This window comes from Salvelinus sp. IW2-2015, linkage group LG36, assembly GCF_002910315.2.
Source record: "Salvelinus sp. IW2-2015 linkage group LG36, ASM291031v2, whole genome shotgun sequence".
Classification (NCBI taxonomy): domain Eukaryota; kingdom Metazoa; phylum Chordata; class Actinopteri; order Salmoniformes; family Salmonidae; genus Salvelinus; species Salvelinus sp. IW2-2015.
The window spans coordinates 14,138,412-14,205,895 of record NC_036875.1 but is presented as its reverse complement, the minus strand read 5'-3'; the positions used below and the strand labels follow the sequence as shown (position 1 = coordinate 14,205,895).

The following is a 67,484-nucleotide window of genomic DNA, read 5'->3' as shown; positions in this document are numbered from 1 at the left end:
ACCAGATACGGGCTGAAATCAACTTCCTCTAGCTGGAGGAAGTTGATTAAATAAAAAAACTCAGTCCTCAAAGTAGCTAAATTTAACAGAAGGAAATTTAGGTGTGAAATCCTAATGTAAAAAGTATTTTTAAGTAGCATTGACAGATGCAGCGTGATTGGTTGGTTATTGACTTCCAAGAGAAGTAAACACAGATGACTTTTGACTTATCTGAATTTTTCATGTCGTCTGCTAAGCATCCAATGCTCATGACATTAATCTGTCGATCTGGATGTGAATGAGCTACAACCAGTGAATGAGAGGTCATTATGAAGTGTTTCAATGGGTTATATATGCTATTATACCCCCCCCAAAAAATAACCACTTTCAATTTGTTAAAAGGGGAAGTGTTACGGGGTACTGATTCATCAAGCGTTTTGTAGTAGTTCTCTGTCCTTGATCATTGACTTCCTCTGTTCAAATTTAACGACAGACGTGGAATAAATGGTCACGTAATCTGCTTCAATAAAAAAAAACATTTTAAATGTAAAGTTTGGATGTTTTATGTTATGTTGAATTGCATGTATGTTGATAAATGTGGTTGTGAGTTATTCTAGTCTACATTGCTTGTTCATGCTAGAAAACAGGAAGAGAAATTGAGGCAACATATCAAAATGGCTGTGTTCATTTATTTAAACCCAGTATTAAATAATTTGTGGGTCAAAGCCCTGGCACTTTCACATCAACGTAGAATATTCATTTTTACAGTCAAACAAAAGTCAATGTAACACACACTTTTCCAATTTCACCTTGACTTTAACAGTTTCAGCATAAAGGAATACAAAAAAAGTTAATACGTTCAATCAATATAATGCTAGAGGTAAATTTTCATATAAAGTGCAAGCATAGATAAGTCTCAAGAACTTGTTCTATGTCTGTTTTCATTTTAATACAGCCCCTCAGCCAACTTTTGACCATGTATACCTCAAAATGTAATTTCATTGATTAGTGAATTACAATATGTGCCTTAACCTTGCTACTAGTACTTGTCTAATATGTTCAGTAAAAAAACTGAAGAAATAGTGTGATATATACACAGTTGAACATAGTAATCCCATTACTAAACAGCCAAAAATGTTAAATGAAAGTCCTGGCCCAAGGACACATGTCAAATGACTTTTTAATAAAGTGCTTCTGTCTTAAGCTGGATGACCTGATGACACATTATTATCAAATGAATCATTACTGGGTAGGTCTAATTGGTGAGCCATATGCACCTGTCTCTGTCCTCTGCAGCAGAGCATACTAACATGCCTAGAGAAGTTACCAGATTCTTGTAAAATAGTTACCTTTTGATCAAACGCAATGTTTGCAGCTGATGCAAGCAGGGGCTTCGGAGTGTAAACAGTCAGATAGGCCTACTACAGTTCATCTACTGACGCTATCAAGTTCATCTAAAATCCCAGTGAGTGTGAAATGCTCATGTCTTGTCTGAAGTCACAGGATCAATGGATCATTGGTAATGATCTAAAGGGCCAGAGGATGACTCCAGTTCAGTAGGCGAGCTAGTCCTGTTCTGTCAGACTGGTCCTCTTCACAGCAGACGATGGAGATGAGATCATGGCTTTCTTCACAGGCCCTGGTTGTTCTTGTGATGGACAGGCACTGCTGGGGGAAGTACCCTGATAGGTACTGGAAAATGAACCAATCATGAAAGTTGTTAGCGTTTAGCCCAGGGGATGTAAGCTACTTTAAAGACTCAATCATGGACACTCACTGACAGTTGTGGCTGCTTCGTGTGATGTATTGTTGCCTCTCCCTTCTTGCCCTTTGTGCTGTTCTCTGTGCCCAATAATAATTGTACCATGTTTTGTGCTGCTACGATGTGTTGCTACCATGCTGTGTTTATGTGTTGCTGCCATGCTATGTTGTCTTAGGTCTCTCATGTAGTGTTGTGGTGTCTCTCTTGTCGTGATGTGTGTTTTCATATATATATATTTTAAATCCTAGTCCCCATCCCTGCAGAAGGCCTTTTGCCTTCTGGTAGGCTGTCTTTGTAAATAAGAATTTGTTCTTAACTGACTTGCCTAGTTAAATAAAATTTAAAAAAATACTTGTACATCAAGGTGCCTCACACTACAGAAACAGGAGATGGGCTCCTGCCCTATGGGACATTCTGGCTCGGACAAGGTAACTTATTTTATTTAAGCAGGGGAGTTCCATTTAATAGGTGTTTCACACTAAATAATAGGTGTTAGAGGGGAATGAAAGAATATTGAGATATATAAACAGCAGAAAAAGTAACTTTCAGGACCCTGTCTTTCGAAGATAATTTGTAAAAATACAACAAACTTCACAGATCTTCATTGTAAACACTGTTGCTCCTATGCTTTTTCAATGAACCATAAACAATTAATGAACGGTCGTTAAGACACTAACAGCTTACAGACGGTAGGCAATTAAGGTCACAGTTATGAAAACTTAGGACACTAAAGAGGCCTTTCTACTGACTGACAAAACACCAAAAGAAAGATGCCTATGGTCCCTGCTCATCTGTGTGAACATGCTGCAAGGAGGCATGAGGACTGCAGATGTGGCCAGGGCAATAAATTGCAATGTCTGTACTGTGAGATGCCTAAGACAGCGCTACAGGGAGACAGGACAGACAGCTGATCGTCCTCGCAGTGGCAGACCACGTGTAACAACACCTGCACAGGATCGGTACATCCGAACATCACACCTGCGGGACAGGTACAGGATGGCAACAACAACTGCCCAAGTTACACCAGGAACGCATAATCCCTCCATCAGTGCTCAGACTGTCCGCAATAGGCTGAGAGAGGCTGGACTGAGGGCTTGTAGGCCTGTTGTAAGGCAGGTCCTCACCAGACATACCGGCAACAACGTCACCTAAAGGTACAAAGCCGCCGTCGCTGAACCAGACAGGACTGGCAAAAGAGTGCTCTTCACTGACGAGTCGCGGTTTTGTCTCACCAGGGGTGAAGGTCGGATTCGCGTTTATCGTCGAAGGAATAAGCGTTACACCGAGGCCTGCACTCTGGAGCAGGATCGATTTGGAGGTGGTGGGTCCATAGTCTGGGGGCGGTGTGTCACAGCATCATCGGACTGAGCTTGTTGTCATTGCAGGCAATCTCAATGCTGTGCGTTACAGGGAAAACATCCTCATGTGGTGCCCTTCCTGCAGGCTCATCCTGACATGACCCTCCAGCATGACAATGCCACCCGCCATACTGCTCGTTTTGTGCGGGATTTCCTGCAAGACAGGAATGTCAGTGTTCTGCCAGGGCCACCGAAGAGCCCGGATCTCAATCCCATTGAGCACGTCTGGGACCTGTTGGATCGGAGGGTGAGGGCTAGGGTAATTCTCCCCAGAAATGTCCGGGAACTTGCAGGTGCCTTGGTGGAAGAGTGGGGTAACATCTCACAGCAAGAACAGGCAAATCTGGTGCAGTCCATGAGGAGGAGATGCACTGCAGTACATAATGCAGCTGGTGGCCAAAGCAGATACTGACTGTTACTTTTGATTTGATCCCCCATTTGTTCAGGGACACATTCAATTTCTATTAGTCACATGTCTGTGGAACTTGTTCAGTTTATGTCTCAGTTGTTGAATCTTGTTTTGTTCATACAAATATTTACACATGTTAAGTTTGCTGAAAATAAACGCAGTTGACAGTGAGAGGACATTTATTTTTTTGCTGAGTTTACATATACCCTGATGACTAGATCCTGTTATCACATGAAACATTTTGTTTCACAGGACATAGACGTACCTCACGATAGTGGTCTGGTAGCTGTAGTGGGGGTCGAAGGAACTGTTTAATTTTCTCATGGTGCCTGTAGATGAACGCAAGGCCAACTACCAAGAATCCCAAAAGGATGGTAAGGGTCACACTGATAGCCACAATCCTGGTATGCCTTGTCCTTTCTGTACAGGAAGATAAAGAAATAGCAAGAGAGAAAGCTGGCATAATTAGTTACTTGGTGAAGTGTTAACAGAGGATAAGATTATACTAACGGCAAGTCAACTCGTACAAAGAAAAACTGGTTGAGCCTCACCTGACTCTGGGATGGATACACACTGTAGGGGGCTAGAGGTTCCCAAGGGGTTGTGGTAACAGACATAGCGGACCTGTACACAGTACCTCCCCCCAATCTCCAGACCTCGGAGGGTCTTAGGGGATTTGGAGACATACTCCTGGTAAAACAAGAGTAGAGAAAGGCACATCAACTCATCTCTGACCACACATATCACCTTACAGCAGTGGTTGTCACCAAACCTAGTCCTACAGAGATGCAGGGTGAGCAGGCTTTTTGTTCCAGCACTAAAATACCAGATATCCTGCCAAATAATTGCCAAGACCTTGGATGAATTAGGTGTTTCAGTGCTGTGTTGGATAAAAGGCCTGGCTACCCATGCTACTCACTTCGAGCTTCTCCCCCTCTCTACCGTAGTTGACCACGTAATGACAATGGTCCCCATGTTCATCCCAGAGACAATTTTTCCCAATGTTGACCATCAGGAATCCTGCCTGGGGTTTTATCTGGACTACAGGGCTGCAGGAATCAGCTGGGTGGGCTAGAGAAAGAAGGGTGGTGAAAACATGATTATAAATACAGTTGATCAAGCTTTCTAACCAAACCACACTTCTTCCAGTGTGCTGGCCTTCTGATGTAGCAGAGAAAGCCTTGGACATGAAATAAAGCAGGTCAGCTCCAATTGTATCAAGTTTATCAGGAGTGAAGTGAACTGATCCGTTCCCATGGCTACAGGCTCAGATGGCTCCGGAGGTGCGGTTCCCTTCCCGGAACCCAGACACACACCATCTACCAAGAATCCACAACAGGATGGTAACGGATCAGTTGTTTGATAGACCCAACAGGATATTGTTTGATAGACCCACAGGCCTATGTTCATCAGTGCATGTGTCAGTGTCTCTGGTCACATGATCAGGAAAAGTGGCAGAACGTTCTGGGATATGTTCTGACTGAGCACACCACCTGTAATTCACCATCATTGCTAAAATGTGCCTTTAACACAAGAAAAATTATCCCATCACCCAAAAACAGTGTTGCAGCCAGGTTGGTATTGTCTGCTACGTGAAGTCTAATACATTCAGGAATGTCTATCGGCAGTTATAGCTAGTATAATAACATGTTCATGATTTTATGATAGATAAGGAAGTCATAGCATGCTTACTAGCTACTCACAAACACGAATAAGAGTAGCCTAGCCTTCAAATCGAAAATAAAGAGTGAGGAATAATCCAAGGGAGAAACATGTTTTACCTTGTTTGATGACTTGACAGAGAGTCCAAAACGACAAAACACATTTCAGACACAACATTTTACTCGACCAATGAGCTGTATGCGACGGCAACATAATCTTATACATCACTACATTGTGACTAGCATTATAGCGAAACCTACGTGCAATTGAGAAAAACTGTTCACGTCACTTCAACACAGCTACGACCGGGAAGCGGTGTTGCCAAGTCCAGGGAAACTCTAGCCCAATAACCCCGGAAAACCCGCCCACCAGGCCTGAAAAATCCCCCCCAAAATAGTTTGGCAGCAAGAGCGGAGTTTCCTGAGTCATCCATGAAACCCTATTCCGTAACTTTATCGAGCTAATAAATAAGGAATGTCTACGCCATTTTTAAAGAAGTAAAATTCGGTTTTCCATCTAAATAATAATTATTGCAAGTTTAAGAATATTTCGCAAGAGAAAAGATAAATCGCCCTTATTAAACTCTCCAGATCATTTTCCATCAATGGATGTCGATGTAACTTGTTTTGACTGCTATGATTAAACAATAAGGCCCTAGGAGGTGTGGTATATGGCCAATATACCACGGCTAAGGGCTGTTCTTTCAACATGTACTACAAACCCCTGTGGAGCCTTATTGCTATAAACTGGTTAACAATATAATTAGAATAGTAAAAAGTGATTCCCATGGTACACAGTCCACTATTCAACCATTTATTTTTACTGCTCTAATTACGTTGGTACGTTGGTAACCAGTTTATAATAGCAATAACGCATAATATATGTGGCTGTGGTATATAGGGCTGTGTCGTGCGTAAGAACAGCCCTTAGCTCTATATTGGTCATATACCACAACCCCTCGTGACTTATTGCTTATTAAATGAATAAAAAATTGTGCATCTGCATAACTATAGATAAATCCAACAGGATAGTTTGAATGATGAAAGTTGGACAGAGGATCTCAAAAAACAAATGTTAGGCTATTTTCTGGCAGTTGTGCCTTCATTGTGTGCCAGATCTTAAACTACAAACCATAATAAATTGCCTATTTTCGAGATTGACTTGTTATTTCAATAGGCAGAGGCTACTGGCTAAAATTGCAATTAAACTTTGCCATGGTTTGCTGAGCTAGATGCAGGTAGCCTGTAGCCCCTGAAGGCCAACATCTAATTTCATGGAAAAGTCCAATATTAAACTGACATTAAATGTGGAGAATGATACCTTCGCGATAGAGCTGTGATCGTGATCATAATCGATAACTTCCTATTTAATTAACTAAACATGGCCATTAACAATTGCATAATAACACAAGGCTACAACAAAAAAAATTGAGTTATAGGCAAGTTATTCAATTCGTTTGCCAGCTCCAGGTAGGCTACACAAGTGGCACAAATTGATTTGCAATGATTCCAGTGATATCGTCAATTCAGAATATGTATTGTACTGTATCAAATGGAAGGCTACAGTAGCCTACAATGGCATATCAATTAATAACCTACTTGATGGCTAACAGGTGCAAATGTAGCCTATCATTCTCCACATTTAATGTAATTTTCATTGTGAACTTTTACCTATAACAGAAGCACACGAGGGAGTTCCATACTTCCATAGCGCTCCAGACCCTAAAACTAGACCCTAGAACTGAACATGAGTAAAACACTTCGCTTGATACGGTTATCCATAAGAAAAGTAGACGTTTACTTTAAACCACCTCTGAGCGAATTTCTCTAAAGAGATCTAGTGCGCCTAAAGTTATTTCCCAATGCCTTGTCGCAGTTATATCAGTTCTAGCGCGTTAATATGTTTTATGGAAAAAGGGTGTATCGACCAATCTAAATAGCCGACCAACAACTGGTCAAACGTTGTCACGCTGCGCGCGCGCGCTGTTCTGTCTCCATGACTCAACTGCCACTGCTGCAGAACTCTCAACCAGTGCTCTCAACGCACACACCCCTCTGGCCCTCCCCAACATTCATTCACTAACTCAGTAACAACCTGCTCACTGCCTAATAGTCGGCAGCATATCAGTTAAATATATATATACTCTACCGTTCAAAAGTTTGGGGACACTTAGAAATGTCCTTGTTTTCCATGAAAACATACATGAAATTAGTTGCAAAATGAATAGGAAATATATTCAGGACGTTGACAAGGCTATAAATAATGATTTTGAATTGAAATAATAATTGTGTCCTTCAAACTTTGCTTTCGTCAAAGAAACCTCAATTTGCAGCATTGCAGACTTGAGGCATTCTACTTGTCAATTTGTTGAGGTAATCTGAAGAGATTGCTTCCTGCTTCCTGAAGCACCTCCCACAAATTGGATTGGCTTGATGGGCACTTCTTACGGTCAAGCTGCTCCCACAACAGCTCAATAGGGTTGAGGTCCGGTGACTGTGCTGGCTACTCCATTATAGACAGAATACCAGCTGACTGTTTCTTCCCTAAATAGTTCTTGCATAGTTTGTAGCTGTGCTTTGGGTCATTGTCCTGTTGTAGGAGGAAATTGGCTCCAATTAAACACTGTCCACAGGGTATGGCTTGGCCTTGCAAAATGGAGAAGATAGCCTTCCTTCTTCAAGATCCCTTTTTCCCTGTACAATCTCCCACTTTACCACCAACAAGGCACCCCCAGACCATCACATTGCCTCCACCATGCTTGACAGATGGTGTCAAGCACTCCTCCAGCATCTTTTCATTTTTTCTGCATATCACAAATGTTCTTCTTTGTGATCTGAACACCTCAAATTTAGATTAGTCTGTCCATAACACTTTTTTCCAATCTTCCTCTGTCCAGTGTCTGTATTATTTTGCCCATCTTAATCTTTTCTTTTTATTGGCCAGTCTGAGATATGGCTTTTTGTTTGCAACTCTGTCTAGAAGGCCAGCATCCCGGAGTCGCCTCTTCACTGTTGACATTGAGACTGGTGTTTTGCGGGTACTATTTAATGAAGCTGCCAGTTGAGGACTTGTGAGGCATCTGTTTCTCAAACTAGACACTCTAATGTACTTAGTTGTGCCTAGTTGTGCACCGGGGCCTCCCACTCCTCTTTCTATTCTGGTTAGAGCCAGTTTGCGCTGTTCTGTGAAGGGAGTAGTACACAGCGTTGTACGAGATCTTCAGTATCTTGGCAATATCTCGCATGGAATAGCCTTCATTTCTCAGAACAAGAATAGACTGACGAGTTTCAGAAGAAAGTTCTTTGTTTCTGGCCATTTTGAGCCTGTAATCGATCCCACAAATGCTGATGCTCCAGATACTCAACTAGTCTAAAGAAGGCCAGTTTTATTGCTTCTTTAACCTCTAACCTAACCTCTCAGGACTACAGTTTTCAAGTATGGGTAAATGCAAACTGAAGTGTCTGAAAGTGGGCGTGACAAGGGTTAACAATAAAATCCATCACTAATATGACTCCCACCAGAAAACAACAACAGACGATGTGACTTCTACATGACTTCTCTGCCAAGTGTTGGACATTACAAGCATCTACGCCTTATCTGAATCCTAAAGAAACCCACCGCTCTTCACAGACCTCTTTTTGTACACTTGACATTTCTGCCAATACAATGTACAAATTCTAGCTTGGCATGGCATCATGACAATAATGAAAGCCAGAAAGAAATAATGAAAGAGGCCTACTGTGCGATGTTTCTTGCATTTCCATGACTGATCAAAAGTTGTTTTCTCATGGGTCTCTCTTGTCTCTATGTGGCAGACATAAAGTGAGAAAAATGTTTGGAACATCGAATCACTGTATCGAAACGCAATACATATAGATTCGTAATACATATCGTATCGGCACTTAAATATGGGCCCGTTGTTGTTGTGTGTGTGTGTGTGTGTGTGGGGGGGGCACATAGCCTAAATATTAAAATAAAGGTAATTTTGACATTAGTTAAGTCTACCTGTTTTTATTTATTACAAATAATTATAATTACTGTTGTATATTTGGGCAGCAAACACCCTACCGGTTTTTCATTTACCGATAAATCTATGTTTGATTTTTATAACTCATGGCATCTATTTGACAATCATCAGATGATGACAATAAACGTGTGTTTGGCTCAATATAATTACTCTTGTATAATTGGGAAGCAAACCAGCTTAGAATGGATAGTATTTAAGGAATGACAAGGGTTAACAATAAAATCCATCACTAATATGACTCCCACCAGAAAACAACAACAGATGATGGCAAATAAACTTAATGACTTCTACATTACTTCTCTGCCAAGTGTGTTGAAGGGATAGCCCTTTATTAAAATTTTCGCCTAAATGACATACCCAAATCTAACTGCCTGTAGCTCAGGCCCTGAAACAAGGATATGCATATTCTTGGTACCATTTGAAAGGAAACACTTTGAAGTTTGTGGAAATGTGAATTGAATGTAGGAGAATATAACACAATAGATCTGGTATAAGAAAATACAAAGAAAATAACCAGCGTTTTTTTTCTACCAACAAAAATAGAAAATAAAATATAGGACAAAACAGACATCACGACAAGAGACACACCACAACACTACATAAAGATAGACCTAAGACAACAACATAGCATGTTAGCAACACAGCATGGTAGCAACACAACATCACAACAACATGGTAGCAACATAACATGGCAGCAGCACAAAACATGGTACAAACATTATTGGGTGCAGACAACAGCACAAAGGTCAAGAAGGTAGAGACAACAATGCATCAAGTGAAGCAGCCACAACTGTCAGTAAGAGTGTATATGATTGATTATTTGAATGAAGAGATGGAGATAAAACTGTCCAGTTTGAGTGTTTTTTGCAGCTTGTTCCTGTCGCTGCAGCGAACTGAAAAGAGGAGCGACCCAGGGATGTGTGTGCTTTGGGGACCTTTAACAGAAAGTGACTTGCAGAACGGTTGTTGTATGTAGAGGATGAGGGCTGCAGTAGGTATCTCAGATAGGGGGGAGTGAGGTCTAAGAGGGTTTTATAAATAAGCATCAACCAGTGGGTCTTGCGATGGGTATACAGAGATGACCAGTTTACAGAGGAGTAAAGAGTGCAGTGATGTGTCCTATAAGGAGCATTGGTGGCAAATCTGATAGCCGAATGGTGAAGAACATCTAGCCGTTCGAGAACAACCTTACCTGCCGGTCCATAAATTACTTCTCCGTAATCTAGCATGGGATGGATGGTCATCTGAATCAGGGTTAGTTTGGCAGCTGGATTGAAAGAGGAGCGATTATGATAGAGGAAATCAAGTCTAGATTTAACTTTAGCCTGCAGCTTTGATATGTGCTGAGAGAAGGACAGTGTACCGTCTAGCCACACTCCCAAGTACTTGTATGAGGTGACTACCTCAAGCACTAAACCCTCAGGAGGTAGTAATCACACTGGAGAGGAGAGGGGCATTCTTCTTACCAAACCACATTACCTTTGTTTTGGAGGTGTTCAGAACCAGCCCATACAATTGCAATCCATCAATATAATTGACAACTATCATCAGAAATCAAGCAATTTCAAGCAGAAAATGGGGCGCCCCTGACCCACTAGTTGGTCAGAAAGTTCAAATCTTCGTTTCATATCGTGGTGTAGCTGTAACGTAAACTCACGTAAACTCGTACATTGCCTTGGTCCGTACAATTGCCCTTATTTTAGTGCCCCAAAACGTAATACTTCCAGATCAACTGTAATTTCAATACCATTGTAAAGCACAATTTCTCCCCTTTCCAACAGAATAAATTACATAACCTGAACGCTGCCCATTTCTGCATAATTCAAGCAGGCAATGAGCTCCTTCAGGTCTTTTTAAAAATGGCGGGTGGGGAAGCAAAACTAATGCGTGAGAGTGAGAAGGAGAGATATTGTGTGGGAGAATTGCTTTTTTTCACTCGATCTGTCCAACTTATCGCCTCTAAAATGTAGATAAAACACTGTAAAGAGTTTATATAATGTGTCATTACATACCTATTTGAAGGTTTGTGTCGAATTTGATTTGGGTTTTTAGGGCGGTGCTAAAGTGATCTTAGAAGTAAACAGCGGCTTTGAGAATGATGATCGCATGCAATGAAGACGCAAAAAATTACTAGGTATCCTCCCTTACCCCGTCACTGTCCATTTCTTGTTTTTAAAGGATGAGAGAAGTGCTATACCTGGTGGAGAGAGTTTGTAAGACAGAAAAAGTTGCTTTATGCATGCTGTACTTTACGACATGACACGTCTAGATGTAACGGAGGGTCCGTTTTTTCAACTTTTCTCCAATAATTTAGCGCCATTACCATGTCGATCAACGCTTGAATAGAAACCTAGTTCACAAACCCGATTTTGAAGTCAACACAGTCGCTACAGTCCCATTAGTTTTCTTTGTAGCCTCCTTTGAATGTTGCGGTTGCGCACATTTGTACGGAATGGGGTGAGTTTACGTTACTGTATTGACAATGACACAATAACGCAAGATCACAATTCCAGCATGGCCGACAACCACAACTCCCTTGCCCGCCATAGGAAGTTAAATGGTAATTCATAAATAATAAGTGAGCATTGCATTTGCAGCTCCTAAATTAATAAAAACATTTAAAAGGTAGTTTTAAACGTGATCTCTGAACGAGCTCCGGCAACTCGTTGCCCAGCAGGCTTTTCTGACACTGACACAGCTTTACTGATATTGCTAGGCTGTGATCGCGTTGCTAGCCCGCGGGCGCGTTACAGGTTGCAGGTCGACACGGGTGCGATCATTGCTAGGCTGCGGTTGCGTTGCTAGCCCGCGGGCGAATCGCAGATCGTCACGGGGGTGTTCCAATTGATCTTCATTGCTTCATAATTTCTGGGTGTATTACAACGGATAGATAACATACCAGATTAACATAATTGGTTCAGATTATTTAAAGATTTATTGGCATCTACTTGTATTTATTTTTACAAATCCCAAATCACTATTGCAACTTCTTTCCTGTTCCTGGAGAGCTTCCATCCTGTAGGTTTTCGCTCCAAACCCACTAGTAACTAAAGTGATTAAACTTATCAACCAGTTAGTTAGGTGCACTAGATAAGGGTTTGAACAAAAACCTACACTCCCATTCAAACCCAGAATCCTATACTGGATTTCTCCAGACTTCTAAAACAAGATTTGGAAGGATGGCTACGCAAGGCTAGTGTTGAACATATCACCTAGCCACATACTGGTGGTGTTCCTGCCTGATTACGTTGAAGACGTTGCATTGCATCAAGCAATGGTTGTGCGCCACGTCATCGACTGTCGGGCATTACATTCCTATATCATATGATGTGGTTAGCTGATATGTTAAACACCTATCCAAGCTTTGTGAGATCTGGCAGCCGTCTGCAATGTAGTCAGGCAGGAATGCCACCCACGTGCCAATGGCGTGGCATGCAAATGACGTGCTATGCAACTATTGGTTGATACAATGCATTATCTGCAATTTGGTCAGGGCCTGGAACATGACCCTCAACTAGTTGAATCAGATATGTTAGGTTAACTTTGGACTGAATACCAACAGGGTGGTAAATCTCCAGGAAGAGAGTTAGGTAGATCTGTTATAACCTATATAAGTACAAGGTCATATTTATTGGTGCGGACCGTAGCAGAATTTCCTTTTTCAATGTAAAACTAAAAACAAGCGTTTCTTATAGGACAAGTTCAGGTAGTCCCTTGCAGTTTCAGTCCATTTTCCTTCTGTTTGGTGCCTATTGAATACGACCCTGTACTGCCTCCAACCAAGTCCCAGGCTTTTGTGGGCTCAGTGCCCCATAACGGCTCATTTGCACTTCTATAGTTTCAGTTTTGTTTTTGTGTCGAGAGCAGTCTCACGCATTGGTCGTTGACCGATGGCCGACCCAGATTCTACTTTATGTATTCAGAAAGACTACCACTGCTCACGGGAAAGATCAAAATGAATGATGTACTGGTCGTGGTCTCCCATTTCATCTGTGTGTAGTGTCTTTAGATTGATCTGTTACACTGGTCGCAGCAAGACTCTTTACTGCAACACAATCAGAGTTGGTGGCAATTGCTTTTGGTACAGCATGACAGGAAAAAGCTCTCACAAGGGTTTAGTTTGAATTTATTAGTAGAACATTTTAAGGCACAGTATGAATTGCATTGACTCTTGAATTGCAATAGACAATATAATATAGAACAGTAAAAATACATTAAAAAACGGACATTATACAGCTGTGCCAGGAAAATAACCTCTCCCTCAATGTCAAAAAAACCGAAAGAGCTGATAGTGGACTTCAGGAGACAGCAGAGGGAGCACGCCCCCATCCACATCGACGAGACCGCAGTGGAGAAGGTGAAAAGCTTCAAGTTCCTCTGCGTACACATCACTGACAATCTAAAATGGTCCACCCTCAAAGACACTGTGGTGAAGAAGGCGCAACAGTGCCTCTTCAACCTCAGGAGGCTGAAGAAATTTGTCTTGGCCCCTAAGACCCTCACAAACTTTTACAGATCCACAATTGAGAGCATCCTGTCGGGCTGTATCACCGCCTGGTACGGCAACTGCACCGCCCACAACCGCAGGGCTCTTCAGAGGGTGGCGCGGTCTGCCAAACGCATCACCGGGGACACACTGCCTGCCCTCCAGGACACCTACAGCACCCAATGTCACAGGAAGGCCAAAAAGATCATCAAGGACATCAACCACCAGAGCCACGGCCTGTTCACTCCGCTATCATCCAGAAGGCGAGGTCAGTACAGGTGCATCAAAACTGGGACCTAGAGACTGGAAAACAGCTTCTATCTCAAGGCCATCAGATTGTTAAATAGCCATCACTACCCAGTACCCTGCCCTGAACTTAGTCACTTTCACTAGTCGACTACCACCCGATTACTCAACCCTGCACCTTAGAGGCTGCTGCCCTATGTACATATCATGGAATCACTGGTCACTTTAATAATGTTTACATACTGTTTTACTCATTTCATATGTATACACTGTATTCTAGTCAATGCCACTCCGACAATGCGCATCCTAATATTTATAGATTTCTTAATTCCATTCTTTTGCTGTTAGATTTGTGTGTATTGTTGTGAATTGTTAGCTACTGTAACGGATGTGAAATGGCTAGCTAGTTAGCGGGTACGCGCTAGTAGCGTTTCAATCAGTTACGTCACTTGCTCTGAGACTTAAGTAGGGTTTCCCCTTGCTCTGCAAGGGCCGCGGCCTTTGTGGCGCGATGGGTAACGATGCTTCGTGGGCGACCGTTGTTGATGTGTGCAGAAGGTCCCTGGTTCGCGCCCGTGTCGGGGCGAGGGGACGGTTTAAAGTTATACTGTTACATTGATGCTGTTGACCCGGATCACTGGTTGCTGCGGAAAAGGAGGAGGTTGAAAGGGGGGTGAGTGTAACGGATGTGAAATGGCTAGCTAGTTAGCGGGTACGCGCTACTAGCATTTCAATCAGTTACGTCACTTGCTCTGAGACTTAAGTAGGGTTTCCCCTTGCTCTGCAAGGGCCGTGGCCTTTGTGGAGCGATGGGTAACGATGCTTCGTGGGCGACCGTTGTTGATGTGTGCAGAGGGTCCCTGGTTCGCGCCCGTGTCGGGGCGAGGGGACGGTTTACTAACATTTCGCTACACTCGCAATAACATCTGCTAAATATGTGTATGCAACCAATACAAATTTATTTGAATATATCATAGAATCATGTAGACGTTAAATGTATCTCTACCAGTATAGAGTGTATAGAGTATTTTTTATTTTTTATTTCACCTTTATGTAACCAGGTAGGCTGAGCAATATTTTTGTCTAACCTTTTAATAAAGTATTACGTACAATTACTCTGATTTGAAAATGTGATGCAGTATTCTTTACTATTGTGTTGTCTTCCTAATGCTTCCTCTAGAATTGGTTAGGGAATGAAAGAAGAAAACTGGCCCAGGGTCAAGCTGTCCCTCAAAATAAAACGAAGCTCTACAAACGTAATGTGTCAGCTTACAAACTGTTTATGAGAGACCACCATAAAGCAAAAGGTTTGTGCAGGTTTGGCTCTTTTTTGGTATTTTACCCCCTTTTTCAATCTTGTCTCATCGCTGCAACTCCCCAACGGGCTCGGGAGGTGAAGGTCAAGTCATGCATCCTCCAAAACATGACCTGCCAAACAGCGCTTTTTAACACCCGCCTGCTTAACCCGGAAGCCAGCCGCACCAATGTGTCGGAGGAAACACCCTTCACCTGACGACCGAGGTCAACCTGCAAAAGCCCGGCCCACCACAAGGAGTAAAGCCCCCCCGGCTAAACCCTCCCCTAACCCGGACGACACTGGGCCAATTGTGCGCCGCCCTATGGGACTCCAGATCACAGCCGGTTGTGATACAGCCTGGGACTGAACCTAGGTCTGTAGTGACACCTCTAGCAGTGCGGCGCCACTCGGGAGGTCAGGTTTGGCTTTAATTACCTGTTAAATTACAAGAGCAAGGCGGGCATTCAAGTATTGTGGACTGTATGCATTTCTCAATCAGTGTGTCTTTGATGTAGGTTAATTATTATTATATTTAGATGAATTATCACAGGGGTTTCCCTTCAGAACTTTTGGGGTCTAACAACAAATTCTAAAGTCTACTGTCTCCATCTGACACATATTTTTACATTGTTTCAACAAGTAAATGTTATGTTGTTGTAATGCCTTGATAGAATAGATAGATAAAACAATGTCACTGATATTGTCATGTTTTCTGTTGTATGTCAGGAGTTATGGCAGGTACACAGGTCAAATGGCAGGCATTACCACCTGCCACAAAAGCCCATTACAGTGAGGAGGCAGGCAAGCTACTGGCAGGAGGTCAGGAGTTGAAAGGGAACCTGAAGGCATTAAAAGTAAAAGTAAAAGTTTATTGAAGAAGGTTGGTGGCAATATATAGTGTCACAATAGTAAGTCATGACATTTTGAAACTTTTACCTAAAAAAAAGAATGGATTTGGATTTCATAGTTGGAGTTAGATTTGACATACAGATTTAAGATACAAAGAACAGGCATTTTTCTTATGGAAGAATTTCAGTCTTTTCCTATAAATATTTTTAGGTATTGTATTTTTTTTTTTACATCTAATATAATTTATTATTTATCTTGTCTATCTTGTCTATTTTTACATAATTTTTTGTTATCGAGTTGGAAGGTATGGGGGTCGACACAGCATTGCTTGTCCACAAACCCGATGACCCCATACCAGTCAGCACAGCCTCATCTGGGAGGAGAAAGGAATTTGTTGAGGGCCAGGATCTGATCGCAAAGTTTTCTGTACAATTTTCTAGTACACATTTAAAAAAAAAAAATGAATCAGACTTGATTTTCCCTTGCAAAAAATGTATCAACCCCAGACAAAAATGTAAATCTATTATAATCTACATAACAATTCACATTACCTGTTACTGCACAATTATTTTCCTGCTGTAGCAAACTGACTCCTACATCTGTACATCTATAATGCATTTAAACACACTCATACAGCACTGGGCCTCTTTTATTGTTACATCTAGGCAAACCTGCAGCTTCACAGTCAAAGTTGAAGGGTTTGACAAGGCTAGGGTGCAAGAAGTACAAGCCTTATTCAACCAGAAGTATAGTATATATCATTTTATTTTAGGTAACTATTCAAATGTACTGTATATCTGTGATTCAACAATTAAATAACGGTCCTGCTCCGCTTTTAAGCAAGCTTAAAAAAAGTAACCACTAAAATTCACAGGCAGAGTTCTGGATAAAAAGGCTGACATTTGATTTATAAAAACGTATTTATAGCTGTGCCTTGTTTGTTTACATTGTTGATATTCAAGTAAGCAGATTTCTAGATCACTGGTAGAAGCTTGGAATAATGTGTACACTTGGGGTATGCCAGGTGGGATAGAGTTAAAAAAGCCCTCCCACTATGGCACGGACCGACTATCTAGCATTTTGGAGCCAGGCCGTGGCATCAAGTTCACAATAAGTAAGATGCAATGCTCTTTACAATGTTTCAATGCAGAATTTCTAATGTCTTGGTCATTGAGATGAACAACATTGACATGTACAGTACAGGCAGTGGCTTGACATATTACTCCCTGTAATCCTAGATTCAGATCATTCAGGCGAGAAAAAACATCACCCAGATAGGCCAGTCGGGTCAGAAACTCGTCATCATGCAAGTGGTCAGACAAGTGAAAATTATGGTCAGTAAAGAAAACTTTAAGCTTGTCTCTCAATTTAAAAAAATGTGTCAATACTTTGCCCCTTGATAACCAGCGCACTTCTGTATGTTGTAAAAGCATTACATGGTCTCTGCCCATATCACTGCATAGTGCAGAAAATACACGAGAGTTCAGGGGCCTTGCTTTAACAAAGTTAACCATTTTCACTGTAGTGTCCAAAACGTCTTTCAAGCTGTCAGGCATTCCCTTGGCAGCAAGAGCCTCTCGGTGGATGCTGCAGTGTACCCAAGTGGTGTCAGGGGCAACTGCTTGCACGCGTGTTACAACTCCACTATGTCTCCCTGTCATGGCTTTGGCGCCATCAGTACAGATACCAACACATCTTGACCACCAAAGTCCATTTGATGCCACAAAGCTGTCCAGTACTTAAAAAATATCCTCTCCTGTTGTCCTGGTTTCCAGAAGAGGATGTCTTCCTTAATTGACCCCCCATAAACATAACATATACCAGGAGCTGTGCCAGGCCCGCCAAGTCTGTTGACTCATCCAGTTGTAACGCATAGAATTCACTGGCTTGTATGCGAAGCAGTAATTGTTTCAAAACATCTCCTGCCATGTCACTGATCCGTCATGAAACTGTTGTTTGATGAAGACATTGTCTGTATAGTTTTTTTGGCCTTTCCTCCCAGCATTGTCCCAGACATATCCACAGCAGCAGGAAGAATTAAGTCTTCCACAATAGCATGGGGCATGCCTGTCCTAGCCACTTACCATATAAGATGCTTCTAGCCCCTTCTTATTAATGTTATCTGTTGCTTTTATACAAGTCTTACTACCCAAAAGTCATCTTAATTCTTGCGCCAAAAACTCCTGCGGCTTATTTTTCAAATTGCCATGTTTTGTTTCTAAATGTCTGTGCAAGGGTGAAGGTTTCATTGAGTTGTGAGATATTACTTTTGCACATATAACACACTGTGGCTGTGGTAAGGCACTACTCCCAATATAAGTGAACCCCAAATCAATGTAGTTCTCATCATATTTGCGCCTCTTCGATGGTCCAAAGTCCCTGTCTGTTGTTCGGTGCTTTCCCGTGTAAGGGGGCAGTAGCTCTTCGGCTGCATCAGATTCACAACTGTCAGTGTCCATGCTAGCCGGGCTAACCACAAATGTAGAATTACTGATGATAGAATTGGACGTGTTTCTGGAAGCAGAACAACTTGTGTCATCGACAGGTGCAGTACTGCTTGTAGTAGCAGTACTACCAGTAGAGCTGGTATGAGTCTCTATTATCCATTTTCGAGCAAACGGAATGAGCAGCAGCTACGTTTGGCTACATACGGACCGATAGTGGAATTCCTGCGAGAGAGTAACGGTTAATGTGATTGGATGTTAATTATTCAACTAGGCTACCTGTATTTGACATTGTGTTGTTATTTAGCTGAACACTAGATGGTTTAATTTTATTTTTGGCAGTGAAACGAGGCTACTTAGGCGAGAAAAAAACCTCCCCCAAATTTATAGCCCTGTTGGAAACTATAAATGGACTGTTTGAAAATGTGAAGATTTAATTTTTATTTAAAATGTGAATCACATTTTTATTTGGCGGACCCCCGACGGCATTGTGCGTACCCCAGTTTGGGAATACCTGCATAGAGCATCCATTTTTATTAATACGTTTATTTGGATAGGGACAATGTACAGTACAGCAAAAACATATGTTTCAGAGCACTGAGAAATGCTTTGCACCTGATTTAGCTAACAGCTCATCTACATCTGTAGTCCCCGTTTACTAATGCTGAAATTCTTCCACCTGTTAACAGAAAAACAATGCCAATTGAAACGGCATATCTGATCCGAAAGGATAATTACTAGAAGACAACAGCACATAACCCTGTGGAAGCCAAAGCTGTCTGTGTGTGGCATCGTACATATTAAGCAGCTCTTACCCACTATTCAAGGCCAAGATTCTGATGGACAACAGGCAATCAAGCAGTTAGTTGGCCAGGTACAAAGAGGCTTCTTAGCTAATAGAGCACAGATGTGTGGCAAACAAACCACAGTTACATAAACATCTGGTTTTCATCGTCTCGGTGAAATCTGGGTGGGGCAAAACCCCCCAAAATATTTTGATGCATGCCAGCAAAGCTACTACACAACAATACATTAAATTGCACTATAACGGTGACAAACGGTGGCCACAAACTGTTGGGGTCTACATAAAGCTGTTCCAACAGCAGTCCCAACACCTTACCACTGCTAGACCTGGCTATCAGCGGAGCCTTGTCTGGCAGCGAAACAGTTCATTCAGCCTCATTTATTGCCTTCGCTGATATGGCTGACTTGCTTAAACAAATGTTGTTTCTACTGACAATTGAGATGTACAAACTATGGCATAGGGGATAACGAGCGGATAGGAGGCAATCCGTAATTTTGATTAAGACATTAATGAGCGAGGTAGTCTGGACGTAGTTAATATAACTATTTGTTCAGCACTTCTTAAATGTACAGCAACAGAATTCAGAACATGGGCCGTTCTTACAGTATTCTCCCTGTACACCAAGTTAGAACTGTAGGATAAATAAAGTGGGCATATAAGCAGACAATGAAAGCTCTTACAAAATTAGATATTTACATTTCTCTAAAACAGGTTATAGGCTACATGTATACCACCAAGTCAGAACAGTAGGCTAAATTCTGAGGGGAAAATTGACCAGATCTTCAGGTCGGAGCTCTAGAAATAGGTCAGAGTTCCCGACTTGCAATTCAGAGTTGGATGACCGTTCAAAACGTATTTTCCAAGTTGGAGCTTGTTTTTTTCCCCAGAGTTCCCAGTTGTCTTGAACTCACTGAAGTCTGAGATTTCCCAGTTCTGAGTTTCAAGTTGTTTTGAGCATAGCAGAAGTCATGCTGGACTGCCAGTAGATTGTCGACTTTATTCATGAGGACTGCTAGCTAAGATTTTGAAAGTATGATATTAACATGATCAGTCCAATCAAAGCTAATGTCGATATAACGTGATTTGATGTCATTTTAGCTATGGCCAATGACCTTGAGGCTTCTTGGATGGGCACTTCTAATGTAACTCTATGGCAGCACCCAAGGGGCTTGAATTTCAGAGCTCTCCCCGTAGATTTTGCGGTGACGTTGTGTCCCCATGAGTGACAGAACACTGAGCCAATCACGGCGCAACTAGAGAACATTACCAACCCCTACGCTCTGTATTGTCCGCTGGATGCCTCACTACCACAGAAAGCACTAGGCTGAAACACCTGTATTTTGGTGCTGCCTTAATCAAGATAGCAAAAAAAAATACCATGTTCATACAGAGCTTTATTCACTCAATGATACATTTTTTTAAATTTTTTACATTGTTTGCAAACTGATGTGTGACAAGCATTAATGCCAAAATAACATTCAAAATGACGCCACTGTGGGTAAAAATGAAATCTCGAGTCGGTATTTTATTTGAGTGGTTTATTTATATCTTGACCAGCATTCAAAAAGGAGCCTAAGTGATTCTTATTTACAGTACAGTAGCATATCACTTACATAATAACAACTTGAAGCATTTTTCAAGATACCCAAGGACACGTGACAGTAAACATTTTAATTGTTCAAGTGGTGCACCAGTGGTATGCTAATGTGGATGTTGGAATTGAGCCCGTCTCCCTCTACTGGGATCTCTTCATTCATTCATTCAATTTTTTTTATTATAGATTTTTTAGGTACACTACTGTTAGCAATTTATGTTATTCTTCAATAACACAAACTCCAAAGCAAATCAGGGGGAGAAAAATAGGTTTATTCAGAAAGGACAAATCAAGATGTTATGCTGGAAGGTAGATGTTCACTCTCCCGTCCTCAGCTTTTCCCCACTGAACAAAGGAACATGATGCCATTTATAACCCCCCACCCTAGCCTGGGGTTGCCCAATCAGAAGTCCTTGCAGTACAACTTGGCCAATAGCCAAATAACAAGTATCCTGCTCTCGACTCAATGTACAGACCAATGAAAACCTGGCACACGTAGCACACGTCACTCTTCAGGAGTGACATTCCACAGATTCTAACCTATGTTGAACTGAAACCCAACTCCTATTTACAATTCACTATTGACCATTAGTACTCTAGTTTTTACTCCTCTCATCCTCTGCGTTGTGTATTTATTTTAAAAATATTCTTATTGTACCGTTCAAAAGATTGGGGTCACTTAGAAATGCCCTTGTTTTTGAAAGAAAAGCTCATTTTTTGTCCATTAAAATAACATAAAATTGATCCGAAATACAGTGTAGACATTAATGTTGTAAATCACTAGTGTAGATCGAAACGGCTGATTTTGAATGGAATATCTACATAGGCGTACAGAGGCCCATTATCAGCAACTATCACTCCTGTGTTCCAATGGCACATTGTGTTAGCTAATCCAAGTTTATCATTTTAAAATGCTAATTGATCATTAGAAAACCTTTTTGCAATTATGTTAGCACAGCTGAAAACTGTTGTCCTGCTTAAAGAAGCAATAAAATGTGCCTTCTTTAGACTAGTTGAGTATCTGGAGCATCAGCATTTGTGGGATCGATTACAGGCTCAAAATGGCCAGAAACAAAGTACTTTCTTCTGAAACTTGTCAGTCTATTCTTGTTCTGAGAAATGAAGGCTATTCCATGCGAGAAATTGCCAAAAAACGGAATATCTCGTACAACGCTGTGTATTACTCCCTTCACCTATTCCATGGGAATAACAAAAATGATAACATATACAGTACATTCCATAACCTGCATCCCATAACCTGCATTATTGGCCATTATTCCCAGGCAACTCAATAAACTCAACTAGAGAAATGCATCAGGTCTTATAGCTAGTCTAAAAAAGTCTTAAAAAGTCATTTGACTAAAAAATTATTTCCCCAAGAGCTCTCCTCTTGAAAGTGAATCCAAGCTGCTCCCCAAAACTCCACTAATCCCTCTACAGCAGTTTGCTATGGGGATCCATTTTTTCTTCTTCTCAGTGATCAGTGAGTCTCTTCAGGTTGACTTGTTGTTGTTGACCCTGCGCTCCTCTTTCCACTGTCTTCTCCTGAGTAGATCCCAGAGTCCTGACTGGAGCTGCCTTGTCCTCTCTGGATGGAGGAGGAGCCACTGTCCTGCTCCGCCTCAACATCTCCCTGACCCTTGACCTGTTGCTGTTGACCCTGGCTTGTCTGCTCTACCTGTACAGCCACCACACATGTGGCCACACAGCTCTCTTCCGGATGCAGGAGGAGAAGGGATATTTGATCCTGTGTGTTCTGCAGTATACTGCTGGGAAATGTGTGCTTTGAGACAATACTTTTTCTCTTTTTGTGGCATCTGTAGACAGACACTGTCGTAATCAGAAGAACACAGCCCAGCAGAGCCAGCAACACCTTCCACACAGGAGATTGTCCTTAGAGGGACAAACAGAGCAGGCGTCAATATAGATGTTAAGCTCAAATCTGAAAGATCCCTTTTTCAGGGACAATGTGGATTTAAATGTAATGGTGTGTAAATGGTTCTGAATTTTACCCAGGGTCCTCACACACTGTTGCTGTGTGTATGGGCTGGTCTTATTGTACAGTTTGCTGAATGCGTTGACCTGCAGGCAGTACTCTGTCCAGGGCTTCAGCGGGAACAGTGTTCCCTCTGTGGTGTCAAAAACGTTCTCTTGTTTCTGTATGATGGAGACAAAAGCACACCAATAAGACATATGAATAGTGTGAGTACTTGAGTTGAATGGTTTGAAAAAACAAAAAGGTGTGACATTGATTGATAAAGCAGTGAGCTCTACATTTTTCAGATATCTCCCCCCAAAAAATGTCTCTACTCCAAAGATCAAAATCAAGTTGAAGAACCCAAGACTTAAGCATACATCAAATATGAGGGAGCTTATTATATGGTAATAATACGTAAATACTGTATGTACAGTTGAAGTCGGAAGTTTACATTAGCCAAATACATTTAAACTCAGTTTTTCACAATTCCTGACATTTAATCCCAGTAAAAAGTCCCTGTCTTAGGTCAGTTTGGATCACCACTTTATTTTAAGAATGTGAAATGTCAGAATAATAGTAGAGAGAATGATTTATTTCATATTTTATTTCTTTCATCACATTCCCAGTGGGTCAGAAGTGTACATACACTCAATTAGTATTTGGTAGCATTGCCTTTAAATGGTTGAAGTTGGGTCAAACGTTTTGGGTAGCCTTCCACAAGCTTGACACAACTTTGGAAGTATGCTTGGGGTCATTGTCCATTTGGAAGACCCATTTGCGACCAAGCGTTAACTTCCTGACTGATGTCTTGAGATGTTGCTTCAATATATCCACATAATTTTCCTGCCTCATGATGCCATCTATTTTTTGAAGTGCAGCAGTCCCTCCTGCAGCAAATCCCCCCCACAACATGATGCCGCCACCCCCGTGCTTCAAGGTTGGGATGGTGTTCTTCGGCTTGCAAGCCTCCCCCTTCTTCCTCCAAATATAATGATGGTCATTATGGCCAAACAGTTCTATTTTTTTTTCCATCAGACCAGAGGACATTTCTCCAAAAAAGTATGATCTTTGTCCCCATGTGCAGTTGCAAACCGTACCAACTTTTTTTTTTTATGGCGGTTTTGGAGCAGTGGCTTCTTCATTGTTGAGCGGCCTTTCAGGTTATGTCGATATAGGACTCGTTTTACTGTGGATATGGATATAGATACTTTTGTACCCGTTTCCTCCAGCATCTTCACAAGGTCCTTTGCTGTTGTTCTGGGAATGATTTGCACTTTTCGCACCAAAGTACGTTCATCTCTAGGAGAAAGAACGCGTCTCCTTCCTGAGCGGTATGACGGCTGCGTGGTCCCATGGTGTTTATACAGATGAACGTGGTACCTTCAGGCGTTTGGAAATTGCTCCCAAGGATGAACCAGATTTGTGGAGGTCTACAATCTTTTTTTCTGAGGTCTTGGCTGATTTCTTTAGATTTTCCCATGATGTCAAGCAAAGAGGCACTGAATTTGAAGGTAGGCCTTGAAATACATCCACAGGTACACCTCCAATTGTTTAAAGGCACAGTCAACTTTGTGTATGTAAACTTCTGACCGGAATTGTCAGAAGAAGTGAAATAATCTGTCTGTAAACGATTGTTGGAAAAATTACTCGTGTCATGTACAAAGTAGATGTCCTAACTGACTTGCCAAAACTATAGTTTGTTAACAAGAAATTTGTGGAGTGGTTGAAAAACGAGTTTTAATGACTCCAACCTAAGTGTATGTAAACCTCCGACTTTAACTGTATGTATTGTCATGTTAGGTTTTTATTTTTCAGACTAAATAACTCACGGACACTAGAAAAGCTTAATCAAGTTTAATTCTTCCCAAAGGGTCGACACCGCTGTATTCAGACAAAAAAGCATTTCTCACCATCACAGGTTTATAGAACCCACTTAAGACACTCCTTCTTCTCTCCAATCATTACATCTTATGGTTCCACAGGAAGAGGGTAGTAAACCCTTATTACTCCTTTCTGGGGATCTGACCTGCCCTCCTGACCTTAACCCCTCCTTTGCCTAATCCACAGATGTCCATCTATAGCAATCCTTTGATCTCCTCCTGTCTACCCAACACATTCCAAAGCAATCTGTCTTTCTACAAAGAACCATTAACTTCTGACATAAAACTCAGTCTCTTTCACTCCTTATATTCTATGCTTCCGATTGATCATTTATTTAATATCTCAATGTTCAAAGTTTAGTCGATTCCAACAGTCATGACGTGGACCTTTCTGGGTGTAGCTCATGGCTCCCCCCCCCTCTCACTCGCTCTCCTAACCCACGTTTATTACATCAGGTCATAAATACCGGGTAGAAACTACCATGCCATATTGAGGGAGAGAGTCTCCCAGAACAGAGACATGGCCAAACTCCTAAATCCCCAAAATGGGAGAATTAAACAAGATGTTCACTTTTGAGAATGTGGGAAGGGTCCGTGGACACTTAAGGGACAGTTATGACGAGTGCGTTTCATTTGGTGACCTCATGAAGGACAGGAAACACACAACTATATCTCTGAATGTGTACATTTCTCAATTATAGGGTGTGCATCTAATTCTTGTAAAGATGTAACTATTTGAGTAAAGATGTAACTATTTGCGAAATTATGTAATGTGATGTTAACCTTTTTAAAATGAGAGAATTGTTTTCATAAGTAAAATATGCTCACTCAGTGGCCACGCCCAAGTGAATAGGCATTGGTTGGAAATGATGAACCAACACCTTTTCTACATTTCTATAAGAGCCCCCGTGACCCAATTCATGGCAGACTAAGCAAACCCCAGCTTGAGCTGTGGTTGCAAATGGTTGAACGACTACAACCTAATGAAATTAACTTTAGTTCCCGATGACGTGAGGACTGGTGTCCATACGCTCAAAAGGGCTAATTTCAACGTGGAGGTGACATTCACCACGCTGGAAGAATACATTTTGACTATACCAGCCAGAATACAGCACGAGCTGAGTATGGCAACTTGGTATCAACTTTGAACTCTTATTCACTAAAGAAGTGATACATCCTAGAAGTCGAGTTATCATCAGCAGCTGTAAACGTGCGTGGCCTAGGAAAGGACAGACATTCTCTTCAGAATGACAGGGTACTACAACGTATCTGTTCTACCACACGACGACAGACTACAACGTATCCCTCCTACAACCAAAAATATTCTTCAAAGGACATGGGAGATCTCTGCTGGGCAACCCAGCCTTCCATCTTCGAACAATCTATCGAAGCTCAGAGTAAATATATTTCTTGCATTTTCCTTTTTCAAATGGGCGGTTATTTAGAATGCATAAGATTCTGTATTTACGATAGCATAGCTTCATAAGGTCCGATAGAGACACAATCCTTTTGTTCCTCAGTCTTCCGGCTCTTATATTCAAGTCCAACCCCCTTTATTTGTGTAACCAGCCGTCATATCAGTTTTGTCCGCTAGGAACATTTTCTTTTATGATATAATTAGTAATCAATGTATGATCCATCCTGTGTGATTATTTAGGTATTTAGTAAATAAATTATTCAACCAAATTTTGTATTGCTGATTCAACTTGTTAGCCAGGGTTCGTGAAGATAACATAACCAAGAATTTTACGACGTTCAGATGAGACCGAATAAAGTGACGATTAATAATTGACTGCTATTGATATAAAAGATTAACAGATCTTTAAGCGTTTATTTGAAAGATAACAGCTCTATAAACATTCTTCCGTGGTGCCCCGACTTCCTAGTTAATTACATTTACATGATTAGTTTAATCAGGTAATATTAATTATAGAGAATTGATTTGATACAATAGCATGTCAAATATAATGTAATCCATAGTAAAGACACAACAGTATGTATGTAACAGATGGATTAAGAGAGAAAACCACCAAAGCTCCTTCACTTCCTGTTTCCTGCCCTTCTCGCTCTTTTCTAGGTCACATGGCCCAACCACACAACAGGGGACAATAACACAAGTGAGTCACTTGAGGAAAGGCATTGAAGAGTGAACAAAGAAGTGAAATGGAAACCTTTTCTTCATCTTTGCAGGCTTCAAATACACAAAAATCTTGTTTGATCTGGCAACCTTTGAAAAGGCAATGCAGCGCGTCCCTTTTAGACAGAGGACATGTTACACCCCACCCCCCGGTCTCTTATCACAGCATATCCAGCTGCTAGACTTCAAAGAAAGGACAGCACAGTTTGTTTTATAATTGGTTTAGAGGATATTATGTTACGAGAAAGGTCAGTGGAGTGGTGTTATTTGCTTGTGCACGAGATAACATGACATTTGTCTGGCCCTCCGCCGGTGCTTCCGAAAGAACTGTTCACTGCAGTTTACCGTTTATTCCCATCTTAACAAAACTCCTACCACCACTCTACTTGTGAATCATCACTACTACTTAACCATAAAAGCCTAGCTGTTGAAGTGAGTCCTGACCTTGCTGTGTGAATGTTTCTCCCAATACTGCAGACTGAAGGACATGTCCAACACAGATCTCATGGGGGTGTTCTGCTCCGTCATTGGCTCCCTGAAGCTCACTGTTAACATGGCGTCCCCTGGATCGAACGCCACATGGGATGGGGGGCCTAGGTCCGCTGTAACACAGGAACAAACACTGCTGTCAATGGCTACATCACAGCCTTCACTGCAACAACCTATGGCACTTGAGCACATGCTGTCTGTAGGCTAGCATTGTTCCACTTACAGACATGATTCAAATGATCAACAAACTCAAATTTTAGACCACAGTTATTTGAATCAGGTGTGTTTTATGAATCCTGTGTAGGTCAGTCGTTAGAGCATGGCACTTGCAACGCCATGGCTGTAGGTTCGATTCCTACAGTGGACCAGTATGAAAAAAGTATGAAAATGTATGCACCTACCACTAAGTTTGCCTGGATAAGAGCATCTGCTAAATGACAAAAATGTGTTGGAGCTGGGCTGAAACAAAAGCTTGCACACAGCCACAAAGTGTGCATGTCCAGTTACGGATGTTGTTGGCCTCACCATGTTCATCAGGAATGAACGTCAGGCTGTACCAGTCTGACATCTGACCCCTGCCCTCGGCCCTCACTCTCAGTGTGTATGACGCACTGTAGAAGTCCAGCTCCCTAGAGAAGTCACACCTCTCCTCAGTTATCCTGATACACATCCCTGTGTAGGAACTCTCGTCCGACTGTGTCTGAGAACTATGAGGAGACAGAGGAAAAATCGCTTGTTGGTGGGGTTCATTCAAGTACCAGACAGCATGCTTGAAGCAGAATAAAAATGGAGAGTAAACATATTTTTTACTGAAATAAATATGTACCTTTTATTGTCCTGGAGTAAGAAAGGCTCTTGGTACTCACAATGTGTATTGAGCGGTGAACGTGATGTTGTGATTGGCCATGGAGTGATTCCAGTCCCATCTCATGATGTATCGAGTGTTCACAGCATCCATCCTCACATTATAAGGTCTAGGCAGCGCAGCAAACACTGAGAGAAACAACACCAGAATCATGTCAGAATTCAGATGTTCTTCACTATCACAGCAGTGTTGATGTTATAGTAAGGTTAGAGCAGAGGTGGAAGAAAATGACGACATTACACCAACATCTAGGCCTACTGAGACTTTTTAGTCTGCTGGAGCAGTATCACTGTAAGACATGATAAAGCTGTTGTGGAAGGAGTGTGAAATGAATAGAATTCGAATTAATGTGGTTAAGATATGAACCACTCATAACACACCTTTGCCTAGACGAGACAGTTTACTGACATGTAGCACAGGATGTTGAGAAAGAAAAGGAAACCAAGACATCTTCAGCCTGTTTTATTCTGTTATGTACATACTTTTTAAACCCGTGTGGCTGCTCATCCTAAATCTGCAAAGATCGGTACAGTTCAGAGAATACACAATGACTATACACGATTAATATTGCAAGGTTTTAGATTAACCTGTAACACTTGTTTAGGTGTGATTTAGTTTAATCAAAATGTCTATTCACCGCTCAATCATTGCAAAAATAAGCCGAGTGGAGCGGTCTGTCGTTTCGCTTTCATTTTGAATCAAAAGACTTACCGGTGTAAGCAAGGAGAAAAACTGGCCATGCAAATAGGCGTAAAATCATATCTTAATCACTGGTCTTGATCGCTTCCCTCCCCTCTATTTCCACGTCGATCCTTCAGTCACGGCGACAAGACCTCTCAAGGATGCGCGGCATTGTGTTGTTCTCATTATACCCTACACACGTGCAAGCGTGTGTTCACGATCGAACCCCTCCCGCCCCAGTATAATTCATTTAGAAACCAACCACACACAGGAAATCAAGTACAGTGCTAAAAGTTAGTCACTGTCTGGAAGTAGCAGCACTCACTCTCAATGCCACACGTGACCGATACTCATTTAAATATATAAAACAAGTGAAATCACAAATGTAACAGAGGTCAAGTTCACAGCATGCAACATCAATTAATCAGCATGCAATAAAACACTTAGGCAAGACGTATGAGGTGAGAGTTAAATACTTTAATATGAATGAAACTCAATTTGGATGCAATAATACAGCATGTTCAGTATTGTACAGCATGACCAAAGATATAAATGACAACCATTGTTTTGTGCACACTATTCACCAGGACTACTTTCAGTGGCGATTTTAGCATGTCAATCTTGGTGAGGCAAACATGTTATTTTAGATGCATGCCAGCGAAGGCACTACAAAACAATACATGAAATGCACTATAACACTACACCAAACGCGATCACGACACACAGGTTAAAATATCAAAACAAACTCTGAACCAATGACATTAATTTGGGGACAGGTCGAAAAGCATTAAACATGTATGGCAATTTAGCTAGTTAGCTTGCACTTGTTAGCTAATTTGTCCTATTTAGCTAGCTTGCTGTTACTAGCTAATTTGTCCTGGGATATAAACATTGAGTTGTTATTTTACCTGAAATGCACAAGGTCCTCTACGCCAACAATTAATCCACACATAATGGTCAACCGAATCATTTCTAGTCATCTCTCCTCCTTCCAGGAGAATGCATAGCTCTCGACCTTCGCCTCTCCTGAGTCCGTACGGGAGTTGCAGCGATGAGACAAGACTAACTACCAATTGGATATCACGAAATTGGGGAGAAAAAAGGGGTAAAATAAAAAAAGAAATAGAAAGGACTTCTATTTTAGCCCTTGGCAACGCAGACGCTCGTTGACGCGCACGAGCAGTGTGGGTGCAATAATTGAATGACATAGATTTCTACATTTATTTTGCAATGCAAAATAAATGTGTAGTCAGGGTAGGGTAAAGCTCTAAAATTCAAGCCCCTTGGGTGCTGCCATAGAGTTACATTAGAAGTGCCCATCCAAGAAGGCTCGAGGTCATTGGCCACAGATATGTGATCTGACGTAATATTATCTAAAGTAGCTTTGATTGGACGGATCATGTCAACATCATAGTTTCAAAATCTTAGCTAGCAGTCATCATTATGAATCAAGTCGACAATCTACTGGCAAATCCTAACTGCAAGCATTGCAAAGCAATCACTAGCCTGCTACTCAGTGGAGTGGCTGTGTGGTCCCAAGTCTGGGATTAAGGGTGTCTTTTCCAAGCTTAAAATGATAAAACATTCAACATTGGCATGCTTCATTGACAGCATGGCCATAGTTTTTACATCTCAATTGAGTTTAAATGTATTTGGCTAAGGTGTACATAAACTTCTGACTTCAACTGTACAGGCATGTAATACAAAGAGCTGTTTGTAGCTGGTTATAATAAAGCATAGGAAATTCACATTTGTATTGGCTTCGGTTGAGGCTTTAGCTGATATACATTATGGTTATTTTTTGGATATATTTTATGTCACTTTTATCAACATAAGTGATGCTGATCATTTCCACTTGTTTAACTTTGACAAAATGTTGTTGTATTTATAATGAAAAACCTCTAGGAGGTATTTGTGCGACAGGGGAGTTTTAACCTCAGCGAACAAATGCATCAATAAACATAGACCTTAAAATAAATCACACACAAGGAGATTCAGTTCTTCTTTAAGACTCAGGGGTCCAACCAGCAACAGTTGGCGCAAAGCACCTTTCATGACAAAGAGGAAGTCAAATAATGAGAAGGTCTCAGAGAGAAAACATGACACTATTCTTGATTTCAGATTCTATAAGAATCATAAAAAGGACAAACTAATGCATTTAACATTTACATAAAAACCAACATGCACGAGGGGCTTTGTTTTGAAAATGTCTTGACTGGACAAACTTGAGGTTGATTATCTGCACCATACTTGTGATTGAAAATGTTCAAGTTTAAACTGACAAGCTACCCTGTTTCCCCATGAATTCCTTCATTTATTTTTAATGGGGATTACCGCTTTAGTTACAGTATAGGGGAACACACAACATCCTGCAACAGCAGCAGTCAGTCTTCATACATGCCAATGGACCAACGGTCACAGAATTTGCTGGAAAAAGAAGGCATGCCATTGGCTGTGACCAGCACTGTCTGACATGTAGTTTGGAGCACGCCCATCTCACGACACCATGCCACTACACACTTCCAGCATGGCCATAGAAAAGAAAGGTGGGCTGGGGTCTTGTTGATATTCTTAATCTGATAGATGCTCCTTCCTCTCCCATCTGTAATATTGTTTCTATGCCCTTAAACATCGAGCAACATGGGATTCCCAGAACAACCCAGGCACAAATTCACAACAGTCGCAGTGAACAGGTAGAACAAAGACAAACAGGAATCACATTAATAACATGCCATCCTGTCACAAGGTGGCTTTGGATGGTACCTTGAGTAGGGGTGTAACGGTTCACAGAACCCGGTTTTGGGGTCACGCTACGGTTCGGATTTTGTACAGCGGGAAAATGTCAACAGTTACTGTAGTTAATTTTTGTTTATTTAAGAAAATACAAACTTTGCATTTTCTTAAATGAGAACACATGATTACTCAACAACACTAAAATAAAGTGCAATATGCGTGTGAAATCAACATGTAAACATGGCTCAGACATTGTATAAGCCTATGCTATAAGGTTTTCTTACAAAGAGAAAAATATGTGCACTTGTGTGACTCTCATAAAGGGGGCGTGTCTGTAGCGCGGTACTTTTCATTTCCCAGTTGAGGGTAATGTGAAGGGCTGTCACTTAAGTAGCTCTCCGTAGCCCTGGGAGGTCCATCCATCTGTAGTAAGCACAACACAGGGTGCATTGGCCTATTTATTGACAACTTCTGTTTCAGCTTGCTTATATAGAGTGGGTACTACCCATCTGCTGAAATGGGTGCGAGTGGGTGAAGTTCGTAACGTGGCTCGAGCACTTTCAAGAAGTGCTGAAATGCCTTATTCTTCTCAACCACCGACAATGGGTGCGTTTCCATGGCAATAAACATACCTATCGCTCTTGTCATTTATTTATTTTGGCCCGGTCAGAATCAGCTGCGAAGAGCTGCTTGAATGCAGCGGGGAGACGAAGTTGCGTTGTTTTTTTGCGTTGCCGTCTTGTTCTGGTGGTAGGAATACTGGGGTGATGTCGGCGTAACTGTGTCAACATGTTTGAGGTGTTGGCAGCTGCATAGGCTATTCTCTTTCAGCACTGGCAACATACTCTGTGTCCATCCCCGCAATAATCTTACTGGGAAGCCAAAATGTTCCCAAACTGGTGATGGAGAATCCTCCTGGTTTATCGACCCCACCACACACCATTGGACAGAACTATTTCCTGGCTGCGCCTCACAAAAAGGACAGTTAGAAATATGTCAATTAAGATTCAAATTGTAATTACAACATGCACATTCTGTAGTCTCTAGTTGTTTTAACGGGATAGCCTGAAATGTTTTTTTTTTGTTGCTCAGATTTACCCAAGAGGCATACAATGCAGCGTAGATGTAGCCTATAGGCCTAGTGAGATATCCATGTACAGTACCAGTCAAAAGTTTGGACACACCTACTCATTCCAGGGTTTCTTGATTTTTAGCTATTTTTACATTGTAGAATAAAAAATATGAAATAACAGATGGAATCAAGTTGTAACCAAACAAGTGTTAAATCAAAATATTTAATATTCTTCTAAGTAGCCACCCTTTGCCTTGATGACAGCTTTGCACATTCTTGGCATTCTCAACCACCTTAATGAGAAATGCTTTTCAAACAGTCTTGAAGGAGTTCCCACATATGCTGAGCACTTGTTGGCTGCTTTTCCTTCACTCTGCAGTCCAACTAATCTCAAACCATCTCAATTGGTTTGAGGTCGGGTGACTGTGGAGGCCAAGTCATCTGATACAACACTCAATCACTCTCCTTCTTGGTCAAATAGCCCTTACACAGCCTGGAGGTGTGTTTTGGGTCATTGTCATGTTGAAAATGAATGATAGTCCCACTAAGTGCAAACCGATGGGATGGCGTATCGCTGCAGAATGCTGTGGTAGCCATGCTGGAAAAGTTTGCCTTGAATTGTAAATATATCACTGACAGTGTCACCAGCAAAGCACCCCCACACCATCACACATCCTCCTCCATGCTTTACGGTGGGAACTACACATGCGATCATCCATTCACCTACTCTCCGTCTCAAAGACACATCGTTTGGAACCAAAAACTTCAAATTTGGACTCATCAGACCAAAGGACAGATTTCCACTGGTCTAATGTCCAATGCTCGTGTTTCTTGGCGCAAGCAAGTCTCTTATTATTATTAGTGTCCTTCAGTAGTGGTTTCTTTGCAGCAATTCAACCATGAAGGCCTGATTCACGCAGTCTCCTCTGAACAGTTGATGTTGAGATGTGTCTTACTTGAACTCTAAAGCATTTATTTGGGCAGCAATTTCTGAGGCTGCTAACTCTAATGAACTTATCCTCTGCAGCAGAGGTAACTCTGGGTCTTCCTTTCCTGTGGTGGTCCTCATGAGAGCCGGTTTCATCATAGCGCTTGATTCTTTTTGCGACTGCACTTGAAGAAACTTTCAAAGTTCTTGACATTTTCCGGATTGACTGATCTTCATGTTTTAAAGTAATGAACTGTCGTTTGTCTTCGCTTATTTGAGCTGTTCTTGCCATAATATGGACTTGGTCTTTTACCAAATAGGGCTATCTTCTGTATACCACCCCTACCTTGTCACAACACAACTGATTGGCTCAAACACAATAAGAAGGAAAGGAATTCCACAAATTAACAAGGCACACCTGTTAATTGAAATGCATTCCAGGTGACTCTCTCATGAATCTGGTTGAGAGGGATGCCAAGAGTGTGCAAAGCTGTCATCAAGGCAAAGAGTGGCTACTTTGAAGAATCTAAAACATATACTTTGATTTGTTTAACACATTTTCGGATACTAATGATCTCATGTATGTTATTTCATAGTTTGGATGTCTTCAGTATTATTCTACAATTTAGAAAATAGTAAAAATAAAGAAAAACCCTGGAATGAGTATGTGGCCAAACGTTTGACTGGTACAGTAAAATTGTTTATGTTTTAATCTGGGTTCACAGTGCGGACTGAACAGAGGTCCCCCATACCGAACGAGTTGGTATGAATACGTTTACCGTTACACCCTTACTTTTGAGATGTGTCTTTTAATCTGCGAGATGTCATCAACTTCAAAGTGTCCTTTGAGGAGGGGTAGAAAGACAGACTTCGGAGAACATTCTGTATGACCCTCCTCCTTTCCCTACTACAATTCTTCAACCATCACCTACGGTCTTTCCACCCAGCTCTCCTCTCGCTCTCTCCATCTCTCCTCAGACGCACACATCCACAACTCCCTCATCCGGAACTCCTTCGTCTCCAGGCTCTTCCCCCATCTCCTCCAGCTTGACCTTCTCCACTTCCTTGTCTCTCCTGATTGGCTCACCCCCACCACTAGAACCCTGCTGGCCGGAGCCTCCCTCTGTGGAGTAGACCCCAGAGTCCCCGCTGCCTTCACTGCCCTGGCGGCTATGCCTGCTGCTGTCATGCTGCAGCCCTGAGGGGGGAGCTGTGAAGGGAGGGATGTGGATCTCCAGCAGCACCACCTCGGCGTACACGCTCAGATTATCACAGCACAGCTCCGACTCAGGAGTGAGGAGAATGGGCATTTCAGAGCCGAGGGAGGAGTCACAGAGGTACTGGTGGTGGGGGGGAGAAGAGGTAGCAGCATACGATTACTCAATTTATCCCAACCCCCCCGAGACACACTACCACCCACAGACACCTAAATATTACTGTTGTTTACATGCTAGTCACTGTGAGGCCTGCTGCCACTCCCTGTTTATTATACATGTATAGTCACTTTACCCCTACCTACATGTACAATTTACCTTGACTAACCTGTACCCCCGCACATTGACTCGGTACCGGTACCCCCTGTATATAACCTCAGTATTGTTATTGTGTTACTTTTTAAAACTTTTGTTTATTTAGTCAATTTTGTTTGACTCCATTTCCTTAAAACTGAATTGTTGGTTAAGGGCTTGTAAGTAAGCATTTCACGGTAAGGTCTACACCGGTTGTATTCGGCGCATGTGACAAATAAAATTTGATAGGATGTGTGTGCTCGTTAGCCCATGTACAGCCTACCTCCTGGATGTATGCAGGCAGCTGGATGGTGGGGTAGAAGGTGTATTTGTAGAACCTAAAGAAGGTGTAGGGCAGCAGCACCAGCAGGAAACATACTACCAGGGAGACCAGGAAGTACAGGAAGATCTGCCACCACTGGGTGTCACCTGTGGATGAAGACAATCACACATAAGTGTCCTTCACACTACATTACAGTGCCCTCATTAATATATAAATACTCCTGTAAAAAAAAAAATAACACACACTTATACAGTATACTTACTCACACGGATACAGGTAGGTTACACACACACACACACGTCATGCTATTTCAAAACCAATCTCAAAGTCTTTACCTTCTGTCTGCATGCACTGGGGTGCTGTGTAGCCACTTGTCTTGTTGTAGTAGTCGTAGCGAGACTGAACCATGACACAGTACCACGTCCAGGCCTCCAGCTCAGGCAGCGTCACCAGGTTGTTGATAGAGTTCACCACATTAGGCTTCAGACCCTGGTCAAACAATAAAAACATGTTAAAATAGGTTTTTGCAGAGTGAAATAAGATGGGGCTGTGTTTCCCAAACTTCTCTGGAGTACCTCCAGCCATTCCACTTACTTGATGTAATGCAGTACTAGCACAGTTGATTCCACTGGTGAACTAATCACCAAGCCCTTCTTCACATGAACCATCTATGCTAGTACTGGATTACATAAGAATATGTAATATGTAATCGAGAATATGTAATAAGAGCTTTGCATTCAATCTGATGCGCATTTTAATGCCCTTTCCGATATCCAACGGAATAAAAACCCTGAAGGTGGCCAAAACCTGAAAAATGTTGGCTTTACTTTTTACAATAAATACACCTTTTTTAATATTCAACCCTTCACACTCGTGGGGATTGTCCTATATGGATAGGGCTAAATTGAAATCTTACAGAAGAAATATGAAAAGTATATGCATAACCATGAGTACACCTGACAAGACTGAATCCTAACATTACACTTGATATATTTTTATTTCTTCATATACTTTTTTTTAACCCCCTTTTTCCTCCCCAATTTCATGATATCCAATTGCGATCCAATTACGATCTTGTCTCATCGCTACAACTCCCCAACGGGCTCGGGAGAGGCGAAGGTTGAGTCTTGCGTCCTCCGAAACATGACCCGCCAAACCGAGCTTCTAAACACCCACTGCACCAATGTGTCGGAGGAAACACCGTTCAACTGACTACCGAAGTCAGCCTGCAAGCGCCCAGCCCGTCATAAAGAGTCGCTATAGTGTCGAGGAGCCAAGTAAAGCCCCCCCGGCCAAACCCTCCCCTAACCCGGACCACGCTGGGCCAATATTCCTGGAAAATGTGAGGTAGGTGCAACATAAGACAAACAAATTACAAGGGTTTGAGTGAGAGGTCTAACTGGTGTTTCCAAGTGGCCACACACCTCAAGTACACAGTCCCTTACATAGGATGCCACTACAGTAACAGGTCGATAGCAACAATTGATAACCTGATGTACCTTTTCAGACAGTAGAATTCTGCTCCAGCATAGAATTTTGGTATCGTTTCCCTGAAAACAACAAATGTTGCTGATTGATGTGCTGTTGTTTTTAATGGTAGGGTAGAAATGTTATTTTTTTCCTCTACAAATTTTATTGGTAAGTCATATTTTATGAACTTCAAATACCTTTTCTTACGCCTTGACCACACAGACATCATCATTGCATTTTGGTACACCAGAAGTACATTAATTTCCAATGGAACACTGCGTTTGCCTCGCAGCATTGCGTTGCAGAGGCAGTTGCAGTGCGTTCTGTGTGGTGCATACGTTGGATTTATCGAACGTACGCGTCAAACTATGTGTAGACGGCTTGACAGAAATGGTACCAGAAGGTGAATGTTGAACTTTCGTTGCACACATACCCAGATGATGCTGATGATCATTTAATTGACAGTTCTGGTTGCCTAGAAATGGATGTTAGTCCCGGCATTCCTTTACAGACAAGTTAAATGCCTGTTCAGTGGCGCTTCGAAACTACCTCCAGAAAAGCGTACCCTTTCAGACAAACACACATGCCGTAGCGTACCCTTTCAGACAAACACACATGTCGTAGCGTACCCTTTCAGACAAACACACATGCCGTAGCGTACCCTTTCAGACAAACACACATGCCGTAGCGTACCCTTTCAGACAAACACACATGCCGTAGCGTACCCTTTCAGACAAACACACATGCCGTAGCGTACCCTTTCAGACAAACACACACATGCGTAGCGTACCCTTTCAGACAAACACACATGTCGTAGCGTCACCTTTCAGACAAACACACATGCCGTAGCGTACCCTTTCAGACAAACCACATGCCGAGCGTACCTTTCAGACAAACACACATGCCGTAGCGTACCCTTTCAGACAAACACACATGCTGTAGCGTACCCTTTCAGACAAACACACATGCCGTAGTGCTTTCAAGGCGCCACATTCCATACGTCTGAAAGGGGTATTATTGTGTTGTGTTACATAGAAAACCTACATAGAAACCCTGGATAGGAAACCAGAGTAGGAACACAGGTGTGTTCTTTTTAAGGTTGCGGTTTAGAGTGTTACATGTTGTGGCTTCTGGTGTGTGGAGTTTTATAGCAGTCACAGGGTTACTGAGGGGAGGCCCAGGTGCCTTAAGGGACCATAGAAAAGGGAAGTGTGAGCTGGAGAAACAAAGGTATTTTTAAAACTTCTGAGGATTTCTAGTTGTTCCAAAAAATTATGAATCTGTCCTAGTTTCAGCTAGAAACCAAAAAAAGTAACATTCACATGTTTGTCATTTAGTAGTGACTTAGTGCATCCATTTTAAGGTAGCTAGGTGAGCCACCACATATCACAGACAGTACATTTTCCACCAATAAAGTAGCTATCAGAAAAGTCAGTGCTAGTAAGAAAAGACAGTACCCGAGGGTCATCGGACAGGCTCCAGTACAGGATGTGGTAATACAGGGAGAGGACGTGATCCTTCATGGAGCCCTGGGTGCTGGTCAGGGGGTCAGAGATGGTCACGTCCAGCAGGTTCCCCACAGGAGCCAGCTCCACCCTGGACGGTGGGCCCAAAGCAGCTAGACAGGGGGAAGAACAGAAAAATAAGAAGCATAAATAAACTCTCAGTAATCATCAAGTCAGAATCCAGCCGAGCCAACTCCAGAGAACGATTATTGGTGATCGATAGCGGTCTTCCTGTGCTAGTTGTGTGTTAGGGTGTCTACTTACAGTACCAGTCAAAAGTTTGGACACACCTACTCATTCAAATCAAACTTTGTCACATGCACCGAATACAACAAGTGTAGACCTTACTGTGAAACACTACAGGTTAGTAGAGGTAATTTGTTGGTAGGGGTAAAGTGACTATGCATAGATAAAACAGCGAGTAGCAGTAGTGTAAATAGTCCAGGTGGCCATTTGATTAATTGTTCAGCAGTCTTATGGCTGTTAATTTGTCCAGGCTCCAGTAACACTTGCCGTGTTGTAGCAGAGAGAACTGTCTATGACTTGGGTGCTGGAGTCTGACAATTTTTGGGGCTTACCTATGACACTGCGTAGTATATAGGTCCTGGACGGCAGGAAGCTTGGCCCCAGTGACGTACTGGGCCATATGTACTACCCTCTGTAGCGCCTTACGGTCAGATGCCAAACAGTTGCCATACCAGGTGGTGATGCAACCGGTCAGGATGCTCTCGATGGTGCAGCTGTAGACATTTTTGAGGATCTGAGGACCCATGCCAAATCTTTTCAGTCTCCTGAGGGGGAAAAGTTGTTGTCGTGCCATCTTCACGATTGTCTTGGTGTTTTTGGACCATGATAGTTCGTTGGTGATGTGGACTCCAAGGAACTTGAAACTCTCGACCCGCTCCACTACAGCCCCGTCGATGTTAATAGGGGCCTGTTCGGCCCGCTTTTTCTTGTAGTCGACGATCAGCTCCTTTGTCTTGCTCACATTGAGGGAGAGGTTGTTATTCTGGCACCACACTGCCAGGTCTCTGACTTCCTCCCTATAGACCCTCATCGTTGTCGGTAATCAGACCTACCACTGTAGTGTCGTCAGCAAACTTAAATGGTGGTGTTGGGAGTCGTGGGTGAACGGAGTACAGGAGGGGACTTAGCACACACCCCTGAGAGGCCCCAGTGTTGAGGATCAGCGTGGCAGATGTGCTGTTGCCTACCCTTACCACCTGGGGGCGGCCCGTCAGGAAGTCCAGGATCCAGTTGCTGAGGGAGGTGTTTAGTTCCAGGGTCCTTAGCTTAGTGATGAGCTTTGTGGGCACTATGGTGTTGAACGCTGAGCTGTAGTCATTCTCACATAGGTGTTCCTTTTGTCCAGGTGGGAAAGGGCAGTGTAGAGTGCGATTGACATTGCGTCATCTGTGGATCTGTTGGTGCGGAATGCGAATTGGAGTTGGTCTAGGGCAGCAGTTCCTAAACTTTTTATAGTCCTGTACCCCTTCAAATATTCAACCTCCAGCAGCGTACCTCCTCTAGCACCAGGGTCAGCGCACTTGCCATTATTGTAAGCCTCCCTCCCACACACACTATACGATACATTTATTAAACATAAGAATGAGTGAGAGTTTGTGTCACAACCCGGCTCGTGGGACAAAGAGCTCTTATAGGACCAGGGCACATATAATAATCAATAATTTTGCTCTTTATTTAACCATCTTACATATAAAACCTTATTTGTTAATCGAAAATTGTGAATAACTCACCACAGGTTAATGAGAAGGATGTGCTTGAAAGGATGCACATAACTCTGCAATGTTGAGTTGTATTGTTTTAAATCATTTTCCACACAGTCTGTGCCTGTATTTAGTTTTCATGCTAGTGAAGGCTGAGAATCCACTCCCACATAGGTACGTGGTTGCAACGGGCATAAGCGTCTTAACTAGAGGTCGACCGATTAATCTGAATGGCCGATTAATTAGGGCCGATTTCAAGTTTATTTTTTTTTAAAACACCTTTATTTAACTAGGCGAGTCAGTTAAGAACACATTCTTAATTTCAATGACGGCCTAGGAACGGTGGGTTAACTGCCTTGTTCAGGGGCAGAACGACAGATTTTTACCTTGTCAGCTCAGGGATTCAATCTTGCAACCTTACGGTTAACTAGTCCAACGCTCTAACCACCTGCCTTACATTGCACTCCACGGGGAGCCTGCCTGTTACACGAATGCAGTAAGAAGCCAAGGTAAGTTGCTCGCTAGCATTAAACTTATCTTATAAAAAACAATCATAATCACTAGTTAACTACACATGGTTGATGATATTACTAGTTTATCTAGCGTGTCCTACGTTGCATATAATCGATGCGGTGCGCATTCGCGAAAAAGGACTGTCGTTGCTCCAACGTGTACCTAACCATAAACATCAATGCCTTTCTTAAAATCAACACAGAAGTATATATTTTTAAACCTGCATATTTAGCTAAAATAAATCCAGGTTAGCAGGCAATATTAACCAGGTGAAATTGTGTCACTTCTCTTGCGTTCATTGCACGCAGAGTCAGGGTATATGCAACAGTTTGGGCCGCCTGGCTCGTTGCGAACTAATTTGCCAGAATTTTACGTAATTATGACATAACATTGAAGGTTGTTACATTGTACAGCAATATTTAGACTTAGTGATGCCACCCGTTAGATAAAATACGGAACAGTTCCGTATTTCACTGAAAGAATAAATGTTTTGTTTTCGAAATGATAGTTTCCGGATTTGACCATATTAAAGACCAAAGGCTCGTATTTCTGTGTGTTATTATGTTATAATTAAGTCTATGATTTGATATTTGATAGAGCAGTCTGACTGAGCAATTGTAGGCAGCAGCAGGCTCGTACGCATTCATTCAAACAGCACTTTAGTCCATTTTGCCAGCAGCTCTTCGCAATGCTTCAAGCATTGAGCTGTTTATGACTTCAAGCCTATCAACTCCCAAGATTAGGCTGGTGTAACCGATGTGAAATGGCTAGCTAGTTAGCGGGGTGTGCGCTAATAGCGTTTCAATCGGTGATGTCACTCGCTCTGAGACTTGTAGTTGTTCCCCTTGCCTGCAAGGGCCGCGGCTTTTGTGGAGCGATGGGTAACGATGCTTCGAGGGTGGCTGTTGTCGATGTGTTCCTGGTTCGAGCCCAGGTAGGGGCGAGGAGAGGGACGGAAGCTATACTGTTACACTGGCAACACTAAAGTGCCTATAAGAACATCCAATAGTCAAAGGTATATGAAATACAAATGGTATAGAGAGAAATAGTCCTATAATTCCTAAAATAACTACAACCTAAAACTTCTTACCTGGGAATATTGAAGACTCATGTTAAAAGGAACCACCAGCTTTCATATGTTCTCATGTTCTGAGCAAGGAACTTAAACGTTAGCTTTTTTACATGGCACATATTGCACTTTTACTTTCTTCTCCATCACTTTATTTAAACCGAATTGAACATGTTTCATTATTTATTTGAGGCTAAATTGATTTTATTGATGTATTATATTAAGTTTTCTGAATGAACACTTATGTTGTAATTGTCATTATTACAAATAAAAAATACCCCAAAATTTAAAAAATAAAATACAAAATCGGCCGATTATATCGGTATCGGCTTTTTTTTGGTCCTCCAATAATCGGTATCGGCGTTGAAAAATCATAATCGGTCGACCTCTAGTCTTAAGAGTGCGATTTGCCAAGGAAGGATACTCTGAGTGCAGCCCAATCCAGAAATCTGGCAGTGGCTTCTGATTAAATTACATTTTCACAGAACCGCTTGTTGCAATTTTGATGAGGCTCTCTTGTTCAGATAATGGTAAGTGGACTGGAAGCATGAAAGGGATAATGAATCCAGTTGTTTGTGTTATCTGTTTCGGGAAAGTACCTGCGTAATTGCGCAACAAACTCACTCAGGCGCTTCGCTATATCACATTTGACATTGTCCATAAGCTTGAGTTCATTTGCCCACAAAAAATCATACAATGATGGAAAGACCTGTGTGTTGTCCTTGTTAATGCAAACAGAGAAGAGCTCCAACTTCTTAATCATAGGCTCAATTTTGTCCCGCCCATTGAATATAGTTGCGGAGAGTCCCTGTAATCCTAGATTCAGATCATTCAGGCGAGATTAAACATCACCCAGATAGGCCAGTCGTGTGAGAAACTCATGCAAGCGGTCAGACAAGTGAAAATTATGGTCAGCAAAGAAAACTACGATTTTTTTTCTCAATTCAAAAGAACATGGCAACACTTTGCCCCATGATAACCACAGCACTTCTGTATGTTGTAAAAGCGTTACATGGTCGCTGCCCATATCATTGCATAGTGCAGAAAATACATGAGAGTTCAGGGACCTTGCTTTAACAAAGTTAACAATTTTTCACTGTAGTGTCCAAAACGTCTTTCAAGCTGTCAGGCATTCCCTTGGCAGCAAGAGCCTCTCGGTGGATGCTGCAGTGTACCCAAGTGGCGTCGGGACCAACTGCTTGCACGGGCGTTACCACTCCGTCTCCTGTCATGGCTTTTGCACCACAAGTACAGATAAACATGAGCAGCAGCTACGTTTGGCTACATATGGACTGTTAGTGGAATTCCCACGAGAGAGTAACGGTTAATGTGATTGGATGTTAATTATTTGACTAGGCTACCCTTATTTGACTAGGCTACCCTTATTTGACATTGTGTTGATATTTCACTGAACACTAGATGGTTAAATTTTATTTTTGGCAGTGAAATGAGCCTACTCAGGCGAGAGAAAAAAAAACTTACCCAAATGTATAGCCCCGTTGGAAACTATAGAAGGACTGTTTGAAAATGTGAATAAAAAAAAAAAAAATCTATACACTTAATTTTTTAAACGTGAATCACAGTTTTATTTGGCGTAGCCTGACGGCATTTCGCGTACCCCAGTTTGAGAATACCTGGTCTAGTGTATCCGGGATGATGCTGCTGATGTGACAAGCCTTTCAAAGCACTTCATGGATACTGACGTGAGTGCTACGGGGCAGTAATCATTTTAGGCAGGTTACCTTCGCTTCCTTGGGCACAAGGACTACAGCGGTCTGCTTGAAACATGTAGGTATTACAGACTCAGTCAGGGAGAGGTGGAAAATGTCAGTGAAGACACTTGCCAGTTGGTCCGCGCATGATTTGAGTACACATCCTGGTAATCCGTCCGGCCCCGTGGATGTGTGAATGTTGACCTGCTTAAAGGTCTTGCTCACATCGGCTACCGAGAGCGTTATCACACAGTCGGCCAGAACAGCTGGTGCGCTCATGCATGCTTCAGTGTTGCTTGCCTCGAAGCGAGCATGAAAGGCATTTAGCTCATCTGGTAGGCTCACGTCACTGGGCAGCTCGTGGCTGGATTTCCATTTTGTACTCTAATAGTTTAAGCCCTGCCACATCCGATGAGCAGGGCTTCAATCCTAATCCTGTATTGACGCTTTGCCTGTTTAAATGGTTTGACTGAGGGCGTAGCGGGATTTCTTATAAGCTTCCGGATTAGAGTCCCACTCCTTGTAAGCGGCAGCTCTAGCCTTTAGCTCGATGCGGATGTTGCCTGTAGTCCATGGCTTCTGGTTGGGATATGTACGGTCACTGTGGGGATGACGTGGTCAATGCACTTATTGATGAAGCCGATGACAGAGGTGGTATACTCCTCAATGCCATTGGATGAATCCCGGAACATATTCCAGACATTTGAGAAACAGATGTTTCACAAGTCCTCAACTGGCAGCTTCATTAAATAGTACCCGCAAAATACCACTCTCAATGTCAACAGTGAAGAGGCAACTCCGGAATGCTGGCCTTCTAGGCAGAGTTCCTCTGTCCAGTGTTCTTTTGCCCATCTTAATCTTTTATTTTTATTGGCCAGTCTGAGATATGGCTTTTTCTTTGCAACTCTGCCTAGAAGGGGTCTGTTTCTCAAACTAGACACTAATGTACTTGTCCTCTTGCTCAGTTGTGCACCGGGGCCTCCCACCCCTCTTTCTATTCTGGTTAGTGTCTGTTTGCTCTGTTCTGTGAAGGGAGTAGTACACAGCATTGCACGAGATCTACAGTTTCTTGAAAATTTCTCGCATGAATAGCCTTCATTTCTCAGAACAAGAATAGACTGACGAGTTTCAGAAGAAAGTTCTTTGTTTCTGGTCATTTTGAGCTTGTAATCAAATCCACAAATGCTGATGCTCCAGATACTCAACTAGTCTAAAGGCGGCCACTTTTATTGCTTCTTTAAATCAGAACAGTTTTCAGCTATGCTAACAATTGCAAAAGGGTTTTCTAATGATCAATTAGCCTTTTAAAATGATAAACTTGGATTAGCTAACACTACGTGCCATTGGAACACAGGAGTGATGGTTGCTGATAATGGGCCTCTGTATGCCTATGTAGATATTCCATTACAAATCAGCTGTTTCCAGCTTCAAAAGTAATTTACAAAATTAACAATGTCTACACTGTATTTCTGATCAATGATTGAGAGAATGCCAAGAGTGTGCAAAGCTGTCATCAAGGCAAAGGGTGGCTACTTTGAAGAATCTCAAATATATTTTGATTTGCTTAACACTTTTTTGGTTACTACATGATACCATGTGTTATTTCATAGTTTTGATGTCTTCACTATTATTCTACAATGTAGAAAATAGTAAAAATAAAGAAAAACCCTACAATGAGTAGGTGTCCAAACTTTTGACTGATAATGTATGTTGATGTGTGGTTGTGCTCAGATACGCGACTGCCTCTTTGCAACTGTGTTTATTATTTTGTTATCTTCTCACATTTACATCTCTTTAGTTTGTGTTTTTAAATCGGTGCCAAAGTCAGTCTTCCCCATTTCCTCTCTCTCACCGTCTTTATCGGGGCAGAAGTCTTTAAGGACCCAGTCTGAGTTCAGTTCGTCTGCACTGGCTCGGACCCTGAGCACATACATGCCCAGGTAGTGCAGATCAGAGCCTGTGAAGTTACAGTGGGTATGTATGGTCCTCTCACACACACGGCTCCAGTTCTTCTTCTTCCTCTGCATCTTGTACTTCCTATTGGGGAGAGAGAGGGTCACTGATTTACATTTTAGTCCTTTAGCAGACATTGCTCTGGATAAGAGTAATTGGGTTTAACCGCCTAGCTCAAGGGCACATCGACAGATTTTTCACCTAGTCGACTCTGGGATTCTAACCAGCAACCTTTTGGTTACTGGCCCAATGTGCTCAACGGCTAGACTACCTGCTACTGATGAGAGGCAGTCTTGGCCAAATACCAGATCATGACACTCATATTGTAGCGCAAGAAAAATTTGACCAGCCACAGTTTGGGTGTACTGTAGCATGCGAGATATATTATGTGACATGGGGAGGGGTGGAGGATGTGTCCAAGAGTGTGAAACTGTGTGTGTGTGGTGACTTACCCCATGTACTCTGCAGTGAAGGTAACAGTGTTGCCTGTGGTCGTCTGGTCCCGGTCCCAGTCCCATGTTAGTAGGTACTCTGTGTTCAGGGTGAGCAGAGTCAGGTTCTGAGGTACAGGTAGCTCTGCAAGCACTGAAACACACAAAGGAAGACATTTGGTATGGTATGCTATAGGATGTGAATTGGGGTCACTTCCATGTAAAAGGATCCATGAGCACCAACATGTGAAGTTCATAGGAGAATATCAAATTGGGTGCCAAACGAAAGCAAAGAGATTATATATTTAGGACATGACAGGATCGATACATTTTACATTTTACAAATTTGGCACAAGTAAACCTTTGATTTCTGGTCAAACAGATTTGAGAAAACATCTCCCAGAAATGTTTTATTTCTTATACCTTTTTCACATCAAAACAGACCACTGCCAACTAATAACCACATTTAGAATTTGGATAAATAATTTGCCTTCTGTAAGTTTAAGGAGAAGTTTATCTAAAGTTCCATGCATATCACATGTATTTTCATCAACATTTATAATGAGTATTTCTGTAAATTGATGTGGCTCTCTGCAAAATCACCGGATGTTTTGGAAGCAAAACATTACTGAACGTAACGCACCAATGTAAACTGAGATTTTTGGATATAAATATGAACTTTATCGAACAAAACATACATGTATTGTGTAACATGAAGTCCTATGAGTGTCATCTGATGAAGATCAAAGGTTAGTGATTAATTTTATCTCTATTTATGCTTTTTGTGACTCCTCTCTTTGGCTGGAAAAATGGCTGTGTTTTTCTGTGGCTATGTACTGACCTAACATAATCGTTTGGTGTGCTTTCGTCGTAAAGCCTTTTTGAAATCTGACACGTTGGCTGGATTCACAACAAGTGTAGCTTTAATTTCGTGTATTGCATGTGTGCTTTCATGAAAGTTTAATTTTTATAGTAATATATTTGAATTTGGCGCTCTGCATTTTCACTGGATGTTGGCCATACGGGACGCTAGCTTCCCACATATCCCAGAGAGGTTTTAAGAAACATTGCCTTGTAATTATGTCAACAAAAACCCACATACCCAGATATTCTCCAATTTCTCTCCCTCAAGAGAGAGGGAATATAATGAAAGTTCAGAAGTAACAAGGTAGACCTTCCAATTATTGTTTACTTAATAATTCATAAACAAAAATGTATTTAAGTGATTAAAACTCATAATTATGTTACCAAATCATTAATAGAATTACCAAACAATTACAATACATCCATTATGAATTTAATTGACTGCAATAGGAAATCATAGTAGTCACAAACCACAGTTGGGTCACCTGCTACTGTCCTCACTCCACTGGCATACAGTTATGTTCAGCTCAATGTTTTATTTCTCTTTCTGTCACATGGTCAAAGCAAGAGAGTGAAAACAGTCTGGACAACCCCTCCCTCCCTCTTTCTAGTTAATGTCACCTCTCCCGGCTCTTACTGACACCTACCCATGAGCCCCCTCTTTCTATTTACTGTAACCAGCATCCACACCCCCTGAGCACAGACCAATATCAGACGTCGAAAAGTAGTTGAAATTTGGTCAGTCCGCCATGGCCCTGATTTAAATGTACACAGATGTCGTTTTTTGGGCCGTACATTGCCTTGATTCCAACGTCTACAGACATTGGTTTTTGGTCCGGTCCAGACTGGCCATGATTTGGGCCAATCATATACGTCCATGATTAGTGACCCAACCAAATCATAGACATCTATGGTTTTACAAATTTGGACAGCACAGCAAAGCAGAGTAGAGTACAATACTAGGGATTCAAATTTCGATAGATTTTGCTGCCGACTAACCGGCCCTCACTAACCGGTCAACAAACGGTTACATTTTTTCCAAACAGTAAAATGACGTGACCAACAGAAAATACTACGTATGCATACATGTAACGGCCGTTTTTTTATTAAGAGCTTAGTGGTAACATGCAACAATAGCAAGCCAATTGTATTGTCTTACAGTTCAAAAGGCTAGACTTATTGAACATGTAACTCCTGTAATGAAGCGGCTAATAAAACTATTCAAACATTTGCTAAAATGCAATTCACCGGGAAACACAGTTCTAAACAGCATATGTGAGCGGTTCCATGTGACAAAGATGAAAATCTCTATTAGAAACTTTTTCACCACTTCCGAATTAGTCAAAGTTCTGCTCCCATTCATTTTGAACAGGGGGAAGGTGAGTGGTGAGAACCCTGCTAGTGGAGTTTTATCTCTGCTCTACTTTATGCAAATTGCACGTGGCCACCACTGTCGTTAACCAATCAGGTAAGGAGCAAATATTTTATTGAAAATCTTCCGTTCATGAAACATAGTTCTGCCTGTCATTAGTGCCGGGCAAATAAAAACAAAGTATGATGGAGGACAGCAAATCAATCATTGCTGTGTCTGGTTTTCCAATTCTATATGAGGTCGCTTTGCTAGAATACAGAGACAAAATCAGAAGGCCAATGGCATGGAGGAGGATTGCAGAGATTTTTGATGATGGTGAAGAGAAATTTACACAACAATGTTTGCTTGTGCTGTCTCGCGACAGTAGTGATGTGCAGTATTTCGAAAGATTTGTTCTTTCTGAACAACTCTTTTTGTCCTCAGTGACTTGTTCATTTTAGTCATTCGTTTGACCTGCTGGCTGCCAGCAATTAATTCTCAATCAGTAAAAATAGCTGAACTTCCCATCACTACAAGCTAGCTATGAACCGCAATCAACCTAAACCTCAAAACTGTGATAAAGCTACCATTTGTGAATGTGTTGACTAAATTAAATTGTAAAATTCACCCACCAAAGGATAGAAGTCGCCAGTAACACACACTTATTACATTGTAAACGGAACATGAATTTCCCATGTAATATGCTACCAATTGGATTATGGTGATGGGTTCTAAACTTTGAATATTATGAATCCATAGTTATGCTAGAGAAATGAGGGGTGCCATATTCTAGGGTTTACACCAGAAGTTAATGGTTATCTGTAGGAGGAATGTATATGGTGTATGCAATTAAGCTTGGAATGTGCTGAGTGCAGGGAAGACGATCACATGTGGCAGGCACTGATATGGGTAGAGAGCTGTGGATTAGTGATGAAGGGGGTCGAGGTCAGGTCATGTCACATTAGGGGAGAAGGAACCATTTATTGCCCGTATCACTTAACAAATGGTATCTTAACATTATGACTCTCATATATTACAGCTTATGGCTCTTTCATTATACAGTGGGGCAAAAAAGTATTTAGTCAGCCACCAATTGTGCAAGTTCTCCCACTTAAAAAGATGAGAGAGGCCTGTAATTTTCATCATAGGTACACTTCAACTATGACAGACAAAATGAGAAAAGAAATCCAGAAAATCACATTGTAGGATTTTTTATGAATTTATTTGCAAATTATGGTGGAAAATAAGTATTTGGTCAATAACAAAAGTTTCTCAAATCTTTGAATACCCTTTGTTGGCAATGTTGGCAACGTTTTCTGAAGTTTTCACAAGGTTTTCACACACTGTTGCTGGTATTTTGGCCCATTCCTCCATGCAGATCTCCTCTAGAGCAGTGATGTTTTGGGGCTGTTGCTGAGCAACACGGACTTTCAACTCCCTCCAAAGATTTTCTATGGGGTGAGATCTGGAGACTGGCTAGGCCACTCCAGGACCTTGAAATTTTCTTACGAAGCCACTCCTTCGTTGCCCGGGCGGTGTTGTTGGGATCATTGTCATGCTGAAAGACCCAGCCACGTTTCATCTTCAATGCCCTTGCTGATGGAAGGAGGTTTTCACTCAAATCTCACGATACATGGCCCATTCATTCTTTCCTTTACACGGATCAGTCGTCCTGGTCCCTTTGCAGAAAAACAGCCCCAAAGCGTTGATGTTTCCACCCCCATGCTTCACAGTAGGTATGGTGTTCTTTGGATGCAACTCAGCATTCTTTGTCCTCCAAACATGACGAGTTGAGTTTTTATCAAAAAGTTATATTTTGGTTTCATCTGACCATATGACATTCTCCCAATCTTCTTCTGGATCATCCAAATGCTCTCTAGCAAACTTCAGACGGGCCTGGACATGTACTGGCTTAAGCWGGGGGACACGTCTGGCACTGCAGGATTTGAGTCCCTGGCGGCGTAGTGTGTTACTGATGGTAGGCTTTGTAACTTTGGTCCCAGCTCTCTGCAGGTCATTCACTAGGTCCCCCCGTGTGGTTCTGGGATTTTTGCTCACCATTCTTGTGATCATTTTGACCCCACGGGGTGAGATCTTGCGTGGGGCCCCAAATCGAGGGAGATTATCAGTGGTCTTGTATGTCTTCCATTTCCTAATAATTGCTGCCACAGTTGATTTCTTCAAACCAAGCTGCTTACCTATTGCAGATTCAGTCTTCCCAGCCTGGTGCAGGTCTACAATTTTGTTTCTGGTGTCTTTTGACAGCTCTTTGGTCTTGGCCATAGTGGAGTTTGGAGTGTGACTGTTTGAGGTTGTGGACAGGTGTCTTTTATTCTGATAACAAGTTCAAACAGGTGCCATTAATACAGGTAACGAGTGGAGGAGAGAGGAGTCTCTTAAAGAAGAAGTTACAGGTCTGTGAGAGCCAGAAATCTTGCTTGTTTTGTAGGTGACCAAATACTTATTTTCCACCATAATTTGCAAATAAATTCCTACAATGTGATTTTTTCTTTTTTTTTCTTTCTAATTTTGTCTGTCATAGTTGAAGTGTACCTATGATGAAAATTACAGGCCTCTCTCATCTTTTTAAGTGGGAAAACTTGCACAATTGGTGGCTGACTAAATACTTTTTTGCCTCACTGTACATGTGTCATGACATTTATGATTACAGCTCACTTCCTGTAAAACACATAAGGCTACATATAAAATGCACATGAATGGGTACTTTGGGTAAAGGCAATAGTGGCTTTGACTTGCAAACATTGTTGTGCAGATCTCTTCACCCATCACCAACAATGTCTGCAATCCTCTATGACATTGACCTTCTTGGTTGTCTCTATTGTAAAATCATGTTCAGCAAATAAAAAAAGGTAGAATTACAACGCTCCCCAAACAACGCTCCCCATTTTACTTTTTTTACTTTTTTTATTAGCCTAATAATTGCCAACTCCTTATTTTGATTAACATTACTATACCTAGAATACAAGGGTTTAATTTGTACTAAACAATTTCATGTCACAAAAATAATGTAGGAAATCTTTCTGGTTTATGGGTTAGCCGCATATACATTATCTACTGGTATCATTTTAAATTGAGAACATACAGTACCTTCGCAAAGTAATCAGATCCCTTGACTTTTCCCACATTTTGTTACATTATAGCCTTATTGTAAAACAGATTTTTTTTTTTATATCCTCAGCAATCTACACACAATAAGCAAAAACCTATTTAAAAAAAAAATATTAGCAAAAATGTATAACAGAAAAACCTTAATTACATAGGTATTCAGACCCTTTGCTATGAGACTCAAAATTGAGCTCAGGTGCATCCTGTTTCCATTGATCATCCTTGAGATGTTTCTACAACTTGGGAGTCCATCTGTGGTAAATTCAATTGATTGGACATGACCTGTGCCCCCTGTATATAGCCTCTCTACTGTAATTTTACTGCTGCTCTTTAATTATGTCATTTTTTACTTAACACTTATTTTTCTTAACCTCTCTTGGGTAGGGGGCAGTATTTTCACATCCAGATGAAAACCGTGCCCAACGTAAACTGCCTGTTACTCAGACCCAGAAGCTAGGATATGCATATAATTGGTAGAGTTGGATAGAAAACACAAAAGTTTCTAAACCTGTTAAAATTATGTTTGTGAGTATAACAGAACTAATATGGCAGGCAAAACCCCAAGGACAAACCATCCCCCCAAAAAATATTTCAGCCTACCACTGTTTCCAATGGCTTTCATGTTTATTATGAGGCGAAGTCCTCCCAGATTACAGTTCCTAGGGCTTCCACTAGATGTCAACAGTCTTTAGAAATAGTTTCAGGATGGTTTTTGAAAAAATGAGCTAGAAGTTGTAGTTTTTCTAAGTGCCTCCCATTTTGGCTGTAGTGTTTCCATGCGCGTGAATGAAAGCGCGTTCTTTGTTATTTATCTCCGGCAACGAACATAATATTCTCCGTCTTACATTGGATCGTTTATTTACGTATTAGGGTACCTGAGGTTTGATTATAAACGTTGTTTGACTTGTTTGTATAAGTTTATTGGTAACGTTTGGGATTAATTTTGTATGCATTTTGAAGGAGGGAAACCGGTGGATTATTGAATGAAGCATGCCAGCTAAACTGAGTTTTTATGGATATAAAGGATGTTATCGAACAAAAAGGACCATTTGTGATGTAACTGGGACCTTTTGGACAGACAGATCTTCAAAGGTAAGGCATTTATTATATCGCTATTTCTGACTTTCGTGTCGCACCTGCCTGGTTAAAAAAAAAAATCTAGGGTTTTGTATGCGGAGCACTGTCCTCAGATAATCGCATGGTGTGCTTTCGCCATAAAGTCTATTTGAAATCTGACACAGTGGCTGGATTAACAAGAATTTAAGCTTTATTTTGATGTATAATACTTGTATTTTCATGAATGTTAAATATTTATATTTCTGTAATTTGAATTTCCCGCTCTGCAATTTCACCGGATGTTGGCCAGGTGGGACGCTACCGTCCCCATTCCGTCTGCAGGCATCTTTGAATCATAATTCAGAGCAGATATTTCAGAGTTTTTAGAAAACATGGTTGCATAAAAAAAACAGATTTCTATATTTCTGTTACCAAACATTTCATCTGCACAGTTCTTCCAGTAAATGTGTTTTTGTGAAATGTGTGTAAATTGTTCAAAGTAGTCCAGAGTTGTATGGTTAGCTAAACTTTGAAATACATTTTAAAGTGAAAAACCTGAATCTCAGCGTAACTTCAATACCGTGGAATTGCCCTTGGTCCGTCCAAATGTGTGCAACCGCGACATTCAAACGAGGCCGCAAAGAAAACTAATGGGACTGTAGCGACTGTGTTGACTTCAAAATCTGGGGTGTGAACTACGTTTCTATTCAAGCGTTGATTGACATGGTAATGGCTCTATAGTATTGGAGAAAAGTTGAAAAAAACTGACCCTCCGTTACATCATGACGTGTCATGCCATAATACAGCACGCATAAAGCAACTATTTCTGTCTTACAATCTCTCTCCACCAGGTGTAGCACTTCTCTCATCGTTTAAAAACAAGAAATGGACATAGGTATGTAATGACACATTATATAAACTCTTTATAGTGTTATATTTACATTTAGAGGCGATAAGGTGATAAGTTGTACAGATCGAGTGAAAAAAAGCAGTTTGCCCCACACAACATATGTCCTTCTCACTATCACGCATTAGTTTCGCTTCCCCACCCACCATTTTTAAAACGACCCGATGTAGCTCATTGCCTTGTTGAATTATGCAGAAACGGGCAGCGTGGAGCTCATGTCATTGATTTTGTTGGAAAGGGGAGAAATTGTGCTTTACAATGGTTTTGACATTACAGTTGATCTGGAAGTATTACGTTTTTGGGCCGCTAAAATAAGGTCAATTGCACGTACAAAAGTGAGTGAGTTTACGTGGTATATATTTCCATAAATTAGGCTACGTATTTCATCGCTACTTCACAGCAACCACAAATTCACATCTCCTATTTACAATTTTTTTGTTTTTTGTTGCTAAAATACCAATATAAATAACTCTAAAGACCAAAGAAGCAAAAACATCAGTGGTGAAAAAAGAAAGAATAGACTAGCCACAATGACATTGACCTCACTAGCTAGCCAGCGCTTTTATACCAATTGTACACAGCCATTTTGAATAGGAAAAACCCTGTAAAGCTAATCCAAGACAAAAGAGGTTTCAGCCTGCTGCGTGACTCAGACCTCGCAATACCACAACAGGAACTATCAGATGGGGGGGAATAAAAAAATGAATAATTTAGAGAATGGTTCCCTTAACAGCTGTGTGTGTGTGTGTGTGTCTGCTAAACTTCAGTGCACCAAAGGGGCTGCGATTTGAAAGGGTCATTACACAATATTTCCCTATGATTCAATCTGTTCCTCTCACTCTTTTTCCACTCTCTTTCTCAGTCGCGACTCAGAATGTCTAGCCCTCTTTCTAGATTGGGAGGGCCTTGATCCAGATGAACACAATTACCCCAACCTCCTGATGGTGGCAGGCACAAACACTAGTGATATGCGGGTTGACCCATAACCCGCAGTCTCTGCAGACAAACACACGGTGGACGGGTTCAGGGTTATTAAATATTGTTGAATAAAGAGAAATAATACCTGTAAAAGAAATCCATAAATGGATCATTGTGCAATTTAGGCTACATTGAGGTTTTTCTTTCATTATTTTAGGCTATCTGGTATTACTGTATAAGCCTAAAATTCAGGGCTTAAAAATGGAAACACTTTAGGAAGTAAAGCTAAGCAAAGAGATGTATTCAATCCACTAATACTAAACATGTGTATTTAACACAACATCTATATTTTGTATTTTGATCGTCTACAAGGTTTATTTGGAGGTATGGTCAGCGCCATTTTAAATTGCCATAGTAACGACTGACGCCAGTGCGTCACTGGCAGGAATCAGCAAATTGTCTGTGTTATTGAGTTTTTGCGCAAAAAATGAATCGAAGAGAGTGAGGTCAAGTGCGGACAACGAAGATGGCAACAAGTAGTAATTCAAACATGAACTGGCTCGCACTTCGCGGAGGCAGACTTCACGATGAAGGGCACTTTCGATGCGGCAACTGGGAGTTTCCGAATGGAAATGAGTCATAGGCCTATGTTGAAGCCCTCTTCTTGTGCCTCCATTTGACATTGAGGGTTATGGTGTTGGGGTAACCGACCGACCATCATCAACATCTCAAAAACGACTGAACGGAGGAGGCAACGCGAGTCAATGCAATGGAGTCTGAGGTAACGTTAACCGGTCATGACTGTTGTTGACTAGGCTAGAGTTAGACACTGAACAACTCTGTTGCAACTCTAGTTCAAGGCAACTAGGTAATTGTGTAACACCCCCAGCAAATAACATCAGCAAGCAACTCAACTGCAGCTAAAATTGCAACAGTTTCTCCGTGTACCTGTTATTAGGTAATTACCATAGCTAGCTTCCACCTCAGATAGTCAACTACTGTAATACATTTTGTTGACATATTTGTTTTTGTAATGTTAGCTCCTCCTCATTTAGCTAGACTGAAGTTGACACAGCTTCTTTTTTTATTGAGCTAGGCAAGTCAGTTAAGAACAAATTATTACTTACAATGACGGCCTACCAGTGAACAGTGGGTTAACTGCCTTGTTCAGGGGCAGAACGACAGATTTTGACTTGGTCAGCTCCGGGATTCGATGGCCCAAACGCTCTAACCACTAGGCTACCTGCCGCCCCAATGTTAATGTTTACTGAAAAGTAAATGTCCCTGTATTTGCTGTGTGTGTGTGTGCGTGTGTGTGTGTGTGTGTGTGTCTTGACAAAGCATACAAGACAGGAAGCTTGTTAATGCCAACTGATTTACACTGCTCAAAAAAATAAAGGGAACACTAAAATAACACATCCTAGATCTGAATGAAATATTCTTATTAAATACTTTTTTCTTTACATAGTTGAATGTGCTGACAACAAAATCACACAAAAATTATCAATGGAAATCAAATTTATCAACCCATGGAGGTCTGGATTTGGAGTCACACTCAAAATTCAAGTGGAAAACCACACTACAGGCTGATCCAACTTTGATGTTAAACATGTCCCTGATGATACAACATATGTGCGAGAGTTAATTCGCACGGTGTGCATCTTGAGGTTGGACTCCCCAATGCTCCCAGTGCGTTGCCTAGGGGGAGCACAACTTGCGCCACGTGCAGGCGTTGTAATGAGGCGCTCGACTTAGCAACGACCACTAGGGCATGCTCCTGATGAGGTGGCGGATGGTCTCCTGAGGGATCTCCTCCCAGACCTGGACTAAAGCATCCGCCAACTCCTGGACAGTCTGTGGTACAACGTGGCATTGGTGGATGGAGCGAGACATGATGTCCCAGATGTGCTCAATTGGATTCAGTCTGGGGAACGGGCGGGCCAGTCCATAGCATCATTGCCTTCCTCTTGCAGGAACTGCTGACACACTCCAGCCACATGAGGTCTAGCATTGTCTTGCATTAGGAGGAACCAGGGCCAACCGCACCAGCATCTGGTCTCACAAGGGGTCTGAGGATCTCATCTCGGGTACCTAATGGCAGTCAGGCTACTCTGGCGAGCACATGGAGGGCTGTGCGGCCCCCCAAAGAAATGCCACCCCACACCATGACTGACCCACTGCCAACCGTGCATGCTGGAGGATGTTGCAGGCAGCAGAACGTTCTCACGGCGTCTCCAGACTCTGTCACGTCGTGTCACATGTGTGTGTGAACCTGCTTTCATCTGTGAGAGCACAGGGCGGCCAGTGGCGAATTTGCCAACCTTGGTGTTCTCTGGCAATGCCAAACGTCCTGCACGTGTGTGGGCTGTAAGCACAACCCCCACCTGTGGATGTCGGGCCTCATGGAGTCTGTTTCTGACCGTTGAGCAGACACATGCACATTGTGGCTGCTGGAGGTCATTTTGCAGGGCTCTGGCAGTGCTCCTCCTTGCACAAAGGCGGAGGTAGCGGTCCTGCTGCTGGGTTGTTGCCCTCCACGGCCTCCTCCAGCTCTCCTGATGTACTGGCCTGTCTCCTGGTAGCGTCTCCATGCTCTGGACACTACGCTGACAGACACAGCAAACCTTCTTGCCACAGCTCGCATTGATGGGCCATTCTGGATGAGCTGCACTACCTAAGCCACTTGTGTGGGTTGTAGACTCCGTCACATGCTACATAGAGTAAAGCACCGCCAGCATTCAAAGTGACCAAAACATCAGCCAGGAAGCATAGGAACTGAGAAGGGTTGTGGTCACCACCTGCAGAACCACTCCTTATTGGGGGTGTCTTGCTAATTGCCTATAATTTCCACCTGTGTCATGCCATTTGCACAACAGCATGTGAAATGTATTGTCAATCAGTGTTGCTTCCTAAGTGGACAGTTTGATTTTCACAGAAGTGTGATTGACTTGGAGTTACATTGTGTTGTTTAAGTGTTCCCTTTATTTTTTGAGCAGTGTAGTTCTAAATATTCTGAGGTTCCTCAACTCTTTTCTTTGACTCTCTGGGGGATGTGAAATCATTGGGGAGGCTGTGAGGGAACAGCGTGATGACCCTATTATAGTTTATTCTATTGAACACCTTAATAATACACCTCCTGGGACTGATGGTATATCTGCTGAGTTTTACAAAACTTTCTCAACAGTTGGCCCCTTTTCTGTTGGAGGTCTTTCTGAAAGCATTGTAAATAATGCTCTTCCTCCAGTTTGACTCAAGAGTCTGATTACATTAATCCCTAAGCACAAGAAAGACTTGCTTTACTCGTAATTACATCCAATCTGGTCTGCTCAATAATGACCACAAAATAGTTAGCCTCTATATTTGCAAAAAGAAATGAAGGCAGTATTGGACTCAATTATAGAAGGAAACCCAATCTGGCTCCATGAGGAATAGACATATACAGTGGGGCAAAAAAGATTTAGTCAGCCACCAATTGTGCAAGTTCTCCCACTTAAAAGATAGAGAGAGGCCTGTAATTTTCATTATAGTACACTTCAACTATGACAGACAAAATTAGAAGAAAAAAAATCCAGAAAATCACAATGTAGGATTTTTTAATGAATTTATTTGCAATTATGGTGGAAATAAGTATTTGGTCAATAACAAAAGTTAATCTCAATACTTGTTATATACCCTTGTGTTGTTGGCACGTTTTCGTAAGTCTTCCAAGTGGGTCACACACTGTTGCTGGTATTTTGGCCCATTCCTCCATGCAGATCTCCTCTAGAGCAGTGATGTTTTGGGGCTGTTGTGGGCAACACGGACTTTCAACTCCCTCCAAAGATTTTCTATGGGGTTGAGATACTGAAACTGGCTAGCCACTCCAGGACCTTGAAATGCTTCTTACGAAGCCACTCCTTCTGTTGCCTGGGCGGTGTGTGTTGGATCATTGTCATGCTGAAAGACCCAGCCACGGTTCATCTTCAATGCCCTTGCGATGAGAGGGTGTCGACTCATCTCACGATACATGGCCCCATTCATTCTTCCTACACGGATCAGTCGTCCTGGTCCCTTTGCAGAAAGAACAGCGCCCCAGAGCATGATGGTTTCCGACCCGCCGCGATGCTGGTTTCACGGAGTAGGTATGGTGTTCTTTGGATGCAACTCAGCATTCTTTGTCCTCCAAACATGACGAGTTGAGTTTTTATCAAAAAGTTATATTTTGGTTTCATCTGACCATATGACATTCTCCCAATCTTCTTCTGGATCATCCAAATGCTCTCTAGCAAACTTCAGACGGGCCTGGACATGTACTGGCTTAAGCTGGGGGACACGTCTGGCACTGCAGGATTTGAGTCCCTGGCGGCGTAGTGTGTTACTGATGGTAGGCTTTGTAACTTTGGTCCCAGCTCTCTGCAGGTCATTCACTAGGTCCCCCCGTGTGGTTCTGGGATTTTTGCTCACCATTCTTGTGATCATTTTGACCCCACGGGGTGAGATCTTGCGTGGGGCCCCAAATCGAGGGAGATTATCAGTGGTCTTGTATGTCTTCCATTTCCTAATAATTGCTGCCACAGTTGATTTCTTCAAACCAAGCTGCTTACCTATTGCAGATTCAGTCTTCCCAGCCTGGTGCAGGTCTACAATTTTGTTTCTGGTGTCTTTTGACAGCTCTTTGGTCTTGGCCATAGTGGAGTTTGGAGTGTGACTGTTTGAGGTTGTGGACAGATGTCTTTTATACTGATAACAAGTTCAAACAGGTGCCATTAATACAGGTAACGAGTGGAGGAGAGAGGAGCCTCTTAAAGAAGAAGTTACAGATCTGTGAGAGCCAGAAATCTTGCTTGTTTGTAGGTGACCAAATACTTATTTTCCACCATAATTTGCAAATAAATATATTAAAAATCCTACAATGTGATTTTCTGGATTTTTTTTTCTCATTTTGTCTGTCATAGTTGAAGTGATGAAAATTACAGGCCTCTCTCATCTTTTTAAGTGGGAGAACTTGCACAATTGGTGGCTGACTAAATACTTTTTTGCCCCACTGTATCTAATAATATCCGACTGGTGTTAGACCTTATTGACTATTCTGATTTAATCTTCGAAGATAGTTTTTTTGTCTTCTTAGACTTTTATAAAGCCTTCGATACAGTGGAACATGAGTTTCTATTTCTCTCCCTTGCGAAATTTGGTTTTGGGGAAATATTTTGTAGTACTATTAAATTAAAGCATGGCACTTCTACCCTAATTCCTCTTTTCAAATCAAATCTAGGAGGTTGCCTAATTTCGCCTTACCTCATACTTGCAACCCAACTTCTTACAAGTTCTGTTAAATCTAATGATATAAAAGGGATCTCTATTGCTGACAGAGATATTATCATAAGTCAGCTTGCAGATGACACAACCCTCTTTTTGAAAGATGCTGACCAGATTCCTAGAGCAGTCGATGTGATAAATATATTTTCCAAAGCATCTGGTCTTTGCCTGAACCTTAATAAGTGTGAATTGTTTGCTGTTAAAGACTGTGTGATACCCTCTATATGCAATATTCCAGTCAAGGAAAAAGTAATATACCTTGGGATTACCATATCTAAGGATCAACAGGAAATATGCTCATTAAATGTTATACCTATTATTGAAAAAATCAAAAAGAAGTTGAACCATTGGTTGCAGAGGGATTTATCCTTGAAAGGTAGAGTATTGCTTTCTAAAGCTGAAGGTATCACCAGACTTACTTATGCAGCCCAGTCCCTATATCTTAACAACAAAATAGGTAAAGCGGTTGACCAGGTGCTTTTCAACTTCATCTGGAAAAATCGTACACATTATATTAGGAAATCTGTAGTTATGAACTCATGAATATGGTGGTCTCAAATTTTTTGGTTGATTTTCCTACTTTGAAAAATACTTCAGATAAATTGGGCTAAACATTTTTTAAAGAATCCTACTTCAATTTGGAATTTCATATCTTCTCCTGTTTTGGTAGCCTCAATTTTATGTGACTTTGTAACTATAACATTGATAAGTTTCCTGCAAAATTATCTGCTTTTCATAGACAAGTATTCTTAGCGTGGTCGTAAATTTTTCCCCGCATAGGTATTTCATTTGGAACAATAAGGTTATTTGGTATAGAAACAAGTCTTTATTTTTTAAGAACTGGTTCAATAATCATATCCTACTGGTGAGTCAACTTTTTCATGCAAAAGGATTGTTACTCAATTATGAGGAATTTTTATCTCGTTACAATATCCCTGTAACACCTAGAGAGTTCACCATAGTCTTTGATGCTATTCCATCTGGAACTCTCATGGTATTTAGAGGTGTAGCCAGACCTCACCTTCTTGACCTACCCTCGCTTAATCCAGTTGACTCTCCAATGCTGTTTTTCTAACAACTCTTTGTTAGAATGATCCATAAGTATTACCCTGTGAAGAAACATTACCTGAAGAAACTCAAAAAATACATTAACATTGATTGTACTTTTTGTGTTGAGCATCCAGAAACCGTTTCACATTTATTTTGGCATTGTCTACATGTAAAACAATTTTGGAAAGATATTCAGTTGAATAATTGTTAATATTCTTGATGACTTTTGTTTTTTTTATGGGAGAATGTGCTGATCAGTTTCCTTAACCATAATAAAGAAAAACAAGTTTACCTCCATAAATCGAATTGTGCTAATGGAAAAATTGTCATATTCATAGATGTAAGTTCACTAATAAAAAAACACTTCTGTGATTTCTAGAAGGAATTCGAGCAGTACATTAAGACTATTCTACATTCTTCTAATAAGAAAACTGTTAAAACAATGTGCTTCTTTTAAGGTCTTTGTATAATCTGTAATTTGGTGTACCCCCTAGCATATGCTATCATTGTCTGTTTGTATACTTCTTGTATGTATACTGATTTTTCTTAAAAAAAAGTTAAGATGTAAAAAAAGAAGAGAAAAAAAAGAAGGCCTAGCTAGTGCTGTATCACATTAGCGGATACTTACACTGTTCTCAGGGCATGTCTGTCGGTTTTGACTAGCAGAAGTGACTTTTTGTGGCAGGTTAAGATAATTAACGTGGCAGGTTACGAGAATTAGGTTAAAGTTAATTAAAGGGTTAGCTAAAATTGTCCATAACTGCCCTAAGACCAGTCTTGGTTAACTACATAATAGTACATGCCATCACTAAAACGGAATATTTAGCTACTATAGCTGGCTAACGTTACCGTTAGACACGGCAATATAGAGCTAGCATTAGCTAGCTACTTACCATTGGTTATTGTGAGAGACCAGATGAGAACGAGAGCAAAGCCCACGTTCATGATGAGTAATTATTATTTATCAAGGAATCCAACCGTACGTTTGCTCAAGCTGCCTTCACAAATCGTTAATTTCACCAGTTGTTGTGATTGCTGCCTAGGGTCTACATTACCGTTCTTCTAGCAGCAGGATATTATGCTGGCATCACATGGCGGATTTGTTTCTTCAAAATAAGAGTCTTACTGCAAAAACACGCTAAACTTTGGGAATATCTTTTTTTTAAACACTAATGTAGTACAACTGTTTTTCACAGCATTGCGACCACCTTTGAAAAAATAAAAAGTTCACACAAATACTGGTATGTTGAAAGCTATTGTGTAGGCTATATTTAAGTTAATACACTTTTAATACAATACTAATATATGTTATTGGAATTACTCAAGACTTACTGCAAGACCTAAATGAGTCTCTTGTGCTGGGCAACGGGTTTAATACAGAGTAATGACTTTTACTCCACCCACTCCATTCACTGCAATACAATACATGGTTAATGGGATACATCAAATCAAATTTAATTCTCACATACACATATTATTGTGAAATGCTTGTGTTTCTAGCTCCAACAGTGCAGTAATATCTAGCAATTCACAACAATGATATGCCAGCAAAGCCACTACACAACACTAAACAGTACATTACTTGCACGATAACGGTGACAAACGGTGCCCCCAATCTTTTAGGGCCTTCATAAAGCTGTCCCAACAGCAGAGATTTCTTTTCACCATGGAGTGAATCCTTACCACTGCTACATCTGGCTATCAGCGGAACCTTGGCAGCGAAACAGTTAATTCAGCCTCATTTCCTGTCTTTTTAAAAAACATAGGTGATATGGCTGACTTGCTTGAACAAATGTGGTTTCTACTGACAATTGAGATGTACAAACTATGGCATAAGGGGACGACAAGCAGATAAGAGGCAATCCGTAATTTCGATTAAGACAATTCTGATTAGGACATAGTCAATATAACTATTTGTTCAGCACTTTTGAAATGTACAGCGACAGAATTCAGAACATGGGCCGTTCTTACACTATTCTCCTGTACACCAAGTCAGAACCGTAGGATAAATAAAGGGGGCATAAGCAGACAATGAAAGCTCTTACAATATTCAATGATGACATTTCTCTAAAACAGGCTATAGCCTACATGTGCACCACCAACAGCTAACAGCTTACTACACATCATACACTTTATATTACTTTCTTAGCTACAGTATACATTATCTCCCTGGCATATTACAGAATTTATGCAGCAGCATACAAGACATTTTTGGACTCACCTTGTTGTGCTGTGCTCACATGAACAGGAAGATGGTGCGGCGGTCCTTCGTAGGCAAACTTTGTCATCAAAGTCTGGCATTCTCTGGATTTATGATGCTTTCAAGAGAACTGGGAATTCAGAAAAAAACAAGGTTGAATCATGACGTCAGTGATCTTCAGTTTGAAGCTCTAGAAAGAGGCCCGAGTTCCCGACTTGGAATTCCGAGTCGGATGACCGTTCGGAGCTCGTTTTTTCCTGAGTTCCCAGTTGTCTTGAACTCACTGAAGTCTGAGATTTCCCAGTTCCGAGTTTCCAGTTGTTTTGAAAGCGGCAGAAGTCATGGTGGATTGACTGCATGGCCAATGTTGAATGTTTATCCTTTTAAGCTTGGAAAAGCGACCCTGAAACCCAGACTTGGACCACACACCCACTCCACTGAATAGCAGGCTACTGATTGCTTTGCAACACTTGGAGTTAGCCACGGATTCCTTCCAAACTACTCATTGTTGAATTTGTGATTTCCAACTTGTGTAATGTTTATGTCCAATGGCCGATGAGCACCGATACATTTTATCTATCATTCACCAGGGGGCTTGAATTTTTGAGCTCTCTCTGTAGATTTTGAGGTGACATATTTTTTATTTAACCTGTATTTAACTAGGCAAGTCAGTTAAGAACAAATTCTTATTTACAATGATGGCCTACACTTGCCAAACCCGGACGACGCTGGGTCAATTGTGCACCGCCCTATGGGACTCCCAATCACGGTCGGTTGTGATACAGCCTGTATATATATATTTTTTTAACCTAAACAGGTGGGGCTCAAAACAGGTGGGGCTCTGCCTGCCTTGAATGAAGGATTGCCACTGCTCAACAACAACAAAAAAGAAACAAAAGCCACACATTTTTATTAAAACAAAATCTAATTTAATTACAACTTAAATGTAATGAATATTAACCAGGCTATTAGGACACAGTATAATCACACTTTCTGAACAGCAATGGAGAAAATGACTTACAAGTTGGAGGCTGATACTGTATGTGCTTCTAATCTACAAAGGTTTGCAGTATACAGTAAAGGCCTATTACCTAGTTCAAATAAATAATAACAGAGACAAGATTATTTGCAAGCTATATTTTCATGATTATCGATCAAGGTGAGCAAAGGCACTTTTTCGTAGAGTTTAAAATGTATTACAAGAGAAAACAAGGCTACAAGTCTAACATTACACAGTTTAATCAAATTTTCAGAACAAGAATGGAGAACATTAATCATAAGTAATAAGCCTCTATGTGTTGCTTTCCAATCAAGTTTAGCAGTATGCGGGGATGCTCTTTCAGAAATATAACTTGGTTCAAATATTCGTTTTTTAACCCTGGCTATAGATGACTTTCTTGCACTGACTGCAATTTTGAGAGCATAAACTGTAAATGTGGAGGAGATCATTGGCTAATACATTTACAGGTAGCATTTCCTTCACAAATGATTCTATAATATCACACATTGCCGTTTTGAAGTCTCTGAAGCAATAGTTGTGAAGTCTGTTCTGTTTTCACTGCATCCAACTGTGAAATTACTTTGCTGATTTGGACTCATAAGGTTTGCTTTAAAGCTGCACCATGCAGAAATGTCTCCGCCATTTCCTGGTTGCTATAATTCTAATAGTTCACCTAATTTCAGTTTGTGACAAAACAAGCAAGTATAGTGTAGAGAATCTTTGTACCATTTAAACCGCTGTGAAATATATTTTCCATAACCCAAAAATGTTGTGTTTGAAGCTGGTGCACAAAACCAAAAGTAAAGGTTGCAAAAACAAAACTTTAGAAAAGGAAGCATAGAAATAGCATACATGGAGCAGATCTACCGCTTACATGCTGACCACACCGCTCGTGGGTTTATGCGCCTAAAAACCAATGAGGAGATGGGAGAGGCGGGACTTGCTGCATGTCAAACATCACAAATAGAACTAAGTTCTATTTTAGCGCCTGGCTATGCAGACGCTCGTTGACACATGTGAGCAGTGTGGGTGCAATAATTGAATAACATGTATGTGTACATTTATTTTGCAACACGTGAGCAGTGTGGTCAGCGTGTTAGACTTGCTTTCAATGAGAATGACAGATCTGTCACATTTCTATGTGAATTTGGTCAGGTCTTCCAAGAGTTACATATTGCAATTTTGAGTAATCTTCTATGAGAAAACATCCTCTTTCTACGATTCTTTGAAAGAGGATGTTTTCTTCAGAAATGTGAAAACAGGAAAGGCTTTATTTACCATCAAGATGATTGGGGAAATAATGACATGGAGTAATGACATGGAATAAAATCAACATTTGAATCTGACTCACAGGACTGTACTTGCTCACTGATAGATATTCTGTAAAGGCCATCATTACATAATTCATAAAAATATATAACTCCTGCTGTGTCAATGTTGGTAGATTCTATACACTCTTAGAAAAAAGGGTTTCAAGAGGGTTGTTCGGCTGTCCCCATAGAACAACCATTTTGGGATCCAGGTAGAACCCGGAGGGAGGAGGTATCAGGGGATGGAGKAGGSAGGTGGGTGTAAAGGGTTCTGCATGGAACCAAAAAGGTTCTAGATAGGGGGGGGGGGGGGGSGTGCTAAGAGTGTAGAGATGATCTCTATAGAGAATCTCGAGAGTAAAATATAAGCTGTGCCCAATGTCCTTTTTGGAGTTTACCCCTGAATGACAGATTACTGATTACTCAGTCACCAGGTCAACCTCTCATTGCCAACTGCTGGAAGATCAATAAAGCGAGATGGGGATACAAGGTTTCATATTACATTGGTGTCTTTTGACCTTTTACACGAGAAACATAAAATACAAGTATATCTGGAGTGCTGGTCCAAATCGTACCGTTGCACATTTACTGAATGTGTGTGGTGCTTCTCCCTTTGTAATAGTTTGCCTGAAAATAATGTCTAGCATGCTTTTAATGTTTTGTGGAATGCTAAACATTGAAGTTTCTAATAAGTCCAAATAATACATCGCTTGTATTTTCTCACAACCATTTGGAGAGATGGTTTATGATCCATGAATTAGTCCAAAACCCAAAGTCCAAGAGGGAAACCTATGGATTGATTGTGACCGAGGTGGGTTTATGAAATTCGTTGGAAGGCTATGCATAATTTGAGTAATATCAATCAAATCAAAGTTTATTTGTCACGTGTGCTGAATACAACAGGTGTAGTAGACCTTACAGTGAAATGCTTACTTACAGGCTCTAACCAATAGTGCAACAACATTTATTAGGTGAACAATAGGTAGGTAAAGAAATAAAACAACAGTAAAAAGACAGGCTATATACAGTAGCGCGGCTATAAAAGTAGCGAGGCTACATACAGACACCGGTTAGTCAGGCTGATTGAGGTAGTATGTACATGTAGATATGGTTAAAGTGACTATGCATATATGATAAACAGCGAGTAGCAGTAGCGTAAAAGAGGGGTTGGCGGGTGGTGGATGGGACACAATGCAGATAGCCCGGTTAGCCAATATGCAGGAGCACTGGTTGGTCGGCCCAATTGAGGTAGTATGTACATGAATGTATAGTTAAAGTGACTATGCATATATGATAAACAGAGAGTAGCAGCAGCGTAAAAAGAGGGGTTGGGGGGGGGCACACACAATGCAAATAGTCCGGGTAGCCATTTGATTACCTGTTCAGGAGTCTTATGGCTTGGGGGTAAAAACTGTTGCGAAGCTTTTTTGTCCTAGACTTGGCACTCCGGTACCGCTTGCCATGCGGTAGTAGAGAGAACAGTCTATGACTGGGATGGCTGGGGTCTTAGACAATTTTTAGGGCCTTCCTCTGAAACCTGTAGCAACATGATTTTACTGGGATATTACATCAGATGTTTGTGTGAAATAAAATACAAAACAAAGACAATGTAAACAATGATGGACTGGCATACCTGTTAACGATCTAGATTAACCTACTGGTAATGGCTGTACCTTAACACATTTAAATCAGCCCAAGGCCAGCCTTGACATGTGCCAAAAAAATGCATCAGGTCAATCGCTTGGACAAACAAATAAAGTTTGTGTTTTGTCTTTATAACTTATATATTCACCACAACAACAGTACATTAATGTTTTGGTTTGGAATTAATGTAACATGCAGGACTAAATGCATATGTCTATAACACAGTGCCTCTCCAAAACTAACCACATTTGGTAAGTAGAGACCCTACTAAGTATTTCCACCCCACTTTAGCTGAGACGGGTAGAAAGGTTCTCTTTACAACCCAATATTCTCAACATACCAGTGTCAACATTGTATTTTTTGTAACATATTTTTTATTTGTTTTCATAAATTACTTATTGCATTTTCTTGTTGGCACAATAAAAGTGGCCATTGATTAAAATTCTATATCATTTGAATGAGTTATACACATTGTAATGTTTTGAAATGCTGGCTTTTATTTTAAAGGTTTCGTCATTACCATATGAACTTGATGTCATTGTTTGTGCTGCGGGCAGAATACCAGTTAGGAATGCCTAGATAGACAATGGGGGGGATTAATGGATGGAAATTGGCAAGTGGTGGAAAATCTGATAGAAATGAACGATCTGGTGTGCCTGAATGATGGCAGAGAGACCAGGATTGTTGTAGACAAGGGAAGAGTCTGCCTTGGACCTCACTCTGGTATCCATGATAATCGAAAATTTCAATAAGCATTTTTCTACGGCTGGCCATGCCTTCCTCCTGGCTACTCTAACGCCGTCCAACAGCTCCGCCTCCCCCACAGCTACTCGCCCGAGCCTCCCCAGCTTCTCCTTCACCCAAATCCAGACAGCAGATGTTCTGAAAGAGCTGCAAAACCTGGACCTGTA

At 41.4% G+C, this 67,484-nt stretch overlaps 3 protein-coding genes across 5 annotated transcripts; all 3 read right to left on the bottom strand.

The window, feature by feature from the left end:
• Window positions 1-958: 958 nt before the first annotated feature.
• Window positions 959-5,487, bottom strand: LOC111959969 (uncharacterized). 2 transcript variants are annotated; one of them, XM_023981825.2, is made up of 5 exons: window positions 5,290-5,487; window positions 4,428-4,579; window positions 4,060-4,198; window positions 3,774-3,928; window positions 959-1,671 (listed from the first exon to the last, which is right to left on the bottom strand). In XM_023981825.2, the coding sequence occupies exons 1-5, from the start codon at window positions 5,393-5,395 to the stop codon at window positions 1,507-1,509; spliced, it is 717 nt and encodes a 238-aa protein (XP_023837593.1). In that variant the 5' UTR covers window positions 5,396-5,487; the 3' UTR covers window positions 959-1,506. The 2 variants fall into 2 exon arrangements, with proteins under 2 accessions (XP_023837593.1, XP_070293774.1); XM_070437673.1 differs by lacking the exon at window positions 959-1,671 and adding an exon at window positions 3,259-3,488.
• Window positions 5,488-20,847: 15,360 nt separating this feature from the next.
• On the bottom strand, window positions 20,848-29,334 carry LOC111959301 (interferon alpha/beta receptor 1a). Its single transcript, XM_023980781.2, has 6 exons — window positions 28,979-29,334; window positions 28,269-28,395; window positions 27,928-28,109; window positions 27,358-27,515; window positions 22,931-23,075; window positions 20,848-22,811 (listed from the first exon to the last, which is right to left on the bottom strand). The coding sequence occupies exons 1-6, from the start codon at window positions 29,025-29,027 to the stop codon at window positions 22,399-22,401; spliced, it is 1,074 nt and encodes a 357-aa protein (XP_023836549.1). The 5' UTR covers window positions 29,028-29,334; the 3' UTR covers window positions 20,848-22,398.
• A 71-nt stretch (window positions 29,335-29,405) lies between these two features.
• On the bottom strand, window positions 29,406-61,486 carry LOC111959919 (interferon alpha/beta receptor 1a). Of its 2 annotated transcripts, XM_070437565.1 has the most exons (8): window positions 61,313-61,486; window positions 45,874-46,006; window positions 45,321-45,505; window positions 38,400-38,560; window positions 36,972-37,022; window positions 35,808-35,961; window positions 35,473-35,618; window positions 29,406-35,021 (listed from the first exon to the last, which is right to left on the bottom strand). In XM_070437565.1, the coding sequence occupies exons 1-8, from the start codon at window positions 61,362-61,364 to the stop codon at window positions 34,656-34,658; spliced, it is 1,248 nt and encodes a 415-aa protein (XP_070293666.1). In that variant the 5' UTR covers window positions 61,365-61,486; the 3' UTR covers window positions 29,406-34,655. The 2 variants fall into 2 exon arrangements, with proteins under 2 accessions (XP_070293666.1, XP_023837537.1); XM_023981769.2 differs by lacking the exon at window positions 36,972-37,022.
• Between the last annotated feature and the right edge of the window lie 5,998 nt (window positions 61,487-67,484).

Excerpts from the sequence above, each read along its gene's own strand:
- LOC111959969 (XM_023981825.2), bottom strand. The coding sequence starts at position 5,395 with ATGTATAAGATTATGTTGCCGTCGCATACAGCTCATTGGTCGAGTAAA. Across the intron at positions 3,929-4,059 it reads TGTATCCATCCCAGAGTCAG|AAAGGACAAGGCATACCAGG; the intron begins GTGAGGCTCAAC and ends CTTCCTGTACAG. Across the intron at positions 1,672-3,773 it reads TACCAGACCACTATCGTGAG|TACCTATCAGGGTACTTCCC; the intron begins GTACGTCTATGT and ends TTCATTTTCCAG.
- LOC111959301 (XM_023980781.2), bottom strand. The coding sequence starts at position 29,027 with ATGATTTTACGCCTATTTGCATGGCCAGTTTTTCTCCTTGCTTACACC. Across the intron at positions 28,110-28,268 it reads TTCACCGCTCAATACACATT|TTCTCAGACACAGTCGGACG; the intron begins GTGAGTACCAAG and ends GTCTCCTCATAG. Across the intron at positions 22,812-22,930 it reads ACAGTGTGTGAGGACCCTGG|GACAATCTCCTGTGTGGAAG; the intron begins GTAAAATTCAGA and ends TGTCCCTCTAAG.
- LOC111959919 (XM_070437565.1), bottom strand. The coding sequence starts at position 61,364 with ATGAACGTGGGCTTTGCTCTCGTTCTCATCTGGTCTCTCACAATAACC. Across the intron at positions 46,007-61,312 it reads GTCTCTCACAATAACCAATG|TGCTTGCAGAGCTACCTGTA; the intron begins GTAAGTAGCTAG and ends TGTGTGTTTCAG. Across the intron at positions 35,022-35,472 it reads TGCCTGCATACATCCAGGAG|TACCTCTGTGACTCCTCCCT; the intron begins GTAGGCTGTACA and ends CCCCACCACCAG.